Source organism: Gorilla gorilla, chromosome X (genome assembly GCF_029281585.2).
Source record: "Gorilla gorilla gorilla isolate KB3781 chromosome X, NHGRI_mGorGor1-v2.1_pri, whole genome shotgun sequence".
NCBI lineage: Eukaryota > Metazoa > Chordata > Mammalia > Primates > Hominidae > Gorilla > Gorilla gorilla.
The window spans coordinates 63051631-63122764 of record NC_073247.2 but is presented as its reverse complement, the minus strand read 5'-3'; the positions used below and the strand labels follow the sequence as shown (position 1 = coordinate 63122764).

The 71134-nt window shown below is 47.8% G+C and overlaps 1 protein-coding gene across 13 annotated transcripts; it reads left to right on the top strand.

Annotated features, from left to right (window-relative positions):
- The first annotated feature begins 36607 nt into the window (after nucleotides 1–36607).
- LOC101125357 (protein FAM156A/FAM156B) lies at nucleotides 36608–66062 on the top strand. 13 transcript variants are annotated; one of them, XR_008675709.2, is made up of 5 exons: nucleotides 41719–45273; nucleotides 45606–46088; nucleotides 47116–47208; nucleotides 53678–60174; nucleotides 61344–66059. XR_008675709.2 is itself a non-coding variant. In XM_031005929.3 (4 exons), the coding sequence occupies exon 4, from the start codon at nucleotides 53795–53797 to the stop codon at nucleotides 54434–54436; it is 642 nt and encodes a 213-aa protein (XP_030861789.1). In that variant the 5' UTR covers nucleotides 36608–38294; nucleotides 46015–46088; nucleotides 47116–47208; nucleotides 53678–53794; the 3' UTR covers nucleotides 54437–55128. The 13 variants fall into 13 exon arrangements, 11 of the variants coding, with proteins under 11 accessions (XP_030861789.1, XP_055232924.1, XP_055232926.1 ...); XM_031005929.3 differs by lacking the exons at nucleotides 41719–45273; nucleotides 61344–66059 and adding an exon at nucleotides 36608–38294 and having other exon boundaries at nucleotides 46015–46088; nucleotides 53678–55128; XM_055376949.2 differs by lacking the exons at nucleotides 41719–45273; nucleotides 61344–66059 and adding an exon at nucleotides 36608–38294 and having other exon boundaries at nucleotides 53678–55128.
- Nucleotides 66063–71134: the final 5072 nt, after the last annotated feature.

The following is a 71134-nucleotide window of genomic DNA, read 5'->3' as shown; positions in this document are numbered from 1 at the left end:
CTGGGGTGAGGATCTGGGTGTTTCCTTGTTTTCTTCAAATACATTTCTCTGTGTTTAAACACACACACACACACACACACACACACACACACACACACCCCAGGTCCCACTATGAACTTTTCCACATTCCCCCATTAAGAGCATGTCCTGAAGAAGATTCCTTTGACCAGTATAGTCTGGTCCCCTCATTCTGTTCCATGGCCAGTGACTGCTCCCTGATATAATACAAGTCTCTCATTGTTCATTTACCATCCAGTGATCACTGACTATGAATGGACATTTAGAGGTTTTCCCCGATTGTTTGCTACTATCTTCCTTGTATACTAAGCTCTGTGCTATGTGTATGTTTCTTCATTATACATTCTTTTAAGTGGAATTGCTAGGGAAAAAGAGTTCAGCCATTCAACAACCATGCAGTGAGTGCCTGCTGTGTGGTGGGCACTGGAGAGACTGAGGAAACTGGACAGGAAAATGCCCCTGCCCTCATGGATGTAACATTCTAAGGGCTTACATATAAGGATTTTTCATTTTGATAGACGCTGCTCTGATGTTATTCATCAGTGGTGCAGGAGAAGAAAAGTTTGTTGACTGGCATAGTCACACCACTCATGGGGCAGGAGCTCTGTGGCAGTGGACTCGATGCTTAGACCTTTGCTCCCTTTAAGATCTTCAGGGTCTGGTGATAAGACTTTATCTGGGTGTGTTGTTGGGGAGAGAGGGAGAAAAAGATGGGGAAGGGCTGGTCTACTAGTAATACAGTGGAGTAAGGTGGGAATAAAAGTCTACTTAGCTGTGTGGAAGAGTGGCTGGGCACAGTTAGAAATGCAGTCTTGGCTGAGTGCAGTGGCTCATGCCTGTAATCCCAGCACTTTGGGAGGCTGAGGCGGGCGGATCACCTGAGGTCAGGAGTTCTAGACCAGCCTGGCCAACATGGTAAAACCCCGTCCCTACTAAAAATACTAAAAATACAAAAATTAGCCGGGTGTGGTGGTGTGCGCCTGTAGTCTCAGCTACTTGGGAGGCTGGGGCATGAGAATCACTTGACCTGGGAGGTGGAGGTTGCAGTGAGCCGAGTTCGGCCACTGCACTGCAGCCTGGGCAACAGAGCGAGACTCCGTCTCAAAAGCAAAAACAGAAAGAAAGAAGAAGAAGAAAAAAAAGAAATGAAAGTCTTGGGCCCCTCCCCAGACCCACTGAATCAGAAACTCTGAAAGGTGAGGCCCAGCAATCTGTGTTTTAACAAGCTCTCTAGGTGATTCTTGATGCACACTAAAGTTTGAGAACCATTAGAGTAATCCACAGGACCTAAGTATGAAATAGCTGGCCCCTCTTGGATCTCACCTCCTGTGAGTGTGCAGCTGGGGATGAGGCGTGGAGGATGTAACATACCATTGCGGGTACCGGAAATGAACACACCATTATGCGAGATACCATAGGGGAAGGGAGGTTCTATTTTGTAAGAATACAGATGCTGTGTGTGGAGGGACAATAAAGCCCACCCCCGCCCACCAACGAAATCAGCCCCACCTTTCGACAGTAGGGCGGGCGCGGCGGCGAGCGCCCCAGGCGGCAATCCGTCCTCCTGGTTTCCACCCAGGCCCAAGCTGACACCCATTCTCCGACTTCTCGGAGACCCCTCTAGTCCCATTTTTGGCCACGCCCGTCTCCGTTCTGCAGATCTGAATAAATTAGGAACCTGCAAAGGGGCAGTCGATCGGTTGTGGGACGATCAAGGCAGGAAGGCATCAAGGACCGCTCTGGGAAGCTCACCTGGAGAGTGCGGGGTCTGGCTCTTAACAGAGTACAGCGGGATGCACTGGTAGAGCCGGGTCCCTGGGTCTTCGCGCTAGCGCACGGTCAGGCACAGTGGTTGATGGGCGGAAGTTCGTAAAGCGGAGCCTGGGCTTTAAGGACTGGATGACCAGTGGGATCCAGTCTTCAAGACTTGGAATGTTGTTCAGTATGAGGCTAAAGATGCTTCCCAAGTCACAGGCAGGGCTTAAGTGAGACCACTCGCAAGGGGTCATCTGGCGCTCGGTGCGCAGGGCTCTAAGTTTTAGGTCATCACAGATCTGACTTGCAGTGTCCCAAGCACTTCTTTCTTATGTGCCATCTCATTTAATCCCCACTAGCACCCTTGGAAGAAAGCCCTGTCACCTCTGTCGCTGATGAGGACACTGGAGCGCCAAGAAGGCAGATCCCTGGCTGGGGCCCTCCAACCAGGGTGGGGCAGAGCTGGGGCCAGATGACAATTCCCGGAGGACCGCAGTTGGGACACTCCCAGCGCTCCTGCTGCCCCTGTCCCTCCCAGGGTCCCTTCTCTGTCCTCACAGACCCAGCTGGGCAGTGTCCTCCCATCTCCTGAGGTGACACTCACCCCAGCGCCTCCTTCAGGAATCCCACCCCGCCTCCTCCAGCCCTAGGCGAATTGCCCTGGACTCTCAGTCTGGGTCTGGAGTTTCATCTGGATCTGGGAGACATTTCCAGTTCTGCCCTAACAGGGATGTTGTGACAGAAACCTGTGTGGGGGCAGGAGAGATATCTGTCCTGCAAAATGGTCTGCACTTTCAGGAATTGCAGGGAGGGTCCTGAGGGGGTCCTCTGAGGTAGGCCTAGGTGCCGGGTGAGAGGACCGAAGTGGGCGTGAGAGGGTATAACTGAGGCCCCATGACTAGGGCTGGGGTAGGGAGGTAGAGGTCCGTGGTGGAAGGGGAGCCCTGGTGGCTCGCAAGGGTGGGGAGCTGGGGAGAGAGAGGAGGTGTGGCAGCTGCCAATTGGAGAGGAAGTTTGGGAGAAAGGACCAGAATGCTCAGAAGGGCCATAATGGGGGTTGCCATTGGCAGTGTGAAGGGAAGACCTCTACTCTCTCTCCAAGATCCAGTTCCCCACAGTGGGTGCTGAGAGATGGCAAAGATAACGGGGTCTAGGGGTCTTCTACTGTGTTCTGGGATTTACCCTGAAGCCCCCATGGGGCAAGATACAAAAGTCACCAGGACCAAAGGTGATCAGGGTTGGTCAGACGATGGCCATTCCTGGGAGCCAGGTATGAGAGCTTACTCTCTGATCCCCTCAGTCCCAGAGGGTCCTTCCCCATCCCTGGTGTGAACCTGCCTTCCTCATGACAACAATGGTGGTGACTGCAGACTGTGGGGAACTACAAGATCCAAGGCCTCTCCATAACAGTGTTGGATGGCACAGAGATTCAGCATCACACAGCAGCCCTGAGCTGATTCTTTGTGGGTATGTGTACCAGGGTGTAGCTGGTAAGCTCTTTGTGGGTTGGTGTGTGAGGTCCTTGAGTTATTGTGAGCTGTTATCTCGAGGTAGGAATTCTCTGAGCTGGTTGGGGGTCTGTGTCCTGAGGTGTGGCATCTTTGAGCTGTTTGGTGGTTGGTGTCTAGGGTGAGAGGTCTCTGAACTGCTTGTGGGCACTGTCCTAAGGCATGAGATCTTTGAACATTTTTGTGGGAGGTCTTTGTCCAGAAGGTTAGGTCTCCGAGCTGCTCATATATCAGGATATTTTTGTGAGGAAGGCAGGATGGTCCTTTCTCTCACAGGGGTAGAACAAGGTGCCCTGGTATCAGAGAGATGAAAACATAGGATCCTTATCCTTAGGGAGGGCAAGTCCTCAGTGTAGCATGTAGGAGCCAGTGGTACAAATACTAATCACAATGTCTGCAGACATTAACCCCATCCTTGCTCAGGGCCGACCCCTGTGACAAACCCATGTAACCCATGTTAACTCAATCTGCCAAATTGCCAATGAGGAGGTCACCATTTGCAGATGAGGAGGCTGAAGCCAAGTGAGGGTAGGGCCTGTGCTCACACAGTCCTCATGAAGAGGGAGGAACTGGCCGTAACTTGGACTCACTGGAGGAGTCAGGGAAAGGCTCAGGCACAGCCGGGGTCAATGGGAGATGACAAGGAAAGGGGAAAGGAAGAGGTTTGCCCAGGGCCTCAAGGGCCCCATCACTGACTCACTGGTGGGATGTCTGCCTCTCTGTCTCTCTGTCGCACACCCTGCTTGGTAATGGATGTTGAGAATGCAATCCTCACGTTACCTGTGGAAGTGGTGGCGTGAGGTAAACAGTGGGGAAATACCACAGATTCATCCATTGGCATGAGGTCCACCAGCAAATGTAGAGATTCCTACCTCTTCTTCCCCCTTGAAAGAATTTTTTTCAGGCCAGGCATGGTGGCTCACGCCTGTAATCCCAGCACTTTTGGGAGGCCGAGGCAGGCAGATGGCTTGAGCCCAGGAGTTCAAAACCAGCTTGGGCAACATGGCAAAACCCTGTCTTTACAAAACATATAAAAAAGAATCAGGCCGGGCATGGTGGCTCATGCCTGTAATCCCAGCACTTTGAGAGGCCAAGGCAGGTGGATCACTTGAGGCTAGGAGTTTGAGACCAGCCTGGCCAACCTGGCGAAACCCTGTCTCTACTAAAAATACAAAAATTAGCCGGGCATGGTGGCACATGCCTGTAATCCCAGCTACTCGGGAGGCTGAGGCATGAGAATCGCTTGAGCCCAGGAGGTGGAGGTTGCAGTGAGCCGAGATCACACCACTGCACTCAGCCTGGGTGACAGAGGGAAACTCTGTCTCAAAGAAACCAAAACCAAAACAAAAAAATCAGCTGGGCATGGTGGCGTGCACCTATAGTCCCAGCTACTTGGGAGGCTGAGGTAGGAGGATTGCTTGAGCCCAGGAGGTTGAGGCTGCGGTGAGCCGTGATTGTGCCACTGCACTACAGCCTGGGTGACAGAGCGAGACTCTGTCTCAAAAGAAAAAAAAAAAAAGAATTTTTTCAGCACTGATAGCAGGATGGCAGTCAAGGGCTGGAGGGGGTATGGGGGATTCTGTATACAGCATGAGCCTCCCCATAACTGGAACGTGTCCTTATCCTGATGGGTAGAGGGTCCCAATGTGTGTCAAGGAAGTGGGGCGGGTCTTCCCTCATGACTGAGGCCCAGGCCAAGGGCAGGTGAGTCAGTCCCTAGACACAGTTTCTGGGGAGAGGCTTCCTTTCCTCTGCAGACACAGGCACAGCACCTAGTAGCATGAATAGGGGTCCGGAGCTGTGGATCTAATTCAGCAGGGACAGCCAGCTGCCAGAAGTAGTCTCTCTGCCCTTGTCTCTCTATTACTCTCTTTCTTTCCCTCTATCTTCTCTGTGTCTGTTACTTTCTCTCTCAGACATGGGGCTAGGTGTGACCTCACTCATGCTATCAGGGCCCTTGATCAGCTTCTTCTAAGGGTATCATCCTCTGACATGGATTTTTCTGGGGAGCAGTTGGGAGGATACCTTCTGAGTCTAAGGGATTGTCCAGGAAAGGCATATTCGGCTGCAGAGGGGCTGGAGGAGTCCCTTGGCAAAACCAGGAGCTCTTCCCTATACTTTGAGTGACCTGGGCCTCTGGCCTCTGAAAGAAGCATAGGAGCTTCTCTGCTAAAAACTTTCCCATGGCTCACTCAGAGTAAGTCAAAGTCCTTGCCATGGCCCAGAAGGTCCTGTGTAATCTGGTCCTCATTACCTTTCTGAGCTCATCTCCCACCTCTTCCAGCAACACTGGCCTCCTCACTGTGCCTCACACATGCTAGGCAGAGTTCCACCTCAACACTTTTGCACTGGTTCTTATCTCTGCCCAGAATGCTTCTCTCAGATATTCATCTCCTATTGAAATGTCAATTTCATGTTCTCAGAAAGATCTTCCTTGGCCACTCTTTCTAGATAGGATCCTCCCCTCTTCTATTTCACTACCCTGACTTAATTTTCATTACAGCAATTACCACCACCTGACAAATTACATGCTTACATTTTTGTGCCATATGATCCCAATAGAATGTAAGCTCCACGAGGGCAGGAGTTTTTGTCTCTTTCCACACAGCTGTATTCCTAACACCTATAACAGTGCCTGGCACATGATTTGGACAGAATGAATAAATTAGCAAATGAATAAACCAATGCAAAATTCTGGTGAGAGATATAGCTAGACAGGTTGAGGATTCTGCTAGGGCACATATTCAGGTGTGACAGGATTTATCTGGCCTACTCATTCTCCTTGGGGGCGCCTGAGAGATGGCCCTTTCCCTAACAGAGCTTGAAGGTCCTGCTGTCCCTCTCACCCATTACTGACAGTCAAGGACAGACACCTGGCCCGCATCAGGCCTTCTGAGCCCAGTCAGGAGTTCCATCCCTCCTGCCCCTTGGGGGACTGTGGCTGGGTTCCCAGGCCAGCAGGCCCCCTATTAGATCTATTCTGCATTACCCAGGGAGGGACAAGTGAGCACAATGCCCAGCACGTGGTAAACGTTTGATGGTGGACGCTGCAGGAAGGTAATGGAAGTCTGCTGCTTAGGAACACTTTTCTCCTGTTCAAGATTGCAGTGAGTATACAGTCAGTTTTTGTCCTGACTTTGCCCTCTCACCCTCTGGGGACCAGCCCGGAATGGTCCATCGGTATCTGCATCCACTAGCTGTTCCTTGTTTGCACCACCAAGGGGCGCGCGGGATGGAACAGTTCTGTCCTGGGATGTACCACTGAGGGGCGCAGAGGAAGGACAGTCCACTCCGCCTGTCCATTTTGGAATAATCCCTTGTGTGTGACAGCACTAAGGGTCTCTTTAAACCCACGTGTAGCATCCGCCACAGTTCCTGCCCCGTTAGGTCCGTCCCTACTCGCACCACTCGGTTCTCCCAGCCTGTTCGAGGCATCATTTTCACTTTACCTCCACCCCTTCGTTTCTACATAGTCAAATCCCGCTGGGGACCGCAAAGGGGCAAGCGATTGGCTCCAAAATGTGAAGGGCGGGGTCGAGGGCCGTCCCGGGAGGTGATTGGTTACTGCGAGAGTGCCCCGACTAAGCTTTTCCGGGGCGCGGAGTGGCTCCGGATGGACCGGCTAGTCCCTGCCTCCTTCTTCGCATCTCTGGTTCCCATTGGCCTTCAGTTTGTGACAGGCACGATGATTGCGGAGCTGAAGTTCAGGCAGCGGGAGCGAGGAGGGTGTGTGGCTTTTGATACAGTAGAGTTCTTTGGCCTACTCACCAACTGACAGTCCCAAAGGGGCTGGAGATGCCAGCCCGGCAAAGTTCGCCCTAGTCATTTGCTTCACGTGAGCTCTTTCAGTCTTGTTTACCCGTAACTCGGTGACAAGCCTAGTCCGGCGCTTTTGGCACGGCACCATCGTTCCTCCCGCTACGCTCAATTAATGTCCAGGGAGCGGTCTCTGAGCTTGTTTGGTGTTTGCCTAGGAAGTAATGCGGGTGAAGCAGTTTTGGGGATGTGTATCTTTAGGCATGACATCTCAGATGCTGTTTGGGTATATTTGATCACTCTGGGCCGTTTGGGGTCCAGATTGTGTCTGAATGGGATATTTTATCTCAGTGGATTTTGTGTGCCTATGTGTCTGGATATGCCTTCTTTTCTTCTTTTCTCTTGTTTGTTTTCAGAGTCTCACTCTGTCGCCCAGGCTGGAGTGCAGTGGCTGATCATGGCTCACTGCAGCCTCATACTCCTAGGCTCAAGCTATCCTCCCGCCTCAGCCTCCCGAGTAGCTGGGACTATAGGTGCTCACCACCATGCCCGGCTAAGTTTTTTATTTTTTATTTTGTAGATATGGAGTCTTGCTATGTTGATCAGGCTGTTTTTGAACTCCTGGCCTCAAGTGATCCTCCCACCTCGGTCTCCCAAAGTGCTGGGATTACAGACATGAGCCACCACGCCTGGCCTGGGTGTGCATCTTCTGAGCTTTTTGGACATTTGTGTCCCTGGGTGTGAGAGCTCTATGTAGGTGTCTGCACCCCAGGATGTGAAGTCTCTGAGCTGTTTGCAATTCTGGGTCCCAAGTTGTGATGTTTCCCAGCTGGTGTTGGTGAGGACAATTTTGCTTAAGGTATAAAGTATCTGAGCTGTTTGGAGGAGGGAGGGGTCTCTGCCCAGAATGTAGGTTCTCTGATTTGTCTGGGGACTTTATCTTAAGATTATGTGATGTTTCTGAGCTACTTGAACTTCTGTTTCTGTTTTGTATTAGGTTGGGAGGTGTCTGAGTGGTTTGGGGGGGTCTCTGTCTGGGGTGTGAGATATCTGAATGGTTTTAATTTGTTTCCCAGGAGTGAGAACTTTGGTCTGTTGTGTGTGGGGGTCTTTGTCACAGCATGTGTGGTCTCTGTTCTGTTTGGGGGTCTGTGTCAAGTTGTGGGGTCTCTGTGCAGGGATTTTGGAGTCTGTTTCAGGTTGTGAGATTAGTGAGCTCTTTTTGATGTCTTTGAGTATCTGAGCTGTTTGGGAGTCTGTGTCTCAGGAGTGAAATTTCTTACCTTTTTGGCTGTGAGGTCTCGGTCCAGGAACTATGGGTTTTGGAGGCTGGCAGACATGATTTCAAAGCCTGGAGCCCCCAAGTCTTGATTGTGTGACACTGGGCAAGTCACTTGTCTCCTTGAACCTCAGTATGTATCATAATCAATAAAATGGGGCCAATATCCATCTTGGAGGGCATCTGTGCATCTTAGCAATGTGTGTAAAGGGCCCCACTCCAGCCATCCTTCAACAAGAATTTCCTGAGTGTCTGCTGTATATTTGAGTACTGTTCTAGGTTCTGCAGATACAACAGAGACCAAAACAAACAACATCCCTGATTGCATAGAGTTGGTCAGTAAATATATAGCACATCACAGGGTGGTAAGTGCTACGTAGAAATTTAAGACAGCGGCTGGCGCAGTGGCTCATGCCTGTAATCCCAGCACTTTGGTAGGCCGAGGCGGGCAGATCACCTGGGGTTGGGCGTTCGAAACCAGCCTGGCCAACATGATGAAACCCCGTCTCTACTAAAAATACAAAAATTAGCCAGGCGTGGTGGCAGACACCTATAATCCCAGCTACTTGGGAGGCTGAGGCATGAGAATTGCTTGAACACGGGAGGCGGAGGTTGCAGTGAGCCAAAATCGCACCACTGCACTCCAGCCTGGGTGACAGAGTGAGATTCTGTCTCAAAAAAAAAAAAAAAGAAAGAAAGTTAAGACAGGGTCAGGTAAATGGGTAAGTGGGCAGGATGTTATTTTATTCAGGGTGTGTGGGGAAGGCATCCCTGGAGAGGTGATGACTGAGCAGAGACCTGGAGGCAGTGAGGAGCAGGCCTTGCAATTACCTGAGGGAAGAGCATTCCAGGCAGAAGGAATAGCAAGTGCAACAGCCCTGGAGCAGGGGAAAGCACCTGGTGGGTCCGGGATCTCAAGGATGTGTGATGGTAAAGAAAGGCTCATCCCAGGTTTTGACATGTGGCACTCATTGACAGGTGCCTGGTGTCCCCATCTCTATTTCTCCCACAACCTGAGAGGGAGGTGGGGTTCTCCCATGTCACAGATGAAGGACCTGAGGCTCAGAGAAGTGCCCTGAGCCTGCTCTCCTGCTCACACCTGAAATTCCTAAAAGAGGGATGACCTCCTATTGTGCCACGAGAGACACAGGGCTTGAGCCCACAGCTGGAGGGAAGGTGCCATCCACACTGAATGTCAGCCAGCCAGCCAGTAGAAATTATTTATGATAATATGGGAACCATGGCCAGCATGACATTTCTACTTCCAGTGGGAAGGCAGGACTTTAGGAATGAGAAAGGAACTGGGATGGAAGAGAGAGGCAGAAGGGGAAGGTGGGGGACAGTGAGGAAAAACACACTGATTGAGAAGGGACCCTGGGGACTTCTGGGATGGTGATCGACCTTGAACTATATGGTTGTTACATGAATGTGCAGCTTATTGCTTGTCATTAAAACATACACTTAACGTTTTATACACTCTCAGGCAGAAAAAAAAAAAAAGACTCACAAGTGAAGCAGAGTGCTGTGGGAAGTGGGAGTAGCGTGAGTGTCCCTGACTCCTGCACACAGGCTCACAGCGCCCCGGCCTCCTGGTGTGGACCACACAGCATAGGCGGCCTCCTTCCTGCAGAACCTCCCCTGGGCTCCAGGTCTTGCCTTCTATCCTGGAGGCTCCAGAGGCTCCCTCGGGCCTGTTTGTGGAGATTGTCTGGTGGGAAATCCTCTATCCTGTGCTCCTGACGCCAGCCATGGAGCAGGAACACCACCTCTCAGGGGATAGACAGGATCTGCCCATTTTGTCCTCAGATGTTGGGGTCCATCTCCCCTCAGGCCTCATTTACACCCACAATAGCCCAGGACACGTGGGCTTTGGGGCCTGGCAGCCTTCATAGAAGCCTGGAACCCCAAGCCCTGGTGGTGTGACTTTGGGCAAGTCACCTGTCCTTGACCACCCTCAGTTCCCCATTCATAAAGGAGGCTAATGCCCGCCAAGCAGGGTTGGTGCAGGTTTTGGGGAAAACATGTGTACTGCCCTCCTCCCGAGCCCATGTTAGATGGGTCTAGTAGTTGAGGCAGGGTAGGAGCAGGGGCTGGAGTGACATTGGCAGGGACTAAATTGTCCCGGATCACACGGTGGGCAAGTGGCTTCAGCTCTCTCTGCCTCCCTTTGCTCGTCTGTCATCAGGGTACTAACTTTCCCTCCTCACAGGGTTATGTGAAGGAGAGGTGAGACAACTGGCAGTCACCGAGAGCAGTGCCGGGCACAGGGCAAGGCTGAGTACAGGCCCACTGTCATCTCCCTGGCTGGAATAGGTTCTAGCAATAATGACATGGATGTGTTTGGGGGGCCACTATTCTGCCTACCACTTACCCTCTTCCTTGGCAAGCCTTGATGGTAACTGTCATTGTCCCCATACTGGGGCCACAGAGGTAGACAGATGGACCTTAGCCTCCAAGAGAGTGAGTGCCCACCCTGTAGAGGAGAACAGCATGTCGCAGGCAGTTCACAGAGTGATGCCTTTTATATCACTATTGTGATGGTTAGTTTTAGGTGTCTGCTTGACGGGGTTAAGAAAAACCCAAATAGCTGGCAAACCATTATCTCTGGGTGTGTCTGTGAGTGTGTTTCTGGCCTTTGAATCAGTGAACCGATGGAGGAAGATCGGCGTGGGTGGGCATTGTCCGATCCCTCGAGGGCACAGGTACAACAAGAAGGCGGAGGAAAGGGGAATTTGCTGTCTTCTGGAGTTGGGACACCCCGTCTTCTCCTGCCTTTGGACATAAGAACTCCGGGTTTTCAAGCCTTCAGACTCCACGAGTTATGCCTCTGGCTCTGCTGGTTCTCGGGCCTTTGGACTCAAACTGAATCACACCATCCACCTCCCTGGCTCTCCAGCTTGCAGACGGAGATGGCGGGACTTCTCAGCCTCCACAGTCACATGAGCCAATTCCCATAACAAGTCTCCTCTTTGGTTCTGTTTCTTGGGAGAACCCTGACTAATACAACCATTCATACCAATACTATCAGTATTCACCTCACCGTGATTCTGTACCAGACACTGGCTGACCACCTAACATGAATCATGCTTTTCTCACCCAACTCTGCGACTGTCAACTCTACTTCTATCACCCATTCACAGTTGAGGGCCTTCTGTATTCTCATCAGCCCCAGCTCCGAGCACAGTCCTTTGCAGAGGCCTTCCTGGTCCTCCTCTTCCTCCTCCTCCTTCTGACCAGGGCCAGCATCTTTTCTTTTCTTTTCTCTTCTCTTCTCTTCTCTTTTCTTTTCTTTTCTTTTCTTTTCTTTTCTTTGACAGTCTCACTCTATCGCCCACTCTGGAGTGCAGTGGAGCGATCTCGGCTCACTGCAACCTGCACCTCCCAGGTTCCAGCGATTCTCCTGCCTCAGTCTCCAGAGTAGCTGGGATTACAGGTGCACGCCAACATGCATGGCTAATTTTTGTATTTTTAGTAGAGATGGGGTTTTGCCATGATGGCCGGGCTGGACTTGAACTCCTGACCTCAAGTGATCCACCCGCCTTGGCCTCCCAAAATGCTGGGATTACAGGCATGAGCCACCGTACCTGGCCAGAGCTAGCATCTTAGTCTCACAGTGGCCCCTGCTCATTCTGTCCTCAGCCCTCAGCCCTGCTGTCACCCACCCACGTCCTACAACCCCTCCACTTCCTCTTCTCCGTGTCTGTTGTCCAGGGTCGGACCAAGTCCAAACCTGAGCTTCCTGCTAAGTCAAAGTGACCTTTTCCTTTCAGTCAGGGAAGCCTGACTGAAGCCTGTGGTCCCACGGTGAGGTCTTGGTGTCTCCAGGCACAGTGCAGCCACGTTGCAGTGATATCCACCTTTGCCAGCAGGGGGCATCTCATCTCCAAGACCGGGAAAGCCTCAGAGAAGACAGAGGAACAGTCTTAAACATTCACTCCTGGTAGGGTCAGAGGCCTCAGGGTGCATGAGCTCCAGGCTGGGTGTCCCTTGGAGCCTCCCTCTCTGCATGTGGACAGGTAGGGGCAGCCTAGGGCCAGGTTTTAGTGCTGTTGGGGTCATCTGCAGATGGCTTTTCACTCCTTCCTACTTCTTCTCCTTGTACCAGAAGCTCATTTCCATGGCTAAAGGAAAATTCTCATATAATTTTGTCTTCCTTTTCTTATTTAATGATTGCATTATATGCTTTCTTCTACAAGATGCACTGGCTCTGAGGCAGGTCAGGCTATAGGTTGGCGAGTCCTGAGGGCACCAGCCTGGATCCTGAAGATACTGGGGGCAGGCTCCAACAGAGCCTGGGGCTCAGGAAAAGGCCACCAACCCCCCAGCCAGATCCTGGCCAGCTGCCGGCTCCGCCTCCACCCTGTCCTCTCCCAGGGCCTGAACTCTGGGTCTAGAAGCTCCAGGCCTGGTGGTCTGGGGGAGACAGGGACCAGGAGGATCCCTCAGAAGAGGAGGCAGCAGACAATCTCCATACAGCTTGCGGGGGTGCACAGCTGTGGGGTGAGGCACGGCCCACCCAGCACAGGCCCACTGACCTGCTGTGCAGCTGCAGGCCCAGCTGCTGCCCTCTACGACACTCAGTCTCCTCACCTGCGCAGTGAGCATCATTATACCCCCAACATGCAGGGGATGGTCATGAATGGAGGGGAGCTGAGGCATTAATAAAGCAGATTTGGCCCAAGAGGAGGAGGAGTGGGTCAGGGTTGGTGGGGAAGGACAGATGCGGCCACCTCAGGGACAGCCAGGGGCCTTCCTGGAAGTGCTCAGGACAGTCAGGCGAGGGAAGTTCTGAGGTTGTGAGCAGAACCATGGTCTGGGGACCAGGTGAGATTGTCTCTATAGTGTTCTGGGGTGGCCACCTGCTTTGTCACTGTTCCTTCCTGTTGTCGTCATCTCTGCCTATGGGTGCCCCGAGATGAGCCCAGTGAGCTCACTGTGAGTTACTGCGACCCACATGCAGTCATTAGAGCCGTGCGTCATCATCACAACAGCCACCAGGTTAACACTTGGGTAATTTATCCAAATAATGACTCACCTGTTCTGACCTGATTTGGATGATATGCCATCATTTAGTGTAGCCATAGTTTATTCAGTCATTCTCCTGTTGGATGGTTAGTTAGTGTTTGATTTACTTTTTGACTATCCTGACCTGTGATGTACATGCAATAATGTTCATAGAGTAACCCTATTTGTAATAGCTAAAAACTGGAAACAACCCAACTGCACACCAATAAGAAGTTGCATAAATAAATTCTGCCAGATTCACACTATGAATTACTGCACAGCTATGAGAAGGAATGAGCTAGACCATACAGAGACATAACATTAGGTGACTGAAGCCAGATACAAAAGAGGATATGCTATGTGATTCCCTTTCTACATGGCTCAAAAGCAAATAACAATAGTGTTTAGGCATACATATGTCTGTATTATAACAGTTTTACAGAAAGCAAGGATTCTAACCTGTCTGGTGGGCAAATTTTCTTAATTTTTGAAATTATACAGTAAAATGGACACTTGAGGTATAGTTCTGTGAATTTGAACACATGTATAGATAGATATAACCACCATCACAGTCAGTATCCAGAACATATGCACCACCCCAAAGAACTTCTTGGGTTCTTTGTGCTGCCCTTGTATAGTCACTTCCTTCCCCCACCCCTAAGCGCTGGCACCCACAGATCTGTTCTCTATCACTATACTATTGTCTTTTCCAGGATATCATAGAAATGGAATAATACAGTCTGTAGTCTTTTGAGACTGGCTTCTTCACTCAGCATAGTCTCTTTTCTTTTCTTTTCCTTTCTTTTCTTTTCTTTTCTTTTTTTTTTTTTTGAGACAGAGTCTTGCTCTGTTGCCCAGGCTGGAGTGCAGTGGCGTGATCTCGACTCACTGCAACCTCCATCTCCGGGGTTCAAGTGATTCTATTCTCCTGCCTCAGCCTCCTGAGTAGCTGGGATTACAGGCACACGCCACCATGCCTTGCCAATATTTGTATTTTTAGTAGAGACGGGGTTTCACCATGTTGGCCAGGGTTGTCTCGAACTTCTGATCTGCCCGCCTTGGCCTCCCAAAGTGCTGGGATTATAGGCATGAGCCACTGCGCTCGACCCCTTGAGTTTCATTCAAATCGTTGAATATATCAATAGTTCCTTCTTTTTTTCTGAATGATATTCCATTGTATGTGTGTAGCAGATCTTGTTTATCCATGCACCCATTGAAGGCCATTTGGGTCATTTCTAGTTTGGTACAATTATGAATAGAGCTGCCATAAACATTTGTGCATGGATTTTTGTGTAAACATAAATTTTCCTTCTTCTAGGATAAATATCCTGGATGTCCAATGTTTCCAACACCATTTGTTGAAAAGACTGTTCTCTTTCTGTTGAACTATCTACAAAAATAAGTCAAATAGATTTTTTTTTTTTTTGAGACAGGGTCTTACTCTCTCACCCAGGCTAGAGTGCAGTGCCACGATCACGGTTTGCTGCACCCTTGGCCTCTCAGGCTCAAGCAATCCTCAGCCTCCTGAGTAGCTGGGACTACAGGTGTACACCAGCACACTCGGCTAAGTTTTCTTATTTTTTGCAGAGATGGGGTCTCACTCTGTCACTCAGGCTGGAGTGCAGTGAGTGGCATGATCATGACTCGCTGCAGCCTCGACCTTCTGGGCTCAAGCCATCCTGCCTCGGCTTCCCAAAGTTCAAAGTCATTTTGACTGTTGTAGCTCCTTTCCCTTTCCACATAAATTTTAGAATCAGTTTGTATCTATAAAAGATCCTGCTGGGAATTTAATTGGAATTGCATGAAATCTGTACATCAATTTGGGGACATCATTCCTATAATGAGTCTGTTAATCCATGAGTACAGTACGTCCCTCTCTTTATTTAATTGTTCCTTTATTTCTTTCATTAGCTTCTGATGGGTTTTAGCATACGGCTCCTGCACATGTTTTGTTAGGTTTTCAGGGGCAGCTATTGTAAATGGTATTGTATAGTTTTAAAAATGTTCCAAGCAGTTCATTGCTAGTCTATAGAAGTGCTTTGCTTTTTGTTGTTGAACATATATCCTATAATGTTGCTTAACTCCCTTGTTCATTCGAGAAGTATTTTTTATAAATCTGACAAGATTTTCTATGTAGATTATAATAATGTCTGTGAATTGGAGTAGTTGTAGTCCCTCCTTTCCAATCTGTAAGCCATTTATTTCTTTTTCTTTCCTTTTTAAGCTGGTTGGAACTTTCAGTACAATATTGAATAACAGGGGTGAGAATGAGCAACCTTGTTTGGTTCCTGATGTTATGGAGAAAGCAGTTAGTCTTTATTAAGTATAATATAAGGTGTAGGATTTTTTTAGTTGCTCCATATCAAGTTAAGCAAGCCTCCTTCTAATTCTGGTTTGCTGTTTTTTTTTTCTTTAATTATGAATGACTGTTGAATTTTGTCAAAGGCTTTATCTGTATCAACTGTTGTGACCATGTGGTTGGAGTTTGCAGTTTTTTTTTGGTATATTAATATGGTAGATTGCATTGACACATTTTTGAATATCGAACCAGCTTTGCATTCCCAAGATAAATCCCACTTGGTTTTGGTGCATTATCCTTTTTATATATTATTGGATTTAATATTAACCAAATATTTTCTTGATAATATTTTGTTGAGAATTTTCTGAATCTATGTTCATGAGGGAGATTACACTATAGTTGGTTTTTTCTTAATGCTGTCTTTGTCTGATTTTGGTGTCAGTGTAATGCTGATCTTATAACATGATTTGGTAAATATTTCAACCATCAATTACATCTTTTTTTTTCTGCAGTGATTTTATTTTTTTATTTTATTTTTTTAATTTTATTATTATTATACTTTAAGTTTAGGGAAGTCAGTGTGGCGATTCCTCAGGGATCTAGAACTAGAAATACCATTTGACCCAGCCATCCCATTACTGGGTATATACCCAAAGGATTATAAATCATGCTGCTACAAAGACACATGCACACGTATGTTTATTGTGGCACTATTCACAATAGCAAAGACTTGGAACCAACCCAAATGTCCAACAATGATAGACTGGATTAAGAAAATTCCATCTTTTAATAGGTATACATCTATTTAGATGATTGGTTTATTTTATTATTATTATTATTTTTTTTTTTAGTAGAGAAGGAGTTTTGCCATGTTGTACAGGCTGGTGTTGAACTCCTGACCTCAAGTGATCCACCCACCTTGGCTTCCCAAGGTGCTGGGATTACAGGCATGAGCCACCACAGCTGGCCAACGATCTATTTTTGAGTAAGTTTTGGTGGTTTGTGTCTTTCAAACAATTGTTCCATTTTCATCTAAGTTGCTGAATGTATATGCATTCATATACTTGTGAATTAGTATTCATTAGTTATTCATAGTATCCTTTTCATTTTTGTGGGGTCTCTAACTTGTATTAAAGTTTTCAAAGAACAAGCTTTTGGGCCATTGATTTTGTCTGTTCTTTTTTTTTGTTTTCAGTCTTATCGATTTCAGCTCCAATCTTTATTTCCCTCATTCTGCTTACTTTGGGTTATTTTTATTTTCTTTTTCTAGTTTCTTAAGGTGGAAAGTTTCATAATGGGTTTGGGTCCTTTATTTTTTCCAATATGAACATGTAATGGTATAAATCTACTCCCTAGCACTGATTTAGCTGCATCCTGCAAATTTTAATATGTTGTATTTTCATCTTCATTGAGTTTAAAATATTTTCTAATTTCCCTTGTATTGCTCCTTGACCCATGGATTATTTAGAAGTATATGGATTGTTTAATTTCTAAGTTTGGAGATTTTCCTGTTTACTTTCTCTTATTCCTTGTTTTTTTTTTCCTATTTTGATCAGAGAACATGCTCTGTATGATTTCAATTATTTTACATTTGGGAAGATTTATTTTGTGACCCAGGATATGGGCTATTTTGGTGAAGTGTCCATATGTACTAGAAAAGAATGTATATCCTCATGTTGTTATGTAGATGGTTCTGTAAATGTAAATGTGATTCAGTGGGTAAATGGTGTCATTCAGTTCTTCTATATCCTTGCTAATTTTCTTTCAACTATTTCTATATATTACTGAGAGAGAATTGAAATCTCCAACTGTAATTATAAATTTGTTCATCTTTTCCTCTATGTGTGATTTTGCTTTTTTTTTGTTTTTGTTTTTGTTTTTTGTTTTTTGAGACAGAGTCTCAGTCTGTCACCCAGGCTGGAGTGCAGTGGTGCAATCTCAGCTCACTGCAACCTCCGCCTCCCAGGTTCAAGCGATTCTCCTGCCTCAGCCTCCTGAGTAGCTGGGATTACAGGCATGTGCCACCACACCTGGCTAATTTTTGTATTTTTTAGTACAGATGGGGTTTCATCATGTTGGCCAGGCTGGTCTCAAACTCCTGACCTCAGGTGATCCACCTGCCTCGGCCTCCCAAAGTTCTGGGATTACAGGCGTGAACCACTGTGCCCAGCCTGCTTTTGTGTTTCGAAGGTCTGTTGTTCGGTGCTGGCAGAAAAGGGTTAATAATATAGGAAGCCTGAGACTTCCCTTAGAAGGGCCTGCTTACCATGTTGGCCCTTGCCAGGCATCAGGGAACTTGGATTTGGGAAGGATTCCCATGATTCCCTTACTCTGCCTAAACTGTTTGTACAAAATATAGTTTATGCTGCATAGGTGCTTTCATTCTGGAAGTCTGGAATCTTGGCACATGCTAGGCAGAGGGTGCCTGTGTGACCAGCCCCCAGTAAAAGTTCAACACTGAATCTCTAGTGAGCTGCTCTGGTAGAAAATATGTCACATCACACATGTCACAGTTGATTTCTGGAGGAACGAATTCTGTGACTTTCCTAAAAAAGGACTCCTGGAAACTTGGGCTGGTTTCCTCGGGACATTGCCCCATACACTTTTTTTTTGTGCTGATATTGCTGTATACTTCCATTGTAATGAATCTTCACCACCATGAGTCCAGCTATATGCTGACTGTGAGTCCTGTGAGTCCTCCCAGCAAATAATCGAAAATGGGAGTGGTCTTGGGGACCCCTGACACAGTTGTGACAGTGGTGGGATTTGCCAGAATGAGCCTGACTCACTAAAATATGGTGAAAGCCTTGTTTAAGTAAAGAAAGGATGAAGGAGTAATGGGTGATGAACCTTTTGTGCTCAGGCAATTATGGCCTCACACACGCTGTGAAACAGCAGCTAGCTGTTGTCTCTTATGAGAGGTAAATGTTACTTACAGAATTTAAAAAGAACACATCCAACTCTTGGAGACTTGGATCACTGCATTCCTTGGCGTCTTTTGCCATGCCGGAGATTGGGGGGTGGGAGCACAGCCAGGTCAAATTTTGGTTTTTGTCCTCTCTTCCAAACAAAAGAAAGGGCCTGGGAATTCACAAAAGTAATGCTGGGGTGGATGAAAAATGTTAAAAATTTGGGTTCCTCTCTCCTCCAGGCGGGAGGAAAAAAATTATATCAGTTCCCTGGGCTGGAGCAAAGCTTAGATAAACCAAAGGGAACAAAAAGAAAAATTTCTCCAGCCTTTTCTTCAGCTTTGCTGCTGCTACTGCAGCCCCTCCCAGCCTTCCAGACAGAATCTCCCCTGGCAGCTATGATGTTAACCCTATAATTGCAATGAAAGCCAAAAAAAGGAATTAAAAATAGTTTTTTTTTGTTTTATGGCTGCTACATCTGGATGTATGATAAAATTGATGTGAAATGCTATATACTTATAATGTAATAAATGCTAGAGGGACCATCCCCTTCAGGGAAGTCTTGAGGGGAAATATTTTTTCTTTTTTATTTTGAGACAGGGTCTCACTCTGTTGCCTAGGCTGCAGTGCAGTGGTGCAATCATGGCTCACTGTAGCCTCGACCTTCTGGGTTCAAGCAATCCTCCCATCTCAGCCTCATGAGTACCTGAGATCACAGGCATGTGCCAGGATGCCAGGCTAATTTTCTTATCTTTTTGTAGAGATGGAGTTTCCCTGTGTTGTCTAGGCTGGTCTTTAATTCCTGGGCTCAATCTGCCTTATGTTAGTCATTTCCAGTGAACCTGTAAAGGGCCAAAGCCCTCGGCTCCTACACAACAAAGGACTAATAGCCTGGCTTTGCTTCCCTAACTTTTCTCCTGGTGTACACACCTTGGTAAGGCACTTTGACCATTCAATGCAGAGCTGTCACCAGCAAAGCATTGAACTTTTCCAGCCTGCTCGTGAAATAAATGATAGAGACAAAAGGGATAAGAAGTTATGCAAACCTACATAAATTTGTTTTTAAATCTGGAATTTCATCCTGATCAGTTTCTGAACATGATGTGTATTATTGGTTGATTTATTAAAATTTTTTTCTCTGAAAATTCTTTTTTCCCTCTTGCATATGACCATTTCAGAGAAAAGATCTAGAGGATGGTAGATGATAATTAAAGAAATGGAAAGGTCTTTTTTTTAAAGAGATACTTGGTTTTATTTAAAGTATATATTGAATTACATTGAGTGTCTTTATAGTATCTATTGAGATTATTATTTTTTACTTTAACTGATTAATATATCGTTACTTACATTAATTGACTTTCTTTTTTAAAATTATTTATTTATTTATTTTTGAGATGGAGTCTCACTCTATCACCCAGGCTGGAGTGCAGTGGCTTGATCTTGGTTCGCTATAACCTCCGCCTTCCAGGCTCAAGCGATTCTCCCACCTCAGCCTCTCGAGTAGCTGGGATTACAGGTGCCCATCACCATGCCCAGCTAATTTTTGTATTTTTAGTAGACATGGGGTTTCACCATGTTGGCCAGGCTGGTCTTGAACTCCTGACATCAAGTGATCCAACCACCTTGGCCTTCCAAAGTGCTGAGATTACAGGCATGAGCCACCACGCCCAGCCTTTTAAAAAATATAAGTTTTTAAAAATTTTATTTATTTTTTGAGATGGGTTCTGCTATGTTGGCCAGGTTGGTCTTGAACTCTTGGCCTCAAGCAGTCCTCCTTCCTAGGCCTTCCAAAGTGCTGGGATTACAGGCATGATCCACTGAGATGATATCTCATTGTAGTTTTGATTTGTAAGAAGTGGAAAGTTTTGATTTCAGGTTAGTACACACTGGTTTTCTAACAATGAAGAAAACACAAAACCTGACACGTGGAAAGAGTCAAGCCAGAGAGAGGGGACATTAGTGATCTCTGGTTTTCAAATTGTTCATGAAAACCTTCCCCTTTTTCTGAAAAAAAAAAAGCTCCTCATTCAGCCTTCCTAACTTGCTCTGAGTATGTTGAAATCATACTGCTGCCGAGCGCACAATTGCACCTGACAGAGCTGCAACTAGGGGACAGTAGGGGCAACCCAGCTCCTGAGCATCCCATGCAGAGCATCTACAGATGTCATCCATGCTTGTGAAGAGGAGGAACTGGTGTCAATGGTTAACAGAACCTGGACTGACTGCCTTCTGTCAGTCCCTCAGAAACCAAAGACACAAATGAGTTGTTTGGATGGACGAGGAACCCTAGAGGGAAAAGTCCCACAGTGGGAAGCCACACTGGGGGCCTTGGCCAGCTCCTGCCTGACGAATGTATGTCCTGCTGGGGGTGCCCTAACAAGGGTAAAGTCTTGGTGTCCAGGGGTACCACGTGTGCCTTCTGGGATTGTACTTGCATGTGCGCCCTGACTATTCCATCACTGCCTCATCCCTGGAAGGCATTCATGTCAGCTTCAGCTTCCTGTCCAGATTGGTGCTGAGCCTGAAATGGAGACTTGGGCTGGACAAAAAAAGGTTCATACACAATCTTAGTTAGGAAGTCACCTGCCTTTCTAAGATAGACCTTCATGGTTACTGGGATTTGTATTAGTTGGCTGTGATGGTAAAGTTGATGTGTCAACTTGGCTTGGCCACAGTACACAGGTATTTGTTCAAACACCAGACTAGGTGTCTCTGTGAAGGTGTTTTTTAAGATGAGACTAACATTAAAATCAGTAGACTTTGAGTAATGCAAATTATACTCCATGATGTGGCTGGGCCTCATTCAATCACTTGAAAGTCTTAAAGAAAAAAAAAAAGACTGGGATCCCCCCATGAAGAAAAAATTCTGCCTCGAGACTGCCCTTGGATTCGAGCTACATTACCTCTTCCCTGGGTCTCCAGCCTGACATTCTGCTCTGCACAATTTAGACTTGCCAGCCCCCACAGCCTCTCTCTCTCTCTTTCTCTCTCTCCCTCTACACACACACACACACACACACACACACACACACACACACACACACACACACACACAGAGGAACCCTAACCAAAAGGCTGCTTACATCTCGGACCCTTAAAGGGCATAGCTGAGATCAGTACTTTGGTCTCACTTTGTTGCATGGCTCCTAAGGCAGAGGCCTGTGGCATTCTCCCACCCTCTGCAGACTGCCAGCCATGGGGCTCATCACTGTGACTCAGCGTTTGGTCATCCAACCATGTAGAGATCACTACAATTCCATAAGTGTTCCCTGCCCTCTTTCTGTCTGTGAGGTCCTCTATCCCATCCTGAGGACACAGGGATCTACTGGGCATGTTTCCAACCTTCCAGGAGTGACCACAGAGCCTGGTGAGGGAAATACACCTGCAAAGAGAAGTTCAGTGTAGTAACAGCAATGGGCATAGCCGGTGTGTTCACCAACTAATGAGAGATCACACTACCAACATCTCCCGCTTGATTTTCCCCATCAACTAACAGCTTATCGTGGAAATGATCCCTTTGGTAGGTAAGTTGGATTCCCCTCATTGTTTCCCCCAGGCATGCAGCACTACAAAGCAAATTGATACTGGTATGTTGTGTCAGAGTGGAATCCAAGAATGGAATGCCCTGCAGTGATGTGATTTCTAAAGCAGTCAATAAGTCTTTGTAAGTTTCCAGGTGAAGCAACATACAAGCCCCGGCCCCCGCCACCCAGTTTACAGGGAAGTGATATATATGGAAAAAAATCCAGTTTATTTAAGACTCTGGAAAAAGTTGTTTGCCTCCCTGTAACCTTCACTCCACAAATGCCAGTAGCTGCTTCCAATCATTTGAACACCCAAAGCTGCCCTTGGAAATTTCCAAAATGCCCCAAAATGGGCGATGATATTCTGACTACAAACCACAAGTTTAGGGTTTAAAAGAAGAATCCTAGAACTTCTTAATAACATCAAAAGTTTAGGAATGTTGCAGTCGGTACAGAGGAAACAGCACAGTAACATGGAGAAGGACACAATGTTCCCCAGGAGGGGTTGCGGGAACCTTGTTCCTCTGTGTTGCTTTCTTGTGATAAGAAAGTGTTTCAGTGCCAGCTGGGGTGTGTGGTGAAGCTTCATTTCAAAGGTCAACCACTGCCATGGGACATTGATGCTCAGGATGGTTCTGTGGTAGTCATGGCTCTGGGATCCTGGGACTGGTGTCCTTCTTCTCAGCGAGGACAGCCCTCTCCAGGCTGCGACATAGGAGGAACAGGCCAGGCTAGGTCGTCAGGCTGCCAGGGACAGGTGTGTGCTGTGGGAGAAGGAGAAGGACAGCTGAAGGGAGGAGAGGGGAGATGAACTCCTTAGGTGAGGGGCAGGTGTCTGTTGGTGAAGGGAAGACATTGGTCCTAAGTCCTGACATTGCTCTGGGCTCCCGTTGAAGGAAATGACGGTGCAAGAAGGAAACCAAGGCTGGTGGGAGGGGGACAACAGCTTGCATCTCCTCCCATCCTATGTGTTCAGTGGTCCCTGAGAGGAGCCCATGCCATTTTGGGATCTAAAAGGTCATTTCCTGGGACCCCTTCATTCACTGCCCATGAAGAGAAGGGATTTGAGATAAACTGAGGCCTTCAAGGAGAAAGGCCAGTAGGAGTTGTGAGGCCTTCTCAAAAGTCCCTCTGCCCTACCCTTACGGTGAGTCTCACACTGCGCTCATCTTGTCCTGTGTTACTTTGCTCTGAGGTTGCTCTTCTCAACCTCATGTCTGTCCTGGGAATATTTTTCTGGGTATATTGCAGACAGTTTTGCTACCAAAGGGATTTAATAAGGTTTCTGAAAGTTCCCTAGGCTGGCCAGCAAAGTTCCCTTGGACTACATGAGACTCACTGGGTGTGAGTTCTGGAATCTGCACTTTTAAAAGATCCTAGGTTCTAACTTTCATTAAAACGTGTCTGAGCAATACTAGAGCAGGAGAATAGTCTCCTTTCCCAGTGACACAGCTTCTTTCTCCTTTGTGAAGGTATGGAAGGGATAGGTTTGGTGTGTTCTCTGATGTACAAACCCAAGACCTTCAGCTGAGGAGACCGACACTGACATGTTGCCTGGTATGGTAATGACACACTCAGGGCACTGTTTCCAAATGATACCCAGACCAGTCCTTTCAAGTCTCCATCTCTTAAAGATTTCTGAAGAAATCAAATATCTATTGCCTGTGCAGTCCCATGCTATAAAATTCTAAATATTTTGCAGTAGCTTTTGGATCTTACTCTTGATTGCACTAATATGCAGCACAGTAGAGTTTTCGCGATGCCCGTGGCTCTTGGCTCCAGCACTCACTGCTGGGTGACACTGAGAAAGTTCCTTAACATCTCTGTGCTTCCTTTCTCCATTAGTACCATGGAAATACTACTAGTAATGTCATCTACTTCTTGGGGCAGTTTAGAGCACTGACTGTGTGAAGACATGTACAGTTGTCTGGACAGTCCCTGGCATATGGTCAGTTTCCAATAAATTCTAAGCTGTTATTGTTGCTGTTCCCGCATTTCCCTGGGGCATGTTCTGGAGAGACAGATGTCAAGTCTACTTTTGACCCCTTGGATGATGTTTAGATTATCTCTTCAGCTCTTCTGGGACTCAAGGTCTGAGTCTGTGGGGCAGGGGGAGGGCATATTTTATTAGCATAATGAATATTCAGCTTTCCTTACAGGGTATCGTGGAGCCTAAATGCAATGCTGGAGTTTCATCATCATGAGCTTGTATGGAAAATTTGAATGGAAATTTCTCTAGGAAATTAGAACTCTAGTGACCTCTTCATGTAACTTGTATAATGCTTGGACAAGCAAGTGGTCACTGGATAATGATAGCACAAAAGCATATAAGTTTTTAGAAATAATTTAAAGAGTGAAATTTAAAGGCCAAAAATTATTATCATATGGATTATTCTATTGCTATTAGTTCTATTAAGTCCAACTCTCCTCCATCAAATTGTGAAGATCTGAATCTGATGGAGATATGAAGCTGTTAGCAGTTGAATTTTTATTAGTGGCATTTTATTTTTTGTATAGTATTCACCTCGTCTGTTGTATCTTGTGTTGATTACTTCTACCATTAATGTTTATTGTTGGCTAGGCATGATGGCTCACACCTATAATCCTAGAATCTTAGGAGGCCAAGGCAGGAGGATTGCTTGGGCCCAGGAGTTCGAGATCATCCTGGGCAATATAGTGAGACCTTGTCTCTACAAGAATAAAAAAATAAGCTGGGCATGGTGGTTCATGCCTGTATTCCCAGCTACTCAGGGGTCTGAGGTGGGAGGATTACTTGAGCCCAGGAAGTCAAGGCTGCAGTGAACCATGATCATACCACTACACTCTGGCCTGGGCAATGGGAGTGAGACCCTGTCTCAAAAAAGTAAATTCATTTTTGATCTAATGAAAGACTTATGGTACTAATATTTTCTGAGCTAAATCATGAGAAGATGGTATCAATTTATTCAGATCCAGAGTCAGAGGAAATGGGCAATGGAGAAAGAGAGTGGAGTGTGGAGGGGAAGTGAAGGTGTGCGGGGCAGGGAGAGAGGTCTAGGGCAGACAGGAGCAAGGAATAATGGGGAAGAGCAGAAAGCAGAAGTTCAGAGATGTGAGAATAAAAACTCATACTTCTGGATACTTACTCTGGGCCAGATGTTTTTAGTGCACTCTCTCTCTTCATTTATATATATACATATCAAGATATATATATATATATATGTGTGTGTGTGTGTGTGTATATATATGTATATATGTGTGTGTATATATATATGTGTGTGTATATATATATATATATATATATATAGTGCCACAGGCATCGTGAAAACTCTACTGTCCCTGCCCTTGCAGGAAATGTGACTTTTGGCAAGTTCCTTAGTCTCTTAACCTATGTGTCTCAGTTTCCTATTCTGTAATAAGGGACGATAACATTAGCAACACACTAAGTGACTGTTGTTATATATACATATTTATATAATGTAAAAATATAGTCATATTTCGATAATACAGGGTGATGAGTCAATACCAGGAAAGCACAAAGATTGTCTCTGTTCCATATCAAGCTTTCTGTATGTGTTTGCTACCATGGATGTTAGCAACATCCTTGTCACTGTCATTATGGGAAATAACTTTGGTATAATATTAAACAAAACAACAGATGCAGTATTATAAATACACTACTTGTTCTCCAATCTCATAATTTTAAAAAACATGCATAGAAAAAAGCCTGTAAGGGAATGCACCACATTTGAAGTGTTGTTCTCTAAGTGGGAAACTCGATCATTTTGAAATAACATTCCTTTCACTGTTTTACTTGCGTTTTCTTCCTTATTATTACTCAGCCACTGTTTCTCTAATAATTTTTTTTTTTTTTGAGATGGAGTCCTGATCTGTCGCCCGGGCTGGAGTGCAGTGGCATGATCTTGGTTCACTGTAACCTCTGCTTCCCAGGTTCAAGCAGTTTTCTTGCCTCAGCCTCCCGAGTAGCTGGCATTACAGGTATGCACCACTATGCCTGGCTAATTTTTGTATTTTTAGTAGAGACCAGGTTTCACCATGTTGGCCAGGTTTGTCTCGAACTCCTGACCTCATGATCTGCCCGACTCAGCCTCCCAAAGTGCTGGGATTACAGGCGTGAGCCACCACGCCTGGCCAATAATTTTTAAAATAGATGTTCTGAAGACTCATTCTTTTAGGTATCTTGAGGATTAGGGGTAAAAGGTGTTTCGATATCCTTATCAGGAGGCAAACCAGTCAGTGACCCTCGGGGGCAGCATTTAAAACAGAAGGAAGGTTTGGGGTAGGGTAGAGAGGGGCAGTGGGGGAGGCAGGGTGGTGTGGATGGAAAGTTAGCTGAAGACCCCAGGCATCCTGAAAAATGCCACAGTCGGTACATGTTGAAAGAAACCAAAACACCCGCATGTCCATAAGAGGAGGCTGCTGTGCTATCGAGATGGAGATCTTAATGACGTCTCCTTAGACCTTTCCTCTCCTTCGGCTCCAGTGGCGCAATTTGGCAGCACATGGCCCTGGCAAGGCGCTGCTGCTGGTGAGCTGTGCTGAGGTCAAGGCCCGGCCCACCTGCCGCATTATAACTTCAGAGAGTGGCCTGGGGCACCTATCTTGGTATCTGGAAGCCTACAGTTTCATATCAGGGAAACGGAGAAAACACATAGTGCAATAGTTAGACTCAATGCTCCCCCAATGACGCCATCAGTGCAAAGCTAGAGGCACATATAGGTTGTTATGATCATTAGTTTCGGATGAGCAGGGCTGGGTTGGGTCATTCCCTGAAAGAGGAATTGGGGAAGTGAATGCCAGTGTGATCTATTACATTACTAGTGCACAAGTGGCTAAGCTTCTGTTTCCTAAGTTTGTTTTTCTGCTAAGACAATGGCGTGCTCCGTTACTGTGGTGGGAAGCTGCCCTGGCCTGAGGTGTGTGCGGGAATGACTGCACCTACTGATGAGCATTCTGAAGATTCGCCAAAAGCTGTGACAAGGGGGCACTGCCCGCATAAAGCTATGAAGGCCCCTGGCTCTTAGCACCCACAGACCCAGAAAGCTCTTCAGCCTGGCTGTGCATCATGCCGTGGCACCTTTGAGGCCACGGGAAGCTTTGAGGCCACCCTTGAGCTAAAGTTCTGGTGCCCTTCAGCCTCCTAATGCAGGTCAGGTGGCTGCCCAGAAGCTGCCCACTGATCTGAATCAGTGCCAAGGGAATGTGTGTGTGTGTGTGTGTGTGTGTGTGTGTTTGTGTGTGTGTGTATGTGTTTAACAGAGAGGGAGGGCGCACCTGAAATAGTGAGAGAAATCGACCAGGGCTTGCTCTGTCTTGCTTCTGACCTGGGGAGCTAACTGCCTTTGCTCATTCCCGCACGTAGGCCAAGCTAACTATGGGAGGAATTTAGTGTAGGGTTTAACTTCAAAGCAAAGATGATAATAGTCCCTTTCGGAACCCAGCCCCGAGGAGATGAGAAGGGTGTACACACAAGCAGCAATGTTGTGTGAAAGGTTTATGGGAGCACTGTGACCTGACCAAGGACAAAGATGTTTTGCAACCTCCCCGGGCTCCCGTTGACCCCTAGATGTCTGTGGTCACCATTCTCCTCCTGACCTCACCCTTTCCTGATTCTCCCTTGCCTGTAAAAAGAAGCTTGAGATCCATGCCCCTTAAGATGGCTCCATAGGACATTAGTCCATCATCGTCTTGGCTTGCTGACTGTCTGAAATAAAGTCACTTTTCTCTGCCCAGGAGGTGGAGGTTGCAGTGAGCCATGATCAGGGCACTGCACTCCAGCCTGGGCAATATAGTGAGACCCTGTCTCAGAAAAAAAAACTTCATTTGTTGAACAGTCATTTACCAAGCCCCAACTATGTTCTAGGTACTGTGCTGAGTGTCTGGGACATACAATAAAAAAAGACACATCCCCGCCCTCATGGAGTTTATGTCAAATTGTAGGATAATGGTCAATCTACTGATCCCACACAAAAAATGCAAAAATTCCTCCCAGACTTCAAGTAATGTCCTACCACTTCATGTACACTGTGAGACTCTTACAGCTGTATACTTCCATTTCGTTTCTCCCCAGCTTTCTGCTATTGTTGTCTTACATTATATGTCTACCTATGTCAGAACCCCACAATACATTGTTACTATTTGACAGTCAATTTTCTTTTAAAGAGATTAGCTACAAGAAAAAAGTCTTGACTGAGCATGGCGGCTCATGCCTGTAATCCTGGCACTTTGGGAGGCTGAGGCAGGAGGATTGCTTGAGCCCAGAGGTTTGAGAGAAGCCTGGGCAACATAGGGAGACCTTTTTTCTAAATAAGAAACTTTAAAAGTTTTTAAAAAATCAGCTGGGCCCCGTGGCTCATGCCTATAATCCCAGCACTTTGGGAGGTCGAGGTGGGTGGTTTGCCTGAGCTCAGGAGTTCATGACCAGGCTGGGCAACATGGTGAAACCCCGTCTCTACTAAAACACAAAAAAATTAGCCAGGCGTGGCAGTGTGCACCTGTAGTCACAGCTACTTCGGAGGCTGAGGCAGGAGAATCCCTTGAACCTGGAAGGCAGAGGTTGCAGTGAGCAGAGATCGTGCCACTGCACTCCAGCCTGGGCGACGGATGGAAACTCCATCTCCAAAAAAAAAAATCTTGTACTTTCCCACAATTCTTCCATGTCCAGTACTGTGAAGTTCTGTGTGTGGATCCAAATTTCCTTCTATTTTCCTTCTGACCCAAGAACTTCCTTTAACATGTTTTGTAGGACAAATCCGTTGACAGTGACTTTTCTCCCCATTTTTGTTTGTTTACCTGTTTGTGTAAACATGTTTATGTCACATTCATTAAAAAAAATTGTGCTGATCAGAAAGTTCTGGGTTGCACAGATTCTGATGAGAAGTCTGATGGATGACTTTAAATTTGTTCCTCTGTATGTAGTGTGTCTTCCTTTCTTTTTCTGCCAGAGCATTGGTGTTGGGGTTTGAATCAATCTTTTCAGTAGCTGAACTGGACTTCAGTTGTGTTGTTGCTGTAGTTATTTTCTTTCTTTTTTTTTTTTTTTGCAGCAGCTATAAATGTGAATTTATTTTTTTTAAATTTTTTAATTTTTATTTATTGTACTTAAAGTTCTAGGGTACATGTGCACAACATGCAGGTTTGTTACATATGTATACATGCGCCATGTTGGTGTGCTGCACCCATTAACTCGTCATTTACATTAGGTGTATCTCCTAATGCTATCCCTCCTTCCTCCCTCCCACCCCATGACAGGCCCCGGTGTGTGATGTTCCCCTTCCTGTGTCCATGTGTTCTCATTGTTCAATTCCCACCTATGAGTGAGAACATGCGGTGTTTGTTTTTTTGTCCTTGTGATAGTTTGCGGAGAATGATGGTTTCCAGCTTCATCCATGTCCCTACAAAGGACATGAACTCATCCTTTTTTATGGCTGCATAGTATTCCATGGTGTATATGTGCCACATTTTCTTAATCCAGTCTATCATTGATGGACATTTTGGTTGGTTCCAAGTCTTTGCTATTGTGAATAGTGCCGCAATAAACATACATGTGCATGTGTCTTTATAGCAGCATGATTTATAATCCTTTGGGTATATACCCAGTAATGGGATGGCTGGGTCAAATGGTATTTCTAGTTATAGATCCTTGAGGAATCGCCACACTGTCTTCCACAATGGTTGAGCTAGTTTCCAGTCTCACCAACAGTGTAAAAGTGTTCCTATTTCTCCACATCCTCTCCAGCACCTGTTGTTTCCTGACTTTTTAATGATTGCCATTCTAACTGGTGTGAGATGGTATCTCATAGTGGTTTTGATTTGCATTTCTCTGATGGCCAGTGATGATGAGCATTTTTTCATGTGTTTTTTGGCTGCCTAAATGTCTTCTTTTGAGAAGACTTTTTGAGGAGTCTTTTGAGAAGTCTTTTGAGAAGACTTTGCCCACTTTTTGTTGGGGTTGTTTTTTTCTTGTAAATTTGTTTGAGTTCTTTGTAGATTCTGGATATTAGCCCTTTGTCAGATGAGTAGATTGCAAAAATTTTCTCCCATTCTGTAGGTTGCCTATTCATGCTGATGGTAGTTTCTTTTGCTGTGCAGAAGCTCTTGAGTTTAATTAGATCCCATTTGTCAATTTTGGCTTTTGTTGCCATTGCTTTTGGTGTTTTAGACATGAAGTCCTTGCCCATGCCTATGTCCTGAATGGTATTGCCTAGGTTTTCTTCTAGGGTTTTTATGGTTTTAGGTCTAACATTTAAGTCTTTCATCCATCTTGAATTAATTTTTGTATAAGGTGTAAGGAAGGGATCCAGTTTCAGCTTTCTACATATGGCTAGCCAGTTTTCCCAGCACCATTTATTCAATAGGGAATCCTTTCCCCATTTCTTGTTTTTGTCAGGTTTGTCAAAGATCAGATGGTTGTAGGTGTGTGGTATTATTTCTGAGGGCTCTGTTCTGTTCCATTGGTCTATATCTCTGTTTTGGTTACTATAGCCTTGTAGTATATATAGTTTGAAGTCAGGTAGCGTGATGCCTCCAGATTTGTTCTTTTGGCTTAGGGTTGTCTTGGCAATGCAGGCCTTTTTTGGTTCCGTATGAACTTCAAAGTAGTTTTTTCCAATTCTGTGAAGAAAGTCATTGGTAGCTTGATGGGGATGGCATTGAATCTATAAATTACCTTGGGCAGTATGGCCATTTTCACGATATTGACTCTTCCTATCCATGAGCATGGAATGTTCTTCCATTTGTTTGTGTCCTCTTTTATTTCGTTGAGCAGTGGTTTGTAGTTCTCCTTGAAGAGGTCCTTCACATCCCTTGTAAGTTGGATTCCTAGATATTTTATTCTCTTTGAAGCAATTGTGGATGGGAGTTCACTCATGATTTAGCTCTCTGTCTGTCTGCTATTGGTGTATAAGAATGCTCGTGATTTTTGCACATTGATTTTTATATCCTGAGACTTTGCTGATGTTGCTTATCAGCTTAAGGAGATTTTGGGCTGAGACGATGGGGTTTTCTAAATATACAATCATGTCATCTGCAAATAGGGACAATTTGACTTCCTCTTTTCCTAATTGAATACCCTTTATTTCTTTCTCCTGCCTGGTTGCCCTGGCCAGAACTTCCAACACTATGTTGAATAGGAGTGGTGAGAGAGGGCATCCCTGTCTTGTGCCAGTTTTCAAAGGGAATGCTTCCAGGTTTTGCCCATTCAGTATGATATTGGCTGTGGGTTTGTCATAAATAGCTCTTATTATTTTGAGATACGTCCCATCAATACCTAATTTATTGAGAGTTTTTAGCATGAAGAGCTGTTGAATTTTGTCAAAGGGCTTTTCTGCATCTATTGAGATAATCATGTGGTTTTTGTGTTTGGTTCTGTTTATATGCTGGATTACATTTATTGACTTTCGTATGTTAAACCAGCCTTGCATCCCAGGGATGAAGCCCACTTGATCATGGTGGATAAGCTTTTTGATGTGCTGCTGGATTCGGTTTGCCGTATTTTACTGAGGATTTTTGCATCAATGTTCATCAGGGATATTGGTCTAAAACCTGTAGATATTTTCAGTATAACACAATACCTCAGATTCAGGGTACAAGATGTCAGTATGCAAAAATCAATTGCATTACTTCTTTGTTTTTATTTTATAAATTGGCATAATAATTGTACATATACATGGGGCAAGTAGTGATATTTCCATACATATGATGTATGGCGATCAAAGCAGAGTAATTAGCATATGGATTGTCTCAAACATTCATCATTTCTTTGTGTTGGGAATATTCAATGTCCTCCTAACTATTTGAAACTATATAATATATTATTTGTTTACTTTTTCAAGACAGAGTCTCACTCTGTCACCCAGGCTGGAGTGCAGTGGCACGATCTCAGCTCACTGCAACCTCCGCTTCCCAAGCTCAAGCGATTCTCCTGTCTCAGGATCCCGAGTAGCTGGGATTACAGGCAACCACCACCACGCCTGGCTAATTTTTGTATTTTTAGTAGAGACGGTGTTTTGCCATGTCGACCAGGCTGGTCTCAAACTCCTGACCTCAGATGATCTGCCCGCCTCAGTCTCCCTAAGTGCTGGGATTACAGGTGTGAGCCACCATGCCCGGCCTATATAATATATTATCGTTCATTATAGTTATCCCACAATGCTGTGGAACACTATAACTTACTTCTCCTATCAAACTGTAATTTTGTATCCTTTAACAAATCTCTCTCTATCTCCACCACCCCTTACCCTTTCCAGCCTCTAGTATCCTCTGTTCTACTTTTTATTTCTATGAGATTAGCATTTTTTAGCTTCCACATATGAATGACAACATGTGGTGTTTAAGTCTCTGTTCCTGGCTTATTTCACTTAACATAAAGTCCTCCACTTCCACCCAAGATTGCTCAGAATGACAGAATTTCATTCCTTTTTAGGGCTGAAAAGTATTGCATTGTGTACGTGTACCACATTTTCTTCATCCGTTCATCTAGACTGATTCCATAGCATGGCTATTGTGCATAGTGCTATAATCAATGTGGGAGTGCAGATGCCTCTTTGATATGCTGATTTCCTATCCCTTGAATAAATGCCCAGTAGTGGGATTGCTGGATCATATGGTGGTTCTATTGTAGTTTTTGGAGGAACCTCCCTTCTGTTCTCCATAGTGTCTCTACTAGTTTAAATTCTCACCAATAGGGTATGACAGTTCCCTTTTCTCTGCATCCTTGCCAGTGTTTGTTATTTTTTGTCTTTTTGAGAATAGGCATTCTAGCTGAGTGAGATTGCCAGCATTTGTTTGTTTGTTTGTTTGTTTTGTCTTTTTGATAACAGGTATTGTAACTGTGTGAGACGATAACTCATTGTGGTTTTACCGTTATTTCTTTTCTTTTCTGGAGACAGGGTCTCACTATGTTGCCCAGGCTGGTCTTGAAGTCCTGAGCTCAAGCAGTCCTCCTCCCTTGGCTTCCTAAGTAGCTGGGACTACAGGCCTGCTCCATCCCAGCCAGCTCTCATTGTGGTTTTGATTTGCATTTCCCTGATGATTAGCGATGCTGAACATTTTTTCATACATTTCTTGGCCATTTGTAGGTCTTCCTTTGAGAAACATCTATTCAGATAATTTCCCTATTTGAGCTTGGATGGGTTTTTTGGCTGTTGAGATGTTTGACTTCCTTGTATATCATGGTTATTAACACCCTGTCTAATGAATAGTTTGCAAATCTTTTCAATCTTTTGTAAATAAACAAATACGGGATTTTATTTTTTTAATTATATTTTTTTGAGACAGGATCGTGCTCTGTCACCCAGGTTGGAGTGCGGTGGCGCGATCAAGGCTCACTGCAGCCTCAACCTCCCAGGCCCAAACCTTCCTCCCACCTCAGCCTCCTGAGTACCTGGGATTCCAGGTGCTCACAACCCTGCCCAGCTCATTTTTAATTTTTTTTGTAAAGACAGGGTCTCGCTATGTTGCCCAGACTGGTCTTGAACTCCTGGCCTCAACTGATCCTCCCACTTCAGCCTCTGAAGAGCTGGGATTACAGGAGTGAGCCATCGTGCCCAGCCTAAATATGGGATTTTAGGCATTAAGCAGGGACAGGTGTTTGGGTGAGCGTAGCTAAGAGCTGGGTTCTTCAGTCAGAGAGCATCCCACCAGGCATTGATTAAGCCCGGACTGTGTTCAGAGCGCTGGAGGAAATGCTGAAGATGCGACACTGGGCTCCTGTGGTCCTGCGGGAGTGCACGTCCACCAGGGAATCAGAGATGGGCCACTGAGTGTGTCCGCCAGGAGGATCAGGCCTACCGGCCAGGCCCACCTGGGCCTCAGTCCCCGAATTCCACAGCCTTACAGCTGTTTTCATCCATGAGCAAATAGCCCTGCCCTAGGGCTGGTCTAGAGGAGATGGGGCAGGGAGATGTCTGGGCTCCTTCCGTTTGCACAAAGCCCTGCAAGAAGCATGGATACCCTCATGTGCTGTCTCCTGTAAAGCAGAATCAGGCATTTAGAGGTAGGGGGTGGGGTCGGGGGGACGGGTCTCTCATGGCACAGGGAGGATAACTGGGGAGGGACAGCAGCACCCCTCAGTGTCAGCTCTTGGTCTGTGCCACGGATCCTCAGCACAGCAAGGCCAGCTACTTCAGTCTCCACTTTAGCTGCCTCTGCTTCACTCCCTTGCGAAAGATCTGCAGGTGCCCTTCTGTTCAGGGCCACAGAGGGCAGAGAGAAGCCAGGTGGCTGCCGTGCCTCCTGAGTGCACTTGCCCGGGAGGCTGAAGCAGAGTTGCTCAGGGCGGATGAAGAGGGTGTGGACAAGCAGTCCCAAGGTTGGGGGAAGCTTCCAGCACTTTCGTAAGCAGCACAGGTTCATGCTCTTATTCCACCGGGGCAGAGACACCCCTTCCCCACACCAGGACAGCAGCACCTCAGCAGGAGGGCAGCTGGGGCCTTAGGGGCACAGGGTTCCACCTCATGATGGCATGAACCCTCCAAACCTAGAATGGATCCCCATTTTGATGGGTAAAGGGCTCCCCTGTGTGCCTGGGCCAGCTCCTGCCCTCCTGGATGTGGCCTAGGCCCAGAAACAGCCTCTGAGGGCAGAAACCGGGGTCTCCCTTCGCCTGGAAAACAAAAGGTTACTTGGCTGCCTGGGCCCGGGTCCTGAGATCGAGGCTAACTCCGTGAGGACAGAAGGTGTCCAGAAATGCTCTCCCTAATCCTCAATCCCTCCCCCACCTCATTGCTCCCTTTGACTCTGTCTGTCTCTGTCTCCCTGTGTCTCCATGTCTGCCTCATGAGCCTGGGTGATCGCTTGCTGTGACTGCATCTGACACGTGTCCTGTACCAAGTGACTTTTTAGGTGTCTCCAACGCAAGATGTCATTCTGCTGAGCTTTTTCAGGCTCTGTGCCCAGATTCTGAGGCCTCTGACCAATTTGGAGGGTAGCGTCCCAGGTCGGCAGGTCTCTGAGCTGTGGAGGGCTTGTGTCTGGGGTGACAGTCCTCCGGGCTGATCAGGGTTCTCTCCCAGCATGTGAGGTGTCTGATCTGCTTTAGGTATTGTGTCTAGAATGCAAGGCATGGGAGCAGTTCTGATTTCAGGAAGTAGGGTTTGAGCTCTCCCGAGTGTCTGTGTCAATGATAGGACACAATAGCGCCCCTTGGGGCTCCATATCCTAGGTTGTGAGAACACTGAGGTTATTCCAAACTCACGAAAGGTGTCTGATCCTTTTGGGGTCCTGCGTCCTGGGTGTGTCCTCCCTACCCGGTTATGAGTCTGCACCGCAGGGGTTGAGGCTGCTGACATGTTGAGGAGTTGCTGTGTCTCAGGTTGTAAACCCTGTGCTGTGTGGGAATGGTGTGTCCCACACTCTGAGGTCTCCTAGGTGTTTGTTGCAGGGAACATTGTGCCCAAGGCCTCTGTGTTCCCTGTCCCAGTCCCCTCAACCGTTTCTGTGTCCGCATCTCAGGGTGTGCGCACTATGGTTTTGTGGGCTTCTGGGTCCGGGCTGTGAGGTCCGTGAGGTAATCCGGTTTCTACATCACAGGTTCTAAAGTTGCTCACACGCACGTGGGTCTGAATTTTAGAATCTGATGTCTCTGAGCAGGTTTAGTGTCTGTGTCCTCCTTCACTGAGTTCTTGGAGGGGTCTGAGTTCTGCGAACTGTTCAGTGTTGTGTGTCCAGGGTTGAGGTCTCTGAGCTGCTTGTTCCTGGGTTGTTGTCTGGGTTTTCTATGTCGTTGGGGTCTCTTGGGCTTTGTGACCCAGCCTGTGAGGTCCCTGAGGTATCTGAGAGTGTGTGTGTCCAGGATAGGATGTTTCAGAGCTGGTAGGAGATGTATGTTTTGGAGGGAGGCCTGTTCTGTCTTTGGTTCCGTGTTCCAGGGATTGAAACGTCTGAGCTCTTTGGGAGATCATCTCAAGCATGAGAGACACTGTCACATAGCAAAGTTCAGACATGAGTTGTTTGTGACCTTCTCCTGATATTTGGGTCTCACCCTGTACAGTCAGTGAGAGGTTGTCTCGAGTTGACTTTCCCAGACTCGTCCACTCCAGCCTGCCACAGCCACGCTTACTTATCTAGACCCCTGAGTTTACACGGCCAGCTTCCTTCACAGCTGCCCCTGGGGTTGGAGTCATGCGACTGCTTTGAGAGTCACAGGTCCCCCTCAGCACCACTTGTGGAGATCTCACTGTGCGGAGGAGTTTCTTCTGTGTCTCTGATAAAAGACACAGAGCAGGGACCCTCTCTCTCAGCGATGAACAGGACCTGCCCATGTGTTCCTGGGTCGTGTGGTCTGTCTCCTGCAAGATGTCACTGACACCCAGAAAATAACCTGGACACAACATCCCTCTTGCAGCTCTCGCAGAACACATGCATCAAACCTGGGATCCCCTGTGCCCTGGTGGGATGGCAGGAGTCTCTAGCTGTTTGGATCATCTTCCCAAACCTTAACTTCACCTTTACATGATGAGGATCTACAGAGCGGCATCTCAGCCCTTTCCTGCAAACGCACGGTGCTTCTGAATGCAGAATTCGGGGCTAGGGAAGGGAGGGGACACAGGTAGATGCCATCTGTGGTCAGGGGGAGGTGTGGGCCCGAGACCGTCTCAGCTGAAATGTAGGAGTAATGGGCACAGACCATTCAAGAGAAATGTATGTTGGGCTGAAGAAAGTAGAAACTACCTCCAGAGTATCTCCTCCATCTCTAAGACATGCACGGTTTAATTCTGTTATTTTATGAGGCTCTTTGCACCATGACACAAGCATGCATAGAGGGCTCCATCATACAGGGGAGAACGAGACCCTGAATGGTCTCACAGTCTAGTGGGGGAGGCATATGTGTTCCTTCAGGCAACAAATATGTATGAAAGTCTTCTACATGCCAGGCACTGCTTGAGGTGTGGGGATACCTCAGGGAATCAAATCAACAGAAATCCCTGCCCTGGATCTGACATTCCCCGAAGAGGACGTGGTAGGTAGCAGACAGCAAACCCTCCACAAGGGAATCTAGGAAACGTTAGAAGTTATGAACCAAAACGTACCCGAGACAGGTCTCAATCAATTTAGAAGTTTATTTTGCCAAGGTTAAGGACGTGCCCCTGACACAACCTCAGGAGGTCCTGACGAAACATCCCCAAGGTCGTCAGGGTACAGCTTCACTTTATACACTTTAGGGAGACATAAGACATCAATCAGTGCATGTACGACGTACATTGGTTCGTTCTGAAAAGGCGGGACAACTACCAAGTCGGCGGGCAGTGGAGGGGCGGTGGGGTCTTACAGGTCATAAGTGGATTCAAAGATTTTCTGATTGGCAATTGCTTGAGTTTATCTAAAGACCTCCAATCCATAGGAGGGAGTGTCTGGGTTAAGATAAGGGGTTGTGGAGATCAAGGTTCTTATTATGCCAATGAAGTCCCCAGGTAGCCGGCTTCAGAGAGAATAGACTGTAAATATTTCTTATCAGACCTTAAAAGTTGCTGGACTCTTAGCTAATTCTCTCCTAGACCAGGAAAAAGACCTGGAAAGGGAAAGGGATTCTCTACAGAATGTAGACTTCCTCACAAGAGATGGCTTTGTAGGCCTATTTCAAAATGTGTCAAAGAAATATATTGTTGGGTGAAACACTTTGACTTCTTTCAGGGCTTATTTGTTATGTGATGCTATACTAGTCAGGCTGGAACTTGGTGTCTTATTGCCACAGTCTTAAGATCTCTGCCTTAACATAAATGCCGGTCAGTTGTGCCTGAATTCCATAGGGAGAAGGGTGTAATGACACATGTCTGACCCACCCTTCCCATCATGGCCTGAACTACTTTTTCAGGCTAACTTTGGAAAAGCTTTGGCCGAGAGGAAGGGTCCATTCAGATGGTTGGGGAGTGGGGCTTAGAATTTTATTTTTAGTTTACAAAGATGATGGGGCCTGTGTTAAAAAGAAAAAATATACAGATCACGGTACAGGGACTGGGAATAGGAGAAGGAACTGGGTGGGCTGTAGGTTAATTATGACACAGAGTGACCAGGGTAGGCTGGGTTGAGAAGGTGACAATTTGACAAAGATGTGAAGGGGGAGGAGTCGGTCAAGCAGATATCTGTGGTGAAGGCCTTCCAGACAGAGGGAACAGCTGGAAAAAAGTCAGAGGCTAAGTCGGTCCGACACGGCACAGACGCCACAAGGACACCAGCGCACCAGCAGGAAGCTGAACAGAAGGCTGGAGGTGCCACGGTGACAGGGACGGGATCCTGTTGGGCCAGGTAAGCTTCTGCTCTGCCAGTGACAAGGAAAGGGACAACGAAGGGCCACAGATGCCAAAAACATGTCTGTGCAGCCTGCAGGGTTCAGGCGAAGGAGGGACCCGGGCAGGAGCAGTCAGAACCAGGATGGCTTGGGCAGTGAGCTAGGACAGGCAAGGGGGCTGACACAGCCCACCTGGACTTGACGTGCTAATCTGGGTGGTCATGTCCTTGTTGCCGTGGACATCTGTGTTTTGGCGACAGAACCACATACTCGATTAGGAGGCTTGAACCCAGTCAACAGTCCTCCTTCCCTACAGACCCTGGGGGAGGCCCACGTGCACTTGCCATGGGGTACTCGGACAGTTTGGTGAACCCATCACTGCAGTCCCACTGGGAGGCCACAACTGAGCCTGGTGGAGTAACATACTGGCTGAGACATATTTAAAAATTCTGGCAGGGTGTGGTGGCTCACGCCTGCAATCCCAGCAGTTTGGGAGGGTGAGGCAGGCAGATCACTTGAGGTCAGAAGTTCGAGAACAGCCTAACATGGTGAAATGCTGTCTCTACAAAAAATACAAAAAAATTTCACGGGTGCAGTGGCACACGCCTGTAATCCCAGCTACTTGGGTGGCTGAGGCAGGAGAATCGCTTGAACCCAGGAGGTGGAGGTTGCAGTGAGCTGAGATTGTGCCACTGCACTCCAGCCTGGGTGACAGAGCTAGTCTCTATCTAAAATAAACAAATAATTGTGTAGCCTCTTTTACTAGGAGTTCTGGAATTAGGGAAGAGAGGAAAGTTACAACCCTCCTCCCCAACTCCAGGGGAGGAGAATCTCATTGCACAGATGTCCTCTGTTCACTCGATTCTCCTGGAGCATTTCTAATGCACACAGAGCTGCTACCATCATAGCCATTACTGACCAAGTACTCTGGGTGAAATTCCTTTATTAACTGAATAAACTTGTTCTGAAGTGCTGACCGGACACTCTGGGGACAGGGGGAGGTTTCGGCTGTATCCTTGCTGGCAGATGACCCCCACACTTGGGGGGTAAGGAGAGCCATGGCAGAATTCAACCCACGGTCCCCTAGGAGTACACGGGAGACCACCCTACCCTCACCTGAGGGATGTGTGCGGTGCAAGGGTTGGGTCAGGGCAGACTCTTCAGAAGAGGGGAGGTTTGTGCGGCAGGCACTTTGATTCTGCACAGCTTACAGTCCAGAGAGCCGAAGAACAAGAGGAACCAGATTCCCATTCTCAGTCTGTTGATTTCCACACCACATTTGGAGTCTGATCAACTCCACAGCTGTGTTGCAGCCGCTAACGCTGCCTCTGCTCTGTTTGCCTCTAGATTCTTCTTATCTGTTAAATAAAGTGAGGCTGATGGAGATGTAATTTAGGGCGGGGGTGGATTGCAAGTGTCTCTGTGATAGGGCAAAGCGCCTCCCGGTGGAGGCGCAGAAGCTAAACTCGACTGGTAGCTGTGAGGCAAGGGACGCCAGGGCAGCTCCTGTGGACTGTGTTAGAACTTTTCAGGGTGGCTTTGCCCTGCCAGGGGCCTGGATCTCACAGGGGGACGTCGTGTTAGGACCAAGCTGACTGTCCCATCACAGAATAATATCTGCAGCTCAGCATGGGGAGCATAAGCAAAGTACGTTGTCGTGAGTTTAAAGAGGCCTGGCTTTGGAGTCTGACAGAACCCACGTGTGAGTCCCAGATCCAGCCTTTTCTGCCTCAGTGCCCTGACCTCTTTCAGCTTGGTTCCTTATCTGTAGATGGGAGTTTGATACTTACCTCTCTGGGTCTTTCGGAAATCAACACTGTACATGAGTAGCACACAGTAGGTCCTCAACAACCAGGCTCCAGGGAGAGCCATTCACACTGTGCCATGTTAGAGGCACATCAGTGTGCAGGCCAGCGTGCCAGGACAGTGGGAGTCCAGTCTACCCTCCAGCCAGGGTTTGGGCTTGGGCTGATGGTGGCAGGACCAGGGCCATTTCCATCTTTTCTCTTTTATTGTCCATATGTCCAAAGCAGACACTTCCATTCATATTCAGGTGTGCAATGCTAGGAGCTGAAATAACAGGCTGTAGTGAATGAAGCGAAGCCTCACAGTTCACTCTATGGCAGGAAGAACCAGCTGTGAGGCAGGTCCTCAGCCCACATCACTTCATGGTACTGAACCTGGGGCCACAATTTCAAACTCCATGTTCACACATGATGAGTCTATAGGAATGAAGGAGAGATCTATGTTGTGTATCTTTATTATTATTGTTTTTATTGTATATATTTAAGGTATAAAACATGTTGTTATACACACACACACACAGTGAAATAATTGCTACAGTCAGGCAAATGAACCTGTCACCTTCCTCAGTTACCTTCCTGCATCCTATTTTTGCAAGTAAACTTTTCCTAAAAACCCTACTCTCACGTGACATTCCAGTTGGTTGGCCCACTGGGGGAATTTTCATGAATCCCCATCATGTGCTATTCAGTAAAAATATCAAACCCACTAAGCATGCCTTTTCATCCAGTTGCTCCCTAGGTAAAGTATAATTTTCTCTCCTTCACTTGAGAGCTGAAGGTAAGGAGCAATCAGGCAGCGGTTGATGGAGCAAGTGCAGGCCAGACAGAGGGAAGGGCGGATGTGAGGCGGCAGACACGAGAGAGAGACAGCGAGAGAGCGAGCGTGCACGCTAGAGAGAGAGAGGCCTGGTAGTAGCTGGGGCCTGATACCCCTAATCCAGGAGGCTGGACTTTATCCTAAGGGCAGCAGGCAGCCCTAGTAGAATTTGAAAAGGTTTGACGTGACCAGATTAGCAGTCAAGAAAGGTGCCCCACTCACTGGGACAGAGAATGCGTGGGAAGGGGTCAAGACTGGCAGCAAGATGAGCTATGAATTGTTGGTGGTCATCAAGGAGGGAGATGAGGGTGACTGGGACTAGGGAACTTCCTGTGGTGATGGAGAGGAGTCAGTGTCAAGGTCTCACTTAGAAAAACTTGGGAGGTCTAACTGGCCAGGCTCGGTCAACTGTGGGGGTGGTAAGAGGCAGCAATCAAGGATGGCTTTCAAGATCTTTGGCCCAAGCTGCTGGGTAGAGGGTGGTGCCTGTCACTGAGTCAGGCAGCACAGGAGGAGGGGCAGGCGTGCTGAGAGTGGGGATGGGTGCGTTCACTTTGGGACATGCTGAGCAGTACTTGCTATGGGACTCAACGACTTATGACTTGAATGACTTCGCAGAGCTGACCTAACCTCCCTGTGCTTACCGTGCCTCATCTGTAATAGGAGAATAAGAATAATTAGAAAAAATAACTAATTAGTTTCATTTGTTGAGTCTAGGAGAATGTTCTCCTTTTATACTGCAGAGTGGTATTTTCTTGTCAGGTCTTCCCAAGTAAAATGGGAATGTCTCGACTTGCCCATACAGTGGCTTGATTTTACCTGTCTGCTTTGGGTATCACCACCATTCGGCATGTATTGCCAATACTAAACAAATAAGTAAATACATAAATTCAAAGTAACAGGTGTTTATTATCACGTGTGTGCTGTAATAGCCCATCAGCCTGTCCCTCAGACAAATAAACTCTCTTTAAATCTTCTAAACTTCCTCTTGAAGCCCACCTCTCCCTCCAGGGGCTGGGTAGGGCATTTGGGACCCAGGATCTCTAACACTCTCTTCTCTGGGAAGCCATCTCCCACTGCCCAGGATGCTGGATGGGAGGTGAGTGCAACGGGCCTGTGGGGTTGTCAGTTGGCGGAAGAAATCTGTAGATCCAGGGAGAGAATCGAGCCACATGTGTGGATTTGGAAATGACAGTGTGTGGCTGCACAGCACGAAGGGGATGAAGTCACAGACACCTGGATTTAAATCGAGACTCCACCATTTATTTCTTGTATGACTTTGGGGAGGTTACTTAATCTCTTTGTGGCTCAGTTACTTCATTTGTAAAATGAAATGATAATATTCTGGGAGAATGGTTCATGTTTCCTTCCTTCATAAACTGCTGTTCACGAGGCGGCTTCTTCCAGGGTTAAAAAGGAATCTACTATCCATGTATCTGCTAGGACAGACATTGTTGCGTGTCACTTGACTCCTGAAATACGCCACGGTAAAGAAATCTCTGTAAACTTTCGTGTTCTGGGAAGTCACTGACCACACAGGACCAATTATTCTCCATGAGACTTAGATAAGGGATGCTGTCTGTCCACTCTGTGCCGTGACTCCCAGATGGCAGACACCACCAGTCCTTGTTCTTTTGTCTCATGAATGTGTTGTAACCAAGCGAGTTATAGAGAAACGCCACACTTTGACACAAATTAAGGGGACCTTTATTAGCTGGCGACCTAGAGGCAGCTAACGCTCAAAATTCTCTCGGCCCCAAGGAAGGGGCTAGTTTTGTTTTTATATCGTGGTCTAAGCAGGGGAGGGGGGAGTTTAGCTGAAGCAATTTTACAGAAGCAGAATAGGCAAAAAGTTAAAAAAAAAAAAAAAACTAATTGGTTATAGAAGCAGTTACAAAAAATAAACAGTTCCAGGTGCAGGGGCTTAAACTATGATTAAGAGATAAATGCAGGGGCTTTTAGGTACCTTCCGCCGAGCACGTTCCCGAGCTGTTGGTACAGCCTGCCTCAATATCTTACCAGCAGGTGTATTCTTGGATGTGCTTGGAGTCAGCTTGCACTAGTTATTCCCTTAAGGGGGATAAAGGGGACTGGAAGTGAAGAAACTAAAATGGAGTCTGTCCGGCTCTCTCTGCTAGGAAAGAGTCACTCAGGTTAAAACAAGGTAGGGTGTCACAAATGATTCACTTAGACGGGAAGTCTGTCCTCCTAAAAGTAGCTAGGCACAGAGAGAAACATTCCCTGTTCAGCTGGCTGAGACTTCTGCCGATTAAAAAAAAAAAAACAACCCTGCCCCATAAATCTCCCCACTGAAACCGGTGTACTCCTTCCTACGAAAGTAAAAGACACCCCCGCCCCGCCCCGGTTACCCCAACAGTGTGATTTCCACTTCTGGGGCGCTCTCCCTAAGGCAGTAGCCTGAATAATTTCAATGTATTGGATTGTTTGGTTTCTGTCTTCACCAAGGTGCATTTATCATTCATGCAAAAACAGTAAAAAAAAAAAAAAGAAACAGCACCTGTCGGTTCTCAGCGGCGCGCCCTAGCTCAAAACTCCCAGCCAATCACAGGAGAAGTCGGCCGCCTCCCAACCCTCCAGCCCAGTTCCCACGTCCCTCGCCCGGGAAGTCACGTCCGCTACAGGGAGCGTCTTCCCATGGCCTCCGGAAGCATTCGGCAGTCCACAAGCCACGCTTCAGAGAAGCCGCTCCGGGAACGCCGCGGCGCACCTCCGGAAGGGATGACCTCCACGCCTTCTCCCCTCGCAGTCCACCCGAGTGGCGTGGGTCGCGAGAAGCCACCCAACCGCTCCGTCTTCCGGCTCCGGCGGTCCGCGGCAGCCAATCAAAGGTTCAGTTTCTCAGCGGCGTCGCATCCCTGTGACGTGAGCACATCCTCGCCGGCGCCCCCTTCCGCGCTGCGGCGCCTCTAGCCCGCCGGAGGGCGGCTCCTCTCGATGGTCTTAACCCTTCAATTACGAGCGGGCGGCGCTGCGTTTCCAGGGCAGAGGAAACGAGGCGCCGCGTTGGCGCTTGGACGGCGGGAACCGGCTCCGGAGCGAGAACGCGCGTGAGAGAGCCCGAGAGAGACGGAGAGCGAGCGAGCGCGCGGGAGAGACTGAGAGCGGGGGGTGGGAGAGAGACAGAGCGAGAGGCCGAGACCGAGGCCGTCCCTAGCACAGGCCAGGGTGTCTTGGGACTCGAATCCCTGGGTTGGGCTGGCCGGGAGTGGGGCTTTCGAAGGAAGCGGGTGATTTTCCACGTCGTCCATATCTCCCCGGTGTGGGAATGGCGGTCGTGCACTCTGGGGGTGGCGTTGTTCTCGTTCCCTACTTGGGGGTGGCCTTTTTCAGCGGAGAAAGAGGATGCCGTGGGCATTGGTAGCCGGCGGGACTACACTTGGGCTAGGATCAGTGTTCAGCGGGTTCAGAAATCACCGTGTCCTTGGCATCACCTCCCTCCCCACCTCCTCTCCCATCGCACAGCAGGAGACAGTGACTGGAGGGTTTTCAAGGAGGACTGCATTGCCCCTATTGAAACAAACCGTCCGTCCGACAAACCCTTTCTCCGACGTGTGACAGAGGGACGGTCGTAATGTGAAATACGACTAGACATGCGTTTAATGGGCGGTGTGATTGCTGCATTCGTGCGCAATGAATGGTCCAGGCCATTTGTGTCCAGTAGCCGCACAAGCTGCAGGGTCTCATGTTTGGAGAAGGAGGGCCTCTCCGCCGTCCACCTTGCTGGAGTACAGGCGACCCTGGGCGGTAGCCCTCTCCGCCATCAGAAATGTGGTGCTCTGAGTAGCCACAGATTCCCATCTGCATCTCCAATACCATTTCCCTCTACTCACTGACCCGTTGGGTGCGTTGGATTTGTGCGTGGGTGTGAGGGTAGTTTGGTGTGTTTGCTTGCAAATGGAAAAGCGAATGGCCTTGGTTGGCTGAGCTTATCAGGGCACTAGCAGTGGAGAGAGAAAGGACTACTGTATTCTTAGGAGCAGAATCTCAACAACTTCCTATAAAACGGGCAGTGTGTCTTACCTGGAATGCTTTGGCATTTAATAAAATGTCCTGTGAATACTTTTCATAGGGAAGCACTGTTTTTACTGTTTCTGGTTGGACAGTGGTTACATTTCAAATCGTAGTTCAGAATTCGTGAAATACCCAAATTAAATCTCTACGTGGCAGTAATCCATTTTCTTTCCTTGGTGTGTGGTTGGAAGATTAATTTGAGATAAGTGTTCAGTTCTGGGCTGGGCAATCGTGCCGGGCACGGGAAATTCAGGTTCTTTAAGGGAAAGGCCTGATGTGCTAAAACGAAATCTATACCGTGTGTAGCCGCTTATGAGAATATGAAACTAAGGAGAGCCACAGGTAAGTATATGTCTATGAGTGCGAATTAAAACGGGTGACAATATAAAGAGAGATTGGTGTCACAAATGGTGGAGTGACTTTTGTATTTCAGCAGACCTCAGTGAGAAATGGTCACCACCACTCCCTAGATGTGTGACCTTGAGTGAGTTGCTTAACCTCTCTGATCCTGTTACCTCATCTGCAACTGGGGATGAGAATATATATCATAGCATGCCCTGGGAGAAGCTGTTCCTGACCACCTGGGCTATGGTGATTTTGACTTCCTCTGTGTCAGAAGTACCCCCGTCTCATGCCTGCCATAGTTGTCTTTTTGTTTTGTTTTGTGATTTCAGATGGACTCACCGTGTCACCCAGGTTGGACTGCACTGGCCTCAACCTCCTGAGTTCAAGTGATCGTCCCACCTCAGCCTCCCCAGTAGCTGGGACCATAGCTGTGCAGCATCATGCCTGGCTAATTTTTTAAATTTTTTGTTGAGATGGTGGTCTCGCCCTGTTGCTCAGGCTGGCCTCAAACTCCTGGGCTGAAGCAGTCCTCCCACCTCAGCCTCCCAAAGTGCTTGGATTAGAGGCGTGAGCCACCATTCCTGGCTCCTTGGACAATATTTTATTCCTCAGATTAAGACACGTCCTTGGGATGGGGCTGCATTGGATAATTCACTGAAGGCACCGCTGAATGGAGTGAGCCCTCAGTAAATACCTGGAGGAATGTGACCTGGCCAGTGAGGTTATTTTCTTTTGTAGGTGAGAGGTGTAGCAGTCACTCGGCCTACACCCACAGCATCGACCTTGTGAACCCAGCGACCTGACTGCCTTGGGTGAGTCTAGGCAAGCTCCATTCTCGCCAGAGCGGACTTGCTCCTTGTCTTCCTCTTGCTGCTCTGGCCACTCTTCTTGGTCCCTCCCCTGTTCCCCTCCCTGGACTCCCGGTTGTAGTCCCGCTGCTTTTCTGTGTACTCACCTGCTGGGAGACCCCTGATGCCAGCACCACGCTTCACTGCTGTCTTCATTTTCTTCTTTCTTTCTTGAAAGTGGGCATTGCTGGCTTTACTGACTACCTGTTCTTTTGTTACAAAGCTGCTAAAAATTGTATCTCTTCCACTCCAGACCCAGTAGGATAGAGATGATCTGTGTAGGCATCAAAAATGTAGAACATCTGCAAGTCATGTGTAGGACAGACTCTTTCCTCAATCTGTGTGGCGTTGTGTGGCTAGGAGTTAGATTCCTTTGCCATGACATGGCACAAGACTAGGAGCACGGTTTTCAGCACCCAGAGAACTTGCACAGACCTTAGACATTTTGCTGTAGGATTTTGCCACTTCTAGAAAAAAGTCCATGTGGCCGGGCGTGGTGGCTCACGCCTGTAATCTCAGCACTTTGGGAAGCCGACGTGGGCAGATCACAAGGTCAGGAGTTCGCGACCAGCCTGGCCACCGTGGTGAAACCCCGTCTCTACTAAAAATACAAATATGAGCCGGGTGTGGTGGCGGGTGCTTGTAATCCCAGCTACTCCAGAGGCTGAGGCAGGAGAATTGCTTTAAACCAGGAGACGGAGGTTGCAGTGAGCTGAGATCATGCCACTGCACTCCAGCCTGGGCGACACAGTGAGACTGTCTCAAAAAAAAAAAAAAAAGTCCATATTTAATTGGGATTATTAAATGAAATCTGTATCTTTAAACTGAAATAAATGCATTTTATTATCTCATATTATTGTGGAAGATTGAAAAAAGCATCACATGGGACTGGCTTAATTTTGAAAAGAAACACAAAGCTCTTCCTGGCGCTCATCTGCAGGGCGTAGTCTGGATTCATTTGCTTAGCTGTTCTCTTTCTCCTTCCGCACAGGAGAATTGAAGCGAATGAGAGTGGGGAGTGTGAGAGGTGCGCTCGGTGCAGCATTTCTGGCATGGGAACAGAACTGGCCAGGAGGAGGTGACGGTAAGGATTCGCAGCATTGCACCCGATCCCCGGGCAGCTGTGGACATGCGGGTCAGCCGCTAGGACTCTGCCGTCTGAACTCTTCCCTCAGGATTACTTTCTCGCTTAGGTATCAGGGGAGGCTGAACACCCAGAGAGGCAATGCCACCAGGGGTGTGTTCATCTGCAGTCAGGGAGACCTGGGAGGGAATTCTGTCCCTGAGTGGTTGTGTGATCTGAGGGAAGTTACTTGACCTCTCCATGCAGGAATTTCTGCCTTTGCAACGTGGGAAAATATGGATTCTGCAGGGTTGACTTGACATTCTCAGTGAGATGTTTATCACGGGCCCCACATCCTTCTTGTTTCATTTGATAGATATTTGTGAGTGTCCACTGGGCTCAAGGCTCTGTGATGGGTGAACAAGACAAAGTCCCTGGCCTCTGTCAGCTCCTGGGCTAGTGGGTTGACAGAGAAATAACCATCTGTTGACAGCTGAGTGGGATTGGGGCTGGGACAGGGGAAATACAGGGCGTTTTAGGAGCTTGGAGAAGGCTTCCTGGGAGAAGTGCTATCTCAGCTGAGTCATGCAGGGTGAATGAGAGGTGAAAGTCTTGCCAATGGCCATGGCAGTCCCAAACTACAGGCACCCATCACTATACCCGGCTAATTTTTATTTTTAGTAGAGATGGGGTTTCACCCCGGTGGCCAGGCTGGTCTCGAACTGCTGACCTCAAGTGATCCACCCGCGTCAGCCTCCCGAAGCAGGGATTACAGGCGTGAGCCACTGTGCCCAGCGTGATTGTAAATGTTAATCATGTCCACAAATACCTTCCCAGCAACAACTAGAGTAGCATTTGACCAAAAGGGGCCAGGCACCAAGCCTGGCCGAGTTGACTGATAAAACCATCACAGCGAGGGATTGGTACCCAGAGACATCACCTCTCATGCTGAAGGTCTGACCGGTAAACTGTCTGGGTTCCCTGTCTCCAGTAGTCCTTCTCTCTCTTCAGTAGCTGCATGACATGATGCAGGAAACTTGAGGCTGTGGTGTTTCATGCAGAGATTTTTGATACAAGGTCTTTTACCTGGGGGCAGGTGCCTGTTGAAGAAATGACATTGGTGAGATGATGAAGGAAGGGAAGTCACATGTATTGCTGCAGCTGCTCCCCTCCGCACACACAACGGACTTCTCTAGGCCTCACTGTCCTTAATGCCTCTGTCAGGGATCATGAGCAACTCCATGGGTGTGGTTTGAGAATCTCTGGATGAACCTACACATAGGACGGTAAAATGTTTCATTTCACAAAATTGCTGGAGGGAGAAAGAGAGAAAAGAGAGCGATGACTATGCAGGCCGGTTGTCAGTTGATGTCTCCAGAATCTTCCCATTTCTTTTTTTTCTTTTTCTTTTTCTTTTTTTTTTTTTTTTTGAGACAGAGTCTTGCTCCGTTGCCCAGACTGGAGTGCAGTGGTGCAATCTCGGCTTACTGCAACCTCCGCCTCCTGGGTTCAAGTGATTCTCCTGCCTCAACCTCTCTATTACCTGGGATTACAGGTGCCCACCACCACACCCAGCTAATTTTTTTGTATTTTCCGTAGAGATGGTGTTTCGCCATGTTGGCCAGGCTGGTCTCAAACCCCTGACCTCAGGTGATCTGCCTGCCTCGGCCTTCCAAAGTGCTGGGATTGCAGGCATGAGCCACCACACCCGGCTCACATTTCTTCTCATAAAAGTGTTTGTGGCTGGGAACAGTGGCTCACGCCTATAATCCCAGCACTCTGGGAGGCTGAGGCATGCAGATCATGTGGAGCTCAGGAGTTCCAGACCAGCCTAGGCAACATGGCAAAACCCCGTCTCTACAAAAAATACAAAAATTAGCCGGGCATGGTGGCTCACGCCTGTAGTGCAAGCTGCTCAGGCGTCTGAGACTGGAGGATCCCTTGAGCCCAGGAAGCAGAGGTTTCAATGAGCCGAGGTTTTGCCACTGCACACCAGACTAGGTAACAGAGCGAGTCCCTGCCTCAGACAAACAAACAAAACAACAAAAGAAACGTGGGGGATGGGGGTTGTAAGGTCTTTTCTCTCTCTGAGAATTGGCTTTCTACATGTAGAAATAGATCCTGAGAGAGTCCTTGTGACACATGAGAATTGGCTGGGAGATAATTGGGTTAAGATCATTTTCCAAACGTTTCACACATTAACTGTTTGTGTCAGATAGTGGTGGCCCAAAGGATGTCAGGGAACTAACTCGTAGGAAAGATAGATTGCAATTTCTGAAAAGTTAAGAACTCTTTCTGGGATGTGTGTGTGTGTGTTTATATATGTTTGTGTTCAGTACATATTCAAACTGTTCCTGATACGGTTCTGTCTTTCTTGCCCCAGTGTGTGCTGATAGCCACGATTTGGTGAATAAACATTCAGAGGACCAGTATCCTCTGAAGAAAACTAGTGAATTCTTGGTTTCCACGTTTGTCAAAAGAATAGAGCCTGGGAGGCTGATCTAAAGTTTCCATTTAGCATTTAATGTCAATTTTTGGTTGCACTCATCCAAGATGTATTTATCAAAACAATACAGAGAGCTACCCTTATCGCAAAATATGCCATTGGGTTTTTCCACTTAACCTACAGCAAGATTGACTTTTTTCCCTCAGGAGTACAGTTCTGTGAGCTTTGACACGGGCATACATTCTTGTCACCACCACCACAGTCGGGATCCAGAACAGTCCCATCACCCCAGGACGCTCCCTGGAACTGCCCCATTGCGGTTACCCCTTCTTCATCCATCATCCCTGGTGTAAAGTGATCTGTTTCCTTCCCTCTAGTTTTGTCTTGGGGAGAGTGTTATGTCAATGACACCATACAGTTTGTGGCCTTGTGAGGCGGGCTTCCTTCTTTTGGCCCGACGAACATCTCGGATGAGTGTCAGATGCCTCTGTCACAGGCTATTGTTTTTTCATGAAGCCAGTTTCACTGTGTGGAAGACCACAGGTGTTCAGCCATCCTTCTACTGAATGACATTTTCCTCTGTCCAGTGTGGGGCAGTTTCGCATCGAGCCGCTTTTACAATTCAGTGCGGGCTTTTTTGTGAACCTAAGTTTTCATTTCTCTAGGGTAGATACCCAGGAGTGGGATGGCTGGGTCCTATGGTAAACATCTGTTTGACTTACAAGAAACTGCCAAACTGCTTCTCAAAGTTGCTGTGCTATTTCGCCCTCCCAGCTGCAAAGTGTGAGAGTTCCAGTCACCCAACATGTTCTCGCTTGGCCTTGCCAGTCTCCATGGTGTTAATTTGCATTCCCCTAAGGCTGAATTATGTTAAATATGGTTTCTTGCACTCCCATTCAAGTCTTTCCCCCATTTTCTAGTTGGGGTGTTGATTTTCTTATTGTGGAGTTTTGAAAACGCGCCATGTATTTTGGATATAAGATCTGTCAGGTTGGTGATTCTCAAACATTTCCTCCTAGTGGTGCAGCTTTGATTTTCATTCTCTGAACACACTGGCTCTTACACAGCCAAAGTTGTGTTGTGTTGTATTGTGTTGTGTTGTATCGTATCGTATCGCATCGCATCGCATCGCATCGCATCGCATCGCATCGCATCGCATCGCATCCTATCCTATCCTATCCTATTCTATTCTATTCTATTGTATTCTATCCTATTCTATCCTATTCTATTCTGTTCTATTCTGTTCTATTTATTTATTTAGAGACAGGGGCTCGCTATGTCGCCCAGACTGGAGGGCAGTGGCTCGATCTCGGCTCACTGCAGCCTCTGCCTCCTGGGTCGAGCAATTCTCCTGCCTCAGCCTCCCCAGTAGCTGGGGACTACAGGTATGTGCCACCATGCCAGGTAATTTTTGTATTTTTTGGTAGAGACAGGGTTTCACCATGTTGGCCAGGCTGGTCTCGAACAACTGAACTCTAGTGATCTGCCCACCTTGGCCTCCCGAAGTGTTGGGATTACAGGCAGGAGCCACCACGCCCGGCCAGAGCCAGAGTTTTAAATTTTGCCAAACTCCTATCCATCCATCTTTCCTTTCCATGGATCATGCATCTCAGGTCATGTCCTAGCCTCCCCTCACAAAGATGTCCTCCTACGGTTTCTACCAAAAGTCATAGTATTGAACTTTGGCGTGTAGGTCTCTGAACCCTTTTTCCTTAATTGCGTGTAAAGGTTGAGGTTGAGGTGCATCTTTTTGCATAAGGATAGGCCACCTCATGTATTGAAAAGCTTATCCCTTCTCCATTGGATTCCCTCTCACACCCATGTCAAAACTCATTGGACGCATTTCTATGGATGGATTCATGGACTCTATTTTATTCCATGGATCTACTCGTCTACCCCTGTAAGCCAGCAATCTCGATTATTACAGCTTTAGAGCAAATCTGAAAATCTGATAATATCATCTCTCTAAAATACCTTCTGCTTTTTGAAACATCAGATATTCCACGTGAATTGTAGAATCTGCTTGTTTATGCATGCAAATGTCCCTCAAGGATTCTGATTGGCAGGCACTGCATTCATTCTACAGATCAAGTTGGGGACAATGGACTGTTAACTTTTTTGGGTCTTTAAATATGGGAACACATTGTTTCTCTCCATTTAACTAAATCTTCTTTGATTTTTTCATTACCGTTTAATAGTTTTGGGCATACAGACCCCGTCCACGTATTTTAGCTTTATACATAACCATTTCATTGTGTTTGTAGCTTTTGTAAAACAGTATTATTTCTTAAATTTAGGTTTCCAGTTACTCATAGGATTGTTTTCCGTGTGTTGAGTTTCTCTCCTGTATCGCTGCTAAGCTCTCATTAATGAGCACTAAGCTCTTATTAGCTCTGAGAGTCTGGGGGAGATACATTGGTTGTTTCATGTAGACGATCACAGGACCCATGAAAAGGAGTACTTTGGTTTCTTGCTTTCTCCAGTGTGTGCCGTGATCCTTCTGGCATTATAGCACTGACTAGGCCTCAGCGTGACGTTGAATAGCTGTGGTGAGAGTGGACGTCCTTGCCTGGTTCTCATCCTTAGGCAGAAAGCATCCAGTCGTTGACCATTAAGTGGCTTGTTAGTTGTAGGTTTGACTGTACACGCCCTTTTTCAGGTTGAGGAAGTTGTCTTGTGTTCCTAGTGTGCTAGAGCTTTTATATCACCAGTGGACTTTGAATCTTATCAAATGGTTTTTCTGCATAGCTTGATGTGATCCTGTCATTTTTGTTCTTCATCTGATCTCTCAATCTGTGGGTTACATTGATTGATTTTCAGGTGTGGGAAGAACAACCCTTGCATTCCCGCTATAAAACCCACTTGATCGTGGCTTATTATTCTTCTCACATATTGCTCAATTCAAACTGCTAGGTTTTGTTCAATACTTTGGTGCCTGTATTAGGAAAGAATACTGGTCTGTCCTTTTCTTGGTATCCCTGCGGTGCTGGCCTCATAAAATCAGTGGGGCGCATTCCCTCTGCTTTGTTTCCTAGAAGAAGTTGTGTAAGTTGGTGATATTTCTTCATTAAACGTTTGGTAGACTTGGCCAGTGAAACTGTCTTGGCCCAGAGATCTTTTTGCAAATGTGTTTGCCTGTGAATTCAACTTCTTTAAAACATATAGGACTGTGCGCACAGTTCAGTGTTTGAAATCCATCCTGTGTGAGTTTCCGTAGCTTGTGGTTTTCAAGTATGTGCTACATTTCCTCTGACCTGTGGAATGTGAATCTGTAGAGTTGCGTGTATTCTTACCATATTGACCCTTTTCTGTTTTCTGGGTCTGGAGTGAAATCTCTTCTTGCATTCCTGATATTGGTAACTTGTTTCTTTGCCCTCTTTTTTCCCAGCCAGTCCTGCCACGGGTGTATCAATTTCATTGATCACTTCAAAGAACTAGCTTTTTTTTTTTTCTGGATTAATTGAATTCATCTATGTGTTTTTCTGTTTGAAGTCTCCTGGGGGTTTATGCTTCTGTTGTTTAGCAAAATAAATTCTTATCCACACTAGGAATTTGGAAACGATTTCCATAGGCGTGAGCAGCCTTTTCGACTAGATGCAAACCCAGTGGTCAGGAAGGCGAACATACAAAAGGGTGTGTCCCCATGGTGCAAACGCTTACAGTTGAGTAAAAGTCTCCCTTGTGAGTGGATGAAAATGAACGCTCATGGGCAGAGCACCTGTGAGTCACACATTGATTATTCTACAAATGATGCTTGGGAAGGGGTTGGAAAATGTCAGCAGGGAGTTGACATCGTCGAACTGCATCGCATCCTTTTGCACCCCGTGTCACGTGGGTGCATTAATTGGTATCATTTCTAAATCCTTTATTAGATGGCATTAATATTCTAAGCTGGTGAGATGTATGATCTCACATCATCCTCAGAAGAAGCCTAGGACAGGGTCTCTCTATAATCCCCATTCTACACACAGGAAGTGGAGGGACAGAGAGGTTGAGTAAGATGAATAATTCTGTGTTTTCTTGTCTTATCACCTTGCGTTGCAGTCTGGGTTCTGCCCGCACACATTCCTCGCCACCTTCTTGGTGTCTGAGAACCTCCAGCTTCACCTCCTTTTCTGGACCCAAGGGCCTGGCGGAGCTTCCAGCTGGGACCAGACCTCCATGGATCCACTCCAGAAATGGAATCCAGCATCGCCTTCCAAATCTTCCCTGATGACAGCTGCAGAGACTTCCCAGGAAGGTCCAGCGCCCTCTCAGCCTTCGTACTCAGAACAGCCGATGATGGGCCTCAGTAACCTGAGCCCCGGTCCTGGCCCCAGCCAGGCTGTGCCTCTCCCAGAGGGGCTGCTCCGCCAGCGGTACAGAGAGGAGAAGACCCTGGAAGAGCGGCGGTGGGAGAGGCTGGAGTTCCTTCAGAGGAAGAAAGCATTCCTGCGGCATGTGAGGAGGAGACACCGCGATCACATGGCCCCCTATGCTGTTGGGAGGGAAGCCAGAATCTCCCCGTTAGGTGACAGAAGTCAGAATCGATTCCGATGTGAATGTCGATACTGCCAGAGCCACAGGCCGAATCTTTCTGGGATCCCTGGGGAGAGCAACAGGGCCCCACATCCCTCCTCCTGGGAGACGCTGGTGCAGGGCCTCAGTGGCTTGACTCTCAGCCTAGGCACCAACCAGCCCGGGCCTCTGCCTGAAGCGGCACTCCAGCCACAGGAGACAGAGGAGAAGCGCCAGCGAGAGAGGCAGCAGGAGAGCAAAATAATGTTTCAGAGGCTGCTCAAGCAGTGGTTAGAGGAAAACTGAGACGTGCACCCCCATGGGATGGAGACCCGAAGGGACTCAGACGGAGCTGCCGTGTTGGCAGCGCCTGGGTGTGGGCCCATTTTGGGGACCAAACAGCAAGCTGTGGTCGGATGAGTGCCAGGACCTGTGTACCGGGACACGTGGGAATCCTCCCAGCATGATGCTTGACCGACCCGAGGAAGGTCCTCATGTTTCGTGCCTGTCATTCTCGGATGGCTGTGAGGCATTCCTTGGCAAGGGACGCTGCGTACCAGCGGTCCTCGCCGCATCTCACATGGCTCCTGTGATGCATGTTGTCGCTTTCCCACCCGGGATCTCCATCTCTCTCCCTTCCTGCTGTCAGTAAGAGATCACATGTCTGTGTAGTGTGAATGCCTTGTCGCTGTCCTGTGCTTTTGCACCATTGAGTTGACTGCCTCTGAGAAGCAGCACTAGGCCTGTTGAAATGCAGTGTGCTGCCCTGAGATCCAGTTTCAAGAATGGGCAGGTAAACGCAGTGTGGGAAAGGAATGTGGAATGAGAACTTGGTGGTTCACCGCTGTACTATTTGTGTAAATGTTTACATATGTGATAAGCTACATGTATGTAAATGTTGCAATACCCCTAACCGTCGAGTAGTAGTCTCCCTTACAGGAATTTTTGATGGGGTTCCTCATCATCAATACCAAATAAATATATGTAGGAATGGAAAATGGGTGTAGAATTCAGGTTTGTTCCTCAGTATTGGTTTGTTTCTCATTAGATCTGAGCTGGTTACCTTGAAATCTCCCAGCAGGGGATCCGGGTTTATTGAGGGAAGCTCTGTGCTGTGGAGACTGGGAACGGGGGAGGGAGGGCACCAGAGAACACAGCCCAGTCACTGTTTGAGCCCTGCAGCGGGACCAGCATCGAGACCAGCGAGGCAGGGCCATGGCTTTGAAGAGAGGCTTCCTGTGCACAGGAGACGTGGAAGCAGAGTCCGCCGCCCACGGTGAGAGCCCTGCGTGTTGGTGCTGGTGCCCTGGCTTAGGGGCTGCGGTGCCATTGCTTGCTGTGTGGTGGGCCCGGGTGGGTGAAACTGAGCAGCAGTTTGCACCTGCTTTGTGAGAACCAGAGCATCCTTGGGTTCTTCCAACATCTTATTGGGATTTAGACATGTGTGTCTTTTAATTTCAGGAGGCACAAATGACTAAATCTACCTTTTTTTTTAACCTCTGCAGAATCCTGAGATGTGAACCCAGCCAGTACCCATGTGACTCCTCTGAACTGAAAACAAATTCTGCTTTGTGTCAGTCTGTTTTAGGTAGTCCCCAGAGCTGTCTTGCGGCAAAAGTCTACGCATCTCCTGCCGACAGAAGTGGCTTGAAAACAGGTAAGTGTCTTGGATTCTGATGCTGAGATCTCATGAGAGAGTCGACAGTTGAACTGACCTAGCTCCAGGGGAGAAGGGGAAAAAAAAGCAGGGCTATTCCTTCTTGAAACACAAAGGTCTAAGTGGAGACCAGTGAATCCAGGAGGGTTTCAAAGGGGTTCGAGGCGTTGCCCTTTGGCTGATGTTTCCTAGGGTTCTGATGGTATTTTCCCCATTTCCATATGTCAGCTGCCTTCCTCCACTCCCACACACCCATCCTCTAGCAACATTTTCAGTTCCGCTTTATGAATTTCGAAAGCAGAACACCAGAGAAGTTAGGGAACTAGCCCACGGTGGCACAGGCAGTAAGAGGTAGAACTAGCACCCGAATCTAGGTAGGCTGGGATCGGAGCTGGCCCCCCTTCAGCAGTTCACCTCTGTGAAGGCTGTGGGTGAAGTGCCTAGAGCCGGGCTTTGGTGCTCATTTCATAGTTGGTAGCACCAAGTCTTGGTGAGATCCATTGCTGAATCCTCCACACAGTGCCGTGGGCCAGGTACAATCATCCCCACCTTGTGGAGAGTTTGTGCAGGTCCTAAAGTGGTGGCCAGAGATGCATGCCTTTGTCTCACTCCCCAACCACTCAGATGCTCTCTGCGGACCTCCTCAGTCAGCCCAGCAAGCACACCAGGTCCGTGCTGCCAGTGACAGTCATCATTTCAGCAACCATCAGGGTTTCCATTTTCTCACCTTGCCTGTCTCCCTTCTGGGCTACGTCGACTGTCGTGGTGGGGAGGTGAGGAGGAGTTGCAGAGGTAGCCCCGCTCCGGGGGATTGAGCGATTCATCAGGGAGAGAGATCCGACCCCATCTTAGTCTGTGTCCTTCCACTATATCATGAAATACAACAGGCTGGGTGCTCTGGATTGGATATGGTGTGTTTATCCCCACCAAGAGTCAGGTTGAAGTTGAATCCTCATTGCTGCAGTGTTGGGAGGTGGGTCCTAGTGGGAGGTGTTTGGGTCGTGGTGGGGATCCCTCATGAATGAGTCAGTGTCCTGTGATGCCATCCTGCTGGGCTGAGTTCTTACTCTCACAGGTATGGATTAGTTCGCAGGAGAGTGGATTGTTCACAAGATTCTGGCCTCCCTGGATTCTCTCTCCCTTCCTTCTTTCCATGTGATCTCGTTGCACACGCCGGCTCTCCTTCCACTTTCCACCATGAGTTGAAGCAGCCCGAGGCCCTCACCAGATGCAGTTGCCCAAAAATGAATGTTTCAGCCACCAGAATTGTGAGCCAGATAAACCAACTTTTTCTTTTTAAAAGATTTATTTATTTTATTTTTTTTTAAGAGACCAGGTGATGCTCTGTTGCCGACGAGAGTGGAGTGGCACGATCATGGCTCACTACAGCCTTGAACTCAGGTGGGATCCTCCCACCTGAGCCTCCCAAGTAGCTCAAGGATGTACTGCCATGCCAGGCTGATTTTTAAATGTTTTGTAGAGATAGCGTCTGGCCGTGTTGCCCAGGCAGATCTCGAACTTCAGGCCTGAAAGTGTTCCTCCTACCTTGGCCTCCCAGAATGCTGGGATTAACAGGCATGAGCCACCGTGCCTGGCCTCCCATTTTCTTTAGAAATTACTGAGTCTCAGGTATTCTGTTATAGCAAAGCAAAATGGACCAAGACAGCTGGCAATTTGTAATGGAAACAAATTTATTTCTGGCGACCCTGGATGCTGAGAAGTCCAAAACAAAGGTACCAGTATCTGGTATCTGGCAAGAGTCTTCCTGGTATTTCCTCACGTGGCAAAAGGTGGAAGGACAAGCCGGGGAGAATGTTATGTCCTCACATAGCAGAAGAGGAAAAGAGAGAGCAAACCCACTTCTGCAAGCTCTTTTCATAGCAGCATTCATTCACTCACGAGGGCTCTGCCGTGATGGCCTAAACACCTGCTGTTATTCCACACCTCCCAACACTGTTGCAGTGGGGATTAATTTCACTGTGAGTTTTGGAGGGAACACAAATATTGAAATGCTAGCAGATACGCATCGTTGTGTCAGAGAACAGGTGGTTGATCCCATGTGGTCCCAGTCTCAGGAGATGAAAGGAGTGAGAGGGATCTGAGTTGGAAAAAAGCAGGCATCAGGGGCTTGCTCAGGGAGGTCACAGATGCACAATGCCACAGGGTCTCCAGGAACAGGCATGGAAGGTGGGTGGGTGGAGGTAACTGAGGCACTCGGCACACCCTCCACATCCTCACCTCCAGGTCTTTGTCCCTGTACCTGTGTATGGGGGGTGGATGGGACTTGGGGGTCATGTCTGAGACACCATACTATCCCAAGTTACAGACCAGGATCTGCAGTCCTGTGATGTCCACAGGTGTCCAGCATGCGACATTCTAGAGTAGAGACCAAACCAAAGGCACCAGCAGGCGAGAGAGGATTGGGACAGAGAAAGGTGCAAATGCAGTGAGCACATGGGACATCTGAGTAGACCCGGAGAATGTAAGGAAATAGAAAGACTACATTAAAAATCTTCCCACTAGGGACAGTCTAGGCTCCACTGCCTCATTGGTGAAGTCTGTCCAACATTTACAAAATACATAATGCCAACCCTTCACAGATTCTTTTAGACTATAGAGGAGGGAACATTTCCCAACTTATCCTTTGAAAATTGTATTACCCTGCTACTAAAGGCAGATAGAGGCTGGGCGTGGTGGCTCACGCCTGTAATCCCAACATGTTGGGAGTCTGAGGTGGGCGGACCACCTGAGGTCAGGAGTTTGTGACCAGCCTGGCCAACATGGTGAAACCCCGACTCTACTGAAAATACAAAAATTAGCTGAGTACCTGAATACAGGTGGGCACCTGTATTCCCAGCTACTCGGGAGGCAGAGGCAGGAGAATTGCATGAACCTGGGAGGCAGAGGTTGCAGTGAGCCCAGAGCGCACCACTGCACTCCAGCCTGGGTGACAGAGCAAGACTTGTCTCAAAAACAATAATAAAATAATAATAATAATAGTGCCAGAGACAGCAGAAGAATACCATAAACCAATATCCATCATGAATATGCGTGCAAAAATCCCCAACAAAATATTAACAAACCCCAATCCAGCGACACATACAGTGGGTTATGCAACATGACCAAGTGACATTTATTCTAGGAATGCAAGATTGGCTTAACATTCAAATTTCAGTCAAGGTAATCCACCCTGTTAATATAATAGAGGACGGGAACTATATCATCATCTTCATAGACAGAGAAAAGTATTTGACAATATCTGACACCCATTAGTGATAAAATCATGTCTACACAAAGACATGTGCTCAGATGTTCACCGCAGCATTTTGCAGGAAGGCCCCAGAGTGGAAACAAGCCAAATGTCTACCAATCAGTAAAGGGATAAAGAAGTGGTATATCCGTACAGCCAAATGTTACTGAGCCGTGACAAAGAACACACTACTGATGCACGTTTGAGCCTCCAAGACATTATGCTAATTGACAGATGTCAGACACAGAAGACCACTTATTGCACAAGTCAGTTTATAGGAAATGCCCAGAGAGGCAGCTCTAAAGAGAGAGAAAGGAGCTTGCTAGTTGCCTGGGTGGGCCTGGAGGTAAAGTAATGGGGATTGACTGCTGCTAGTGGGTACCAGCGATCTTTCTGGGGTGATGGAAGTATTCTGAAACTGGATAGTGGTGAGGGCTGCAAAACTGTGTAAATTTACTAAAACTCACTGTGTTATTCCCTTTAGGTACGTGAAGTTTGTGGCAAGCAAATTATACCTTAGTAAAGCCATTTAAAAAATGTAGTGCAAGTGTGACCGTAAGTCACGGAGGAAAGGGTATGCAGTCATTTCTTTCTACAACAGTAAGCAACATCCCCTCTCTTTCCCTGTTCCGCGTCCTGCCTACATGTCCTGCCTGGTCGCCTGGCTCCTCCACGTGCACTTGATGCTCCAGCCAGATAGACTGTGCACACCTGGGCAGAGGGAGTGCTGGTGAGTGCACATGTCTACGTGTGTGTCTGTGTGCGGTGTGCACGCGTTCCTGCGCAGGCACCCTGTGGGTGCATGCACTAGTGACTGTCAATCCTCTGTCTGTGGGCTGGCTCCCATAATCCATGCTACGTCCTGAATTCCACTGCCGGTTTTTCTGTTCACCAATCTCAAGGACCTGGCTTCAGTTTCCCTGGTAACCAACCTCAGCCCTTAGCTTCAACCTCTGAGCACAGGAAGACAGCCAGAGTGGGGAGGGGTGGTGTCTCACCCACAGGGCCCCTGCCGGAGCTGAGCACCCCATTGGGATGAGTGGCAGCACGGTTACCAAGACAACGGAACTCTCGACCCCTTTCCACCTGCAAGGCTCTTCTCCCTCTCCTGGGCCTGCCGAGCATCAGGTCGGAAAGGTAAAGCTGTGGCATAACCACCCTCCTAAGTCCTTGAAATTGCTCTAGACGTGGCTGTAGAATAAATATGTCAAAAGATGCTCTTGAAAGAGAAGGCAACCCCTACTTTTTTTTCCCAATTCATTAACTACAAACAAGGCTATGAAGTCCAAGGTTATATTTAAAAATCAGGGCAGGTGAAAGGGAGTGTGTGCTTATGTCTCTCAACGTCAGCTGTGCATCAGGTCTCTCGTGGAGCATTTGTCCAAGAGCAAATGCCGGACCCCATCCCCAGAGAGTCTGACTTAGCAGGTCTGGAATGTGGCCCCAGCATGAGTATCATTTTATAACTCCTCTTATGAAAGACGAGGTGGCAGCTGCAGAAACGGAGCCATCCTCATAGGAAGTAAAGCATATCTGAAACACAAGGTCCCTCGCCAAAGGGAAAGCAGGACGTCTTTGCTCCCTGCTATGCTGGCAGTTTCTAGGGCTAATAGATTTCCCGGGCTAAGGAAAGGTCAAAAACATTCAAAGTAATGTGAGTGCGTGTTTTACAGCTGACACTGCTCGCCTTCCTCTATATTCCTGAAATCAAAATTTTCACGTTAACATGCTGCATTTGCCAGTGAAATTTATTGTTGTTTCTGGTGAGGGTCTCCTATGCTCGAGTTATTTTCTTTTTCTTTTTTTAACTTTCCACACACCCTCTTTTTTATTACTATTATTATTATTAATATTATTATTATTGTGTGTGTGTGTGATAAGAACACTTAGCCAAAAATCTACTCTTTTAGTAAATTTGAAGTATACAATACAGTGTTTTTAGCTATAGGCATTATGCTATGTAGTAGATCTCTAGAACTTCTTTATCTTACATAACTGAAACTTTGCAACTTTGACCATCAACCCTCCATTCCCTGCCCCAACCAGCCCCTGGCAACCACCGTTCTACTCTCTGTTTATATAAGTTTAACTATTTTAGATTCCACATATAAGTGAGGTCGCACAGTATGTGTCTGGCATATTCACTTAGCATAATGTTCTCAAGGTCCATCCATGTTGTCACAAATGTCAGAATTTCCTTCTTTTTAAGGCTGAATAATATTCCATTGTATGTATATACCACATTTTCTTTATTCATCCATCAATGAACACTTAGGTTGTTTTTATATCTTGCTTATTATGAATAGTGCTGCAAAGAACATGGGGAGTATCTGGACTATCAATACCCAGAAGTGAGATTACTGGATCATATGGTAGTTATTTTCAAGGTGAGTAAAACACTGCATAGATACGTTCACGAGACATTGCACTATCATTCCTTGAATCTAGAGATGGCTCAGATTTGTATTAGCTGATGTGGATGAATCAGCTCCCAGGCTTACTTATTGTGTTGAGATGCATTTTTCACATGTTATTATAATTAGTGATATCAGATTAATCCTTCTGCTTAAAGGGCCATATAGGACTAGGAAATGTACGATGAAAAATACAATTCAGCAGTCCCTTGTTTCATGTGTTGCACCCGTGGAGACCCACCTCCGCAAACTTCTTTTTTTTCTTCAGCTATTTCTTCTGAATATTAACCTCTGTGTCTCTAAATGATGGGCTCCTACTGCTATGTCCCGATTTAGGGATTTGGAGGTTATCTGCTGAGTTCTCGGAGGAGATGAGCATTTCAGTCTCTGAGATACATTACAGGGCCCGGGTCTGCTCTTTGGCCTTCCCTGTGGGGGCCACCCAAGCCAGGGTCTGGGCCTCCACTCGGATGCCTGTAGAGAGTCTCTGCCAATACAAAGCCTTCACGGGAGACTCTTTGCTCATCTGTGGCAATGTGGAGGTCATGGTTGGCTTTTTCCAGAGGCTTGCAGCAGAGTCACGGGGTGATCTGCAGCCAACCTGGCAGTATTCCTAGGTTCTGGGGTTCAGGAACTGAGTGGATGGCGGTGCCAACCCATGAGACAAGGGACACAGTTGGGGGTCATCCGCTGATTTGTTGGGCTTGTGGGATATCTGAGTGGACATGCTCCTGAAACCATGCCCTGTGGGGGCTCTGGGGCTCAGCTGGGATTTTCCTGGTGGAGTTCGTGATGCAGGAATCCATCAGCACACAAGCGGAGAAGGACAGAACCAAGTCTGGGTGGCCATGTGGGCACCCAGGGTCACCTACAGAATGAGGAGTGTCCAGGGCAAAGGTCGCAAGAGGGAGGAGGAGTCCCGCTGGGGGAGCACAGAGCAGTCTTGTGATGAGAGTGGTGGACCTATGGGGCTTGGAGTTGGGGTGATGGAAGGGGCTGGGTACATGGGGGCACTTGGTCTGGAGATTCACACCGAATGCCTGGTGTGAGGAGGTTTCTTTGCTTGAGACCATAGAAGCACGAGGAGCCATCAGAAGCCAGAAGAGGTTGTTCGTGTCTGTGGCCCTGGCCAGGATGGATTTCCAGCCTCTGTAAACCTAAGCCCTATCGTGAGAGTGGCCTCAAAGTGTTATCCCTCGTGGTGAGGAGGCTGTGCTTTTGGGCCCTTCAAGGGAGGATCAGAGAGACTTAGCCACAGGGTGACACAACAGAACTCCCCTGGGAGTTCTCCATGGGAACTGCGAGGGGCCCCGTGTTCCAGTATTCTTTGCAAATGCAAGGAGAGCCCCGAGTCTGGAGGTTCAGATATCTTGCAGCGAGCCACCTGTACCAGGCCACCATAAATAATGGTGGGGTATGTTCCCCAGTGAAGGAGCAGGTGCGATGCAAGAAAGATTCCGGCCATCACTACCTGGCCACAGCCCAGGTGCCATCGGGAACTGAAGGTCTTTGTCAAGGAAACTCGTCATTGCAAAGCTCCTTAAACTCTCTTTGGGCGGTGGGGGGGGGGGGTGTCTCCGGGTGTCTACCTGGGTGGTACCCCCTATAAGAAAAGGGGACCACATGGGGCATGAATGTGACAAGAGGAGAAGCACGCCCTTCCTCCAAATTGACCCCTTTAGAGATCCCAGGATGAGACACAAGGGCCCCGGGAGCCTCTCTGGGTCTGGTTCCTGGTGTGCATTTGCCAGACTCTTCGGCCTCAGAGCGCTGCTGGGGCGTGAAGAAGTGCTGTAGAAGTCATGATTTTCTCAGCGTCAAGAGCCCAATCAGGATCTGGAAGTGGTGGAGTGGCCTCGGAGTTCCAGGTACTCGAGAGGCTGAGGTGGGAGGATGGCTTGAGCCGAGTTCAAGGCTGTAGTGATGTATGTTTGCACGACTGCACTCCAGCCTGGGTGACAGAGCAAGACCTTATATCAAAAAAAAAAAAAACAAAACCGAATCAGGCAATGCGTATATAAATGTTTTCTAAATCTTACAGCTCCACGTGAAGTAAGAGTGCTATTACTGATTTTGTTTTTGCTGCCTAACTGTGGCGGCTGCTTCTGTTAGTAACCGAGTTCTATTATTAAATGAAAACACTCAACGGGGCCCAAGACAGCTGACTTGCCCCGGGGTGGAGAAGCGAGACCTGCCCAAAGGGCCATGCCAGTGCACTAGGGCGCATGGTGTCTGTGAGAAATGAGGAGGTTCTGCCTTGGAGAATGAGTTTCTGCCAGGATACAACAATGGGAGACAATTCTTGGGTCTGTCAGGAGCCACTGAAGTTCTCCCCTGTACCTTTCAACTCTTGGGAGGAAACTGGCATTATGTACATTTGAAAGAAATAGGAAGGAAAAAAGCCCTCCTTCTTTTAATAAGAAATTTTGGCTTGCTGCATTTGCTCCAGGCGTCATTCTCTGTCTGTAGAAACATTGTTTCACTCCACCCTCCAGGGCTCAGTTCCTGGGAAGTGGGGTCTATCTTAATAAAGAACACTGGAGCCCGGCATGGCTGGGGATGTCAATGATGGCCCTCAAGGAGGCCCTGCTCACCTCGGTGACATGCTCATTGGCTGCTCCACTCTCTGTGTGTGTCTGGTTTTCTCCTCTTTCTGTGCTCTGTTTGGGGAGGGTCTATTTATGGGGAGTTAATATCATCTCAGATGATTAAAGAAGAGGTGGCAGCCATGCACACTGGTACACACCAGTAATCCCAGTCATTTGGGAGGCTGAGGCTGGAGGATGCTTGAGCCCAGGAGTTTGAGACCAGCCTGGCCAACATAATGAGACCTCATCTCTACAAAGAATAAAAACATTAGCCGGCTGTGGTCGTGCAAGATTGTACTCCCAGCTACTGGGGTGGTTGAGGTGGGAGGATCTCTTGAGCCCAGGAGTTTTGACGCTGCAGTGAGCTACAGTCATGCTACTGTACTCCATCCTAGGTGACAGAAAAAAAAAGAGAAAGAAAAGAAGGGGAAAAAAAACCCTTCTTTTTATGAGAATCTTTGGCTTACTGCTTTTTCTCTAGGCTTCCTTTCATGGCTCTAGACACATGTTTTGACTCCAAGCTCCATGGCTCAGGCCCTGGGAAATGGGTTCTGTCTTAATAAAGGACAGTAGGGCCTGGCCTTGCATGGGGAGGGGAACGACAGCTTCTCTCTTCTGTGTGTCTGTCAGATTCTTTGCTCTTTCTGTGTCCTGTTTTGGGAGTCTGCTTATGAGGGGTTAAAATTGTCCTGGGTTACAGTAGGGAAGACAAGTACGTCCCATTCCCTTGCTACTGTGGACTGATAAGACGGTGTGCAGAGGAGGAGTCGCAGGGAATGGTGTGCAGAGGAGGAATCGCAGGGAATGGTATGCAGAGAGCAACAAACTCACTCAAGCCCCTCACACCCCACAAGCACGCTGGCTTATTTATTCTCTCTGACTGATTTGACATTTGTCTTGCTTGTCCACCCTCTGGACTGGATAGTAAGGGGAAACAAACGCACTGGATTTTCGTCTAATCTGGTGTCATCTGATGCTGTCATGTAACCGGTCCATTTGTATAAATGCTCAATCTGTTTTGGCGAAAATGATCAGTCTCTTGGATTGCCACCCCACCTCCCTACTCTTGTCCAAGATGGGGAAGGGGCATATATGGCTTTTGAGTCTCCATGGTGATGTGGGAAGGGGCCTATGACATTGTATGTTGACTGCAGTGTCCTCGGTGGGTTCTGAGGGAAGGCTCACTCTTGTCCCCAGGTCCTGCTGGCGACGCTGCCCTGCTCACCCATGCGTGAGGCTGGCGTAACTTGCATTTTTGTCTCTCTCTCTCTCATCTTGATCAGGACCTTGTGCTCCCTGACTGACTTGACCTCAGCCCACCTGTACTGGCATCTAGCAGACCCTTCTGAGTCAGGGCCTCATGCTCTCCCCGACCCCTGACCAGTGCTGTCCACTCCACAGCCTCAGCTGCAGGGTCTCCTAGCTCCTATCTGGCTTATGCTTGCTTCATGGTAGCACCGCTGGGTTTTGAATCAGCCACTTCCACATTCCCCTCTCAGAGAATGTAGAGCGCTGAGGTCTCCCAAAACAGCAGGAACCAAGATCAGCTCTACAAAGTGAAATTCCTCAACTCCAGACATCCCTCTGCCCAAAGAGGCTACTGGGCCATTCTGCAAAACGAGCTCCAAATTTGCATGAGGTAAAACCCTCTTTTACTCGAAGCTTCTCTCCACTCCCTTGTCACACCTTCCTCCTCTGAGATGTCTGACTCTGTCACTGCCTCTGGGGACCTCCTACCCCCTGTGACCAGAACAGGACACTTTCTTTGGCTTGCCTTTCATGTTCACCTCAGACTTGCCCTGTTATATCCAGGTCAAGAAGGTCACAGTTGGGAATTTGTACTTGGTTCAGAACAACAGTAGAATATGTTTCCAAGGGCCTGAGCCATGGAGCTTGGATTCAAAAAAATGTGTCCAGAGCCAGGAAAGGACGCCTAGGGAAAAAGCAGTAAGCCAAAGGTTTACTGCTTCTTACTTATAAGAAGAAGGGGAGATTTTTCCCTCTTGTTTCTCTCTCTCTCTTTTTTTTTTTTTTTTTTTTTTTGAGACACCCTCTCGTTCTGTCACCAAGGCTGGACTATAGTGGCACAATCATAGCTCACTGCAGCCTCAAAATCCTGGTTTCAAGAGATCCTCCCACCTCAGCCACCCCAAAATACAGATTAGGGACAAAAGCCCTGTTGAAGGGAGTTGAGGAGGCCGTGGCCTCAGAACTCCAGGCAGTTTTTGTTGAAGGGCAGCACATTCTGTGCCAGCAGCTGCTGAAGGACATGTGGGGAGAGGGTGGGTTTTTCCTCCTTTGCTTGTGGAGTGCTCCAACGTAGAGGGGGCAGTTGATGACTTTGAAGGGAGGAGGGATCATTGCAGGAGCAAAGCCCCTGAGAAGGTGGGAGGTATGGGATCCTGAGCTGAGGTGAGGAGCTGGCTTCAGTTAGGAGCACTGTATGCAGAAGGGCGGCAGAGAATGCCAGGGCAGGCACGGGTAGACCAGGCTTGGGAAGCCCTAAGAGTTCCCAGTGGATTGCTTCTGTCTTCTCGATGAATCCTTAGGGTAGGCCACTGAAATGGAAGAGGGTTCCTAGCATTGTTGGGGGGTATGTTAGCAATGGAGGTAGGATGACAGTGAAAGTGAGAAGCAATCTCTCTTGGTCATGGAGAAAGGTACAATAATAAGTAAGGCATTTTTTCTCATCAGTGCTCAGCTCCTGAGAGGCAGGGCGCCCATCCTTTACTGCACATCGTGGAGGGGCGCAGTCTTTCCTGAGGCCAAGGGCATGAAGGTGGGCAGGAGACCCCTGAAGACATAGGGGTTCTGGCAGTGGCCTGGTCAGCCCCGGGGTGGGGGGCGTTGAGATCGCCAGAGAGGATTTATAGAGTATGGGCTGCGGGGGTACAGGGGGTGTGTCACGTGGGAAGAGTGTGCAAAGGCTGGCTTGGGCACTTTGGGAGGCCGAGGCGGGGGGATCACATGGTTAGGAGTTCGATACCAGCCTGGCCAATATGGTGAAACCCCGCCTCTACTAAAAATACAAAAATTAGCCGGGCATGGTGGCGGGTGCCTGTAGTCCAGCTATGCGTGAGGCTGAGGCAAGAGAATCGCTTGAACCTGGGAGGCGGAGGTTGCAGTGAGCCGAGATCGCGCCACTGCACACCAGCCTGGGCGACAGAGCGAGACTCCGTCTCAAAAAAAAAAAAAAAAAAAAAGCCTGGCTCGGTAGGAGGAGAATGGCCTGGTGACTGACACAAGTCTGGAACGTGGCGCGGCTGGGGCAGTCGCGTCCCTCAGCCGTCAGCTCCCAACAGCAAGGAAGGAAGCCCTGGCGGACCCCGTGAAGGATACAAGAGCCGATCTCCCCGGGCTCCGAAGCGGAGTCCCAGAGCCCGTCAATCCTACGCCAGCAACACCCCACGGGTTGCGTTTTCCGGCGCTACAGGAACTTCCTGCGCGGTTGCTGTGGTTGCGGGGGCGTGACAAATGGGGGTTACCGACTCCGCAAGCACTTCCTGCTCCGCTGCTGTGGTTGCGGGAACGGGACTAGCGCGGTTGCTATGGTTGCGAGGCCGTGACTGGAGGGGTGGGGGGGTTCCGGCGCCGCAGGAACTTCCTGCGCGGTTGCTGTGATTGAGAGGGCGGGATTAGAAGTTTTGAGCAGTGGTGGGTCTCTCTTCCCTGTTCGCCGGAGCCATTGCGGCCCGTACCATTCCCTTCTCGGGTCGTAGTTCTCCTCCCGCTAGCCTGCCCCAGCCGGGCTCGGGGCCGAAAAGCAGAGAAGATGGAATTTCCTCTGCAGTTGGCTGCGTTCGGTTTTTGCGGCCGGCAGGTGGCAATGTTGCACCATGGAGCCCCCCTTCCCCGCCCCGCTCGCCTCCCGCCCCGCCCTTCGCGAGCGAAAAAAGGCCGCCGAACTTTTTCCGAGAGAAGAGGCTTTTTTTTTTTTTTTCCCTTCCCTGGGGTCTGCGCCCGTAGGTCCCGGAGGCTGAGATTCCGCCCTCTGAGGGGCCCCCTCGCTAAAACTCAGAGCCTGTGGACAAAGCCTTTTTGGTTTTCAAATCGGCCTGTTTCCCGCGAGGCTGCCCTCTTCCTTTAGCAACCCTCATTCTGCTGCGCTGAATGCTCTCGTCTTTTTTTTTTTGGAGACAGAGTCTCGCTCTGTCGCCGAGGCTGGAGTGCAGTGGCGCGATCTCCGCTCACTGCAAGCTCCGCTTCCCGGGTTCACGCCATTCTCCTGCCTCAGCCTCCCGAATAGCTGGGACTACAGGCGCCCGCGACCGAGCCCGGCTAATTTTTTATATTTTTAGTAGAGACGGGGTTTCACCTGTTAGCCAGGATGGTCTCGATCTACTGACCTCGTGATCCACCCGCCTCGGCCTCTCAAAGTGCTGGGATTACAGGCGTGAGCCACCGGGCCCGGCCTGGTCTCATCCTTCTTTTCCCCCACGCCGTCCTGGCGCCTGTGGACCTTCATCAACGTATTCTTTTTTTTTTTTTTTTTTTTTTGAGACGGAGTCTCGCTTTGTTGCCCAGGTTGGGGTGCAGTGTTGCGAGGCTCACTGCAACCTCCGCCTCCTGGGTTCAAGGGATTCTCCTGCCTCAGCCTCTTGAGTAGCTGAAATTATAGGCAGGCGCCACAACACCCAGCCAATTTTTGTATTTTTAGTACAGACGAGGTTTCACCATGTTGGCCAGTCCAGTCTCGAACTCCTGACCTCAGGTGATCCGCCCGCCTCAGCCTCCTAAAGTGCTGGGATTACAAGCGTGAGCCACCGCCCGGCCCATCAATGTATTCTTTCACTAGGGACTGCGTTCAGCCTTACTGGAGAACATTGGGAGGCGAGATAACGCAGAATAAAGAAAACGAATCTTAGCCACCGTCCCATCACGCAGCGGTGGCCATTCATTATGCTTTGTGATATTTCCTTAAGAAGGTTTTTCATCCATAAAGGTGCATTTTCCACATACTGAGATTCCTACTTCCGTCGCGACTTCAACATCCTTCTTTTTAAACTCGGTTTCACATTTTTGAAAAATTCTTTTTGTAACTTTCATGGTTTTGATTGAAATAATAATGCAAACGTTTTCTGGAACGTTGAAAGTTCCTGTAAAACTTGAGTGCACAATTCATTAACTCGATATCCAAAGACAGCTGTCACTGTGTTATGAGGGTAGGAGCTGTGGTATGTGTGTGTTCCAGTCTTTTGTCCTCAGCACCTGGAAGACTACTTAGAATTTACTAGGTGCCTAATAAACATTGTGAATTAAACTGGTATTTACATTTCCAGTCAATTTTCCTTATATATGTAGAGTTAATCTTTTCATAACCCTGGATTATAATATAGCACCGGTTTTCTACATGATTTTTTCGTTTCACATTTTGTAGTGAGCATTTGCCTTTGTCGTTAACATTTCTTAAATGTTTGTCTTGCATCGGTCAGGTCAATTCACTTACAGAAGATAATTTTACTTGTTTATGATATTCAGGAAAGAATTCAGGGCTTTGCATGTAAAACACTCTCCTTAATTCCATAAAAATCTCACTGAAGCCGGCCAGCGCAGTGGCTCACGCCTGTAATCCCAGCACTTTGGGAGGCTGAGGTGGGCAGATCACCTGAGGTCGGGAGTTTGAGACCAGCCTGGCTAACATGTTGAAACCCCGTCTCTACTAAAAATACAAAATTAGCTGGGCGTGGAGGTGTGCGCCTGTAATCCCAGCTACTCGGGGGGCTGAGGCAGGAGAATCGCTTGAACCCAGGAGGTGGAGGTTGCAGTGAGCCAAGATCACACCACTGCACTCCTGCCTGGGCAAGAGTGAGACTCCGTCTCCAAAAATAATAATCTCACTGAAGCTTAACTGAGTAAGTTGTAGCCTAGAATTGCCTTGATAGAGACGGATCTTTTATTCTGTGTTTTAATCAGCTTTCAACATATTGGCTGTCTTCCACAGGACACTGCCCTAGATCAAGTCAATTCATAGAACTGAGATTCTGGATGGCATGCTAAGGTTATCTGGCCCAGTGGTAAGAAGCTACAGTCAGCTTAGCTTGCTGCATTGATATAGTCATGTAATGACGTACTGGGGGCATAAAGAAAAATGCACTAAATATGAACTTAGGGGCCTAATTCCCAACGTGTCATTGGAGTCAGGGACACCATCACTTGACTGGAAGCACCATATGTGAGCCAAGGCTCATCTGACTGCAGTGGTCTTTCTCCATGTCTAGCTAATACTTGTGAAGCTGCTTTAGGCATGCCTCAAATAACTGAAAAAAATCACATACTTCTTTCCAAGAAGGGGGAGGGGGCTCACCGTAAACAGTACTGTACACAAATAATCGGAGTTAATTTATGCAGACAGCTTCTTTACCCTAAAGCTGCGGTTTGATTTGGACAAGAAGTTCTTCACTAATATTCACTTCCTCTCACAGGGCCTCATGCAGGGCCTTGGGCCAGGCCTCAAGAGAAGTCCCTTTCTATTAATAGTTCCTGCCCTGCCAGCCTTACCTATTTGACTGAGTCACTTTGCTTCTCTGGGCTTGCAGCAGCATCCAGGGAGGGGTGTGGTGAGAGTGCCCCTGTTCCCAGCCCAACAGCTCCTCTTTTTTCTCTTATGCATTGGATTTTTTTTTTCAAGAAACATGCTTTTACTTTAACAAAAACTGAAATCCACTGGTCTACGTGATTTCTAAGATTTCCTATGTGCTTAGTCACCCACAGACGAAGGAAGATTGGACAGAAATGAAGTTATGAAAATGAGTAAGTACAGCTATCCATAGGAGTAGCGGCTACTACCAAGCAATCGCTCTGCTTAGGTCTCCAGCACTGTCAAGTTACTCTACTGGCCCTTGGCTTAATCAAGACTATTTGAAGATAAACTTTTATCTTTTGTTAAAGCTAATATATTTTTGCTGCCTCATTAAATAGATTAGCCTGTTTCCTAACTAAATAGTTATATAAGGGCCGGGCACGGTGGCTTACACCTGTGATCCTAGCAATTTGGGAGGCCGAGGCAGGTGGATCACATGGTCAGGAGTTCAAGACCAGCGTGGCTAAGATGGTGAAACCCCGTCTCAACTAAAACTACAAATAATTAGCCAGGCG

Excerpts from the sequence above, each read along its gene's own strand:
- LOC101125357 (XM_031005929.3), top strand. The coding sequence starts at position 53,795 with ATGGATCCACTCCAGAAATGGAATCCAGCATCGCCTTCCAAATCTTCC.